Genomic DNA, 72089 nt, shown 5'->3' on the forward strand with positions numbered 1-72089 from the left:
ACCAACTGTTGAGCTGTGAATCTGAATATTGGACATTTTGTAAAGTTTGTATTTTATAGAAAACCTCTTTTAAAGATTTGTACAACTTTGGTATTAGGTTTGTCATTGTTGGAAAATGTAGCCACTAAATGACTTTAATGAATACACCCACACAAGAAAATGTGCTTGATTACTTATTACTTGATTACTGATTATTCAAATGTCAGTGAAACAGTGAAAAAGAATCTTAAATCACATATTTGTGACTGTGACTATTGAATTCCTTCTCTTCCCTCCTAGGACCACCCCCACCAGATCCTGGCCCCGCCCACCCCATCATCATTCAATTTTATTATCTGTCTCAGCCAATGGGAAGGAGACTCCAGCCTGTCGGCAGCAGAGCTGTCCTTGTCTGTGCAGGGCTGACCTGTAGCCCAGTTCCTCCAGTTCCTTTACCACAGACCCCCTCACACCAAGGGCCATCTCTCCCATTACCTATGGCCTTATCAATAAGACACAAGGGGAGATATCAGTCCCACGAGAGCAGATCTGAGATCAGTGTATACCTTGGATGCACAGTTATTAGGTTATTAGAGTGCAGGATGGTAATCTGGTTGTAGCTTAGCCTCCAGGGGAGGTCTGGGAGACAACATGTCTTCTGCGCCATTCGTTGTCCTTCCAGAAGGAAAAGACGTTTTCCTGAGATTGGGCCGGGTCACCCGAAACCCAGGCCAATTTCCTGTCTCTGTTTCAAATTAAAAACTCAGTGTGAATCTGATAGTTTCCCCTCCTTGCATGACAGCTTTTATATTAAATGGTTTACAAGGATCTCATTGTTTGTCATGGGAACAGGTTGTCATGCATATTAATGACATCCAGGTGTGAGTCCCACGTTGTTTTCAGAGGTAGGCTGCAGTCTTTACAACCAGCTAATATTCACCTACAAGTGTTTGCTATAATAATTAACACAAAAAAGCACGGTCATGTTTGCCCCTCAACAGGACTGACTATAAGCAAGTTCTGGATCTTTATACTACTAAAATGCTAATTATATATATGTTATATATAAATTTTACCATCTTAAGGATACACAAGTGTCATAATGACTGGGCACGCAAAAGTTATCATAAATCCATAGAGTGAACATCGTAAAATCAAGAAAATGTCCTGTCAGTGATATATTGATTTTTCCTACACAAGTACCTCTAACCATGTTGTTGTAGAAACATGAAGTCTTATCAGGTACCCCTGGCTTCACTTAAAAGAATCATGTGTCTTTTTATTGAATGATTGATGGAGCTTTGATTTTTTTTAAAGCCCAGAAGCAAAAGCAAACAGAAAAACTGAAAAAAAGAATAAATGTGCAGTTTTCCACAATTGGAGAGAGCAAACAGCTTTAATACTACAAATATATGCTCGTAGTGAGAGTCACAGAATACTGGAGAGTCATCTTCACCAAACTGGATAAATGATCTGGTGGCAAGATACACCAAAATGTCAGATTTAACGCTTCAGGACTGAACTTGCCAGTTTATCTGCTTTGTTGTGTAAGCCACAAAAAGGCCCAAATCTTTCTGGTGTCCTGCTGTGCCCCTCACAGGCCGGTTCTGTTATGCCGTTATTCTGTTATGCTGTTCTGCAGCGAATCTGAGAAAAACATTCTTTACTCTGCTAAAACAACTGAGCACAACTTACCTGTAAGATTGTATAGGTAAATGTCTTTAATATGTCTTATATTGGCTGATGATGTGAGTATACGTTCGTGTGCCAGAACGTGTCATTTTCAGTGTTGTTTTGCATGAATTCCATTTATGATATTGAGCAGTTAATAAATGTATTGACATTGACAGGAAGTAACCTGCAGTTCCGCATTTGATTTCGGCTGTTTTAAACGATTAAACACATTTTTTAGGCCCGTTTCTCCCATGCACTGAAAATCCAAATGAGACTTTTATTATAGTACATGGAAGGATACAAGCCTACTTTCTTGGTACGATTAAAAAAACGCCATACCAAAACAAGACCTCAGCTTTAAATAGGATCACAATATTCATAATTGAAAAAATGATTAACATGAGTGGTGGAAGTGATTATTTGCGATAATGAAATATAAATTGGGAGTTCTGCCACCGGGCTGATATGACAAGCATGACATTCAGTTTTCTTTCCTATCATAGAATTTTTTTTTATGTTGTGTTTTAATATTTTTTATGAAAATGTTTTATTTCTGAAGGAAGGCAGGAACCAGCTTTAACAAACTGCCATTGTGATTTGCTCAGTAAAGTAATGTTTAGGGTTTAGGGATGTGTTTTTCGACTTAGTGGAACACACACCACCACCATCATAAAGCAGTTACAAGTTAAAAGACCTCACAGAGTCCAGATACTAATATAGCAAACCTCAACAGTTTAATAATAATAATGATTATTAAGAAGAAGAAGAAGCAAAACATCCAAATGTCATCCAAATAAAAAGGTTATTAAAAATAAAAATTACTAAAGTTTTTAATGAGGGATGAAAAACCCGACATACATAATCACCTTGGCTAACGATTCCAAATACACTATGATGTCTTTGGGAGACAAATAGGACAACATTCATAGATAAAATGTTCAAACAATAACACAGAGCCAAAAATAACATTCCTGATCTGCATGATATTACATTACAGGATGGTAAAATAAGACAGAATAATTTTCCTGGTCCGTGGCTGCCTGGTGCAGGTTTAATGTTTGCCTCAGCCATCAGGGATGCTGTCTTGTGTAGCCACACCTCTGCAGACAGAGAGAGGACAGCTTAATTACAGGCCTGTGGCTCACTCTCCTCACAAAGTGTGGGCATGTGTATTTTTCCAGTGAGCTTTACATTGTTCATGTTCTGTCCTTCTCTCTCTCTCTCTATCTCTTCTTCTTTCTCAGCCATTTCACCTTCTTCCTGTCTCTCCCTCTTTCCACCCCCTTCCTCCCCGGCCCTCTCCCTCTCTCTCTCCCTCTCTCTCTATGGCTTTTTCTTCCTTTCGTCTTCCCCTTCACGCTCTCTTCATTTCTCCCTCCCTCCCTCTCTCTCTCTCTCTCTCTCTCTCTCCCCCCTCCATCTCTCTCTGCCTTTCTCTCAGACACCTACACATACGCCCACTACCCAAACCTTGCTGTAGGAGGCTAGGCTAAACGATGTCCCTAATTCACTCCCTTTCTCTCTCTCTCTCTCTGTCTCTCTCTCGCCCACCCACGGTGTTTGTGCTGCACTGGTGGAGGCAGAGATGTCGAGGGCGGAGGCGGCCTCTGTCACGCTGGAATGATGCGTCGCACAGCTGTCATTACTCCTGGTGCTGCGTCTCTCCATATAGTCCAAGAGCTGTTTCTCAAGGAGTGGACAGAGGTAACGCACCTAATGACACTTAATGTTGCGGCACCCAACGCGAACTGGCACTGAGTCATGTTATAACGGAAGTAATTAATGCAGCAACAGTGGGAATCTCCTTGTAGTGCCCAGGTTGCCTTCTCAGGCTAAGCATAAACTAGCTACAGGACGCTGCTGAATGTCAGAACACACTGAGGACTGATGTATGCAGGCCATCAAGTTACTTTATTCTGTAGAAAACCGTATATATTTGCATATTTCCTGTGGCCAGATATGCATGACAACCTGGCTGAGGTTTGTAAACTGTCATGACAGCTTTGAAGATACTCTGAACTGTATGCATGGTACTACACAGATGAAATGTGTGCCGAACAAATTGTGGTGGCAAGTAGTGGTTAGAATATGTAGTTTATTATCTACTGCCAGATCTACACCAGATCTCTAATTGAGTTCTCATGTAGCCCACTTGGTACATGGGTTCATTATCTAGGGAGCACAAATACCGTCATGATGTTACATATGTAAGTCTCCCTGGATTTGTCTGCCAAGTGCTGTAAATGTAACATAGCTGACATCATACAGGCTACTACTACTAGGCACACACTAATAAAAATGCAAGTTGGAACTGTAAATAATCACAAACTATTGTAGATGGAGATTATAAGCAAGCAGGCAAACATTGACTACATCTGAAAACATGGTACACAATTCTTTTGCGTTTTTTGTTTGTTTTTGTAATCCTTGATAATGGTCGACATTCCCTTCAAAACGATTGATCTGTTCAACACCTGTTTTGTCTGACTCTTTAATTAGATTGTCCCACATCTAAGACGCTTTCAGAACAGCTCTGCTCATCTGTTGAATCCTGGAAGTTATGAAGCAGCAGCTACCCATCCAGGAACACCCACACAAACTCCCGTCAATCACCCCCCCCCCCCCCCCCCCCCCCCCCCCAAGCAACAAACTCACTCCCAATCACCTACTTACTACTTAATTCCATTCACCTGTTCCCAGTCCCACCTTCTCCATCTAATCTCCACAGGAGCCTGTGGAGCCTCCTTGGCACTGTAGCTGGTTACAGGCTGCTCAGCCCAGCTTCTGTGTCCTCCTTCCTGACTGATGCGGTTATCTTTGTCCGTTCCCTTTTTTCCTATCCTGTGTGTTCTTGTTTTGTCTCAGCAAAGCCATTGGCATTTTTTCCCGATGTCTCACTTCTGTGTACACGATGTCACGCTAGACTTCGAGAATCCTGCCTGTCGCAGTCCCACTCACCAGGGGTCTGAAAAGTAATTATGACAGAAAATTGATAACTCTTTTATTTTTTCCCCGCAACAACAATGCTCGTAATTTGGCTGTGAATTACAGCTACTACACTCTAGGCAAAAAACTATTAATAACACTAATAATTATAAAATGGAGAAAGCATATCTTCACTGTCTTGCTAGTCAAACAAAGGAACAAGATAGTGTAGAGAGAGAGAAAAACTGTCCTTTCATCATGTGTATAATGTATAAAACCTGCCAGAGATTTGCATTGCGAGATGCAGTAAGTGTTGTGTGAGACCTTTTATACATGAAGGTCCGAGTGTCCTGGAATAAACACATCACATGACATGTCACATGATTGCAAAGTTCCAGTTCCCAGTTCTGGTTCTAGTAGCCACATTATCTAAACATTTTGAGCTTCTGATTCTATACATTAGCTAATTATCAAACACTTCAGGAAACTGAATAAGTTGTGATAGTGCCTTTTTTGGCATTTATAATGCACATTTACTAAAATATAGGATAACATAATCTAATATACTGTTCATGGTAAAATAAATTAGTGTAATTCAGATGACATCTGTATTTACATTTGTGTCATGATGCTTTATGTATGATTAAATACAGAATGAGTAAAGTAATGGTCTTGGACGATGGTTTGCTTTTCACACCCCTACGGTCACAGTCACGATGACAAGCCAAACATAGACCCGCACATTCAATTCAAGATCCACTGTCTTTAACTGCAGTAGTGCTTTTTCTTTCATCTGTCAGGATACTGGAATTTTGCTGCACTTTAGAACAGCAAATCAATATGCATTGTGGACTCCATCATGTGTGGAAGAGAATTCTGACTTTGATGCACTATAGTTTTCTACTGGCTTCTGGCTCCCAGCAGTCTGTGCAACAGAGCCAGTCAACAATGATCAAACCATTAGACAGGCCCCTCTGATGTTTCCACATGCCTGGCACCAGCACCATTAAGCTCCAGAGCCCCTGGCTGCAGTGAGACACACATCCCCAAGTGTAGCCATGTTAAGTCCTAATTGAATGTGATGCTAGTGGAGGTGTGGCTGTTCTTCTGTTACCTCAGCACTTCTCTATCATGTCATCTTCGAAACAAATTTCACCTCAAAATCTTGGTGTTCGGGTTATTATCATACCAACTTTTTTTTGGTTTGATAATACATTCAGGTTTTCCAATTTTAGGATTATTTTTGCAATTTGGTGCTAACGTGTGATTAGGAGATTAGCCCTTGAAAATGCTTTTGTATTGGTGGCCGTGACAGGAATATTGTTACAAATGAATACCTCTGAGACCTGTAGTCTTCCTAAGATGTGATCATGTGAATGTAAATATTTGATTGTGAAGATCTGGCTAAGGTTTGAGTCAACCTAAATGTATCCCTTTTAAAACAAACTGTCCAGACCGACATTGCTGTGTGATTAAAAATAGATGTGGACATATAAACACTTAGATGCCTTCATTGGTTCTCAGTGTGAGATTCTGTCCAGTTTTGAAGCACTCAGTATGACAGGGGTAGCAGAAGTGGTCGTCTCCAGAGTCTGTTCTTGTGAGGGGTTATATAAAAGGATGAGATGGAGCACAGCCTTTTAACTAATTGCATTACCACAGTACCACAGCAGAAACAGCACTGCCATCTTCAGAAGACCTAGTAGTGTTTTGTAATAGTGTTTTGTTTTATTTGTGAAATTCAGCTTCAGTTTCCTCCTTTGAAGGACTTCAAAAATCAGAGCCCAAGCTCCAGATAAAGTAGTCACATCCGTTTCTAGCTGGGACGGAGTGTAGGCTAGTCTGACGGACTGGGACAGCTTCAGGGTTGGTTGGTAGAGGTCATAGTTGATTGGCATATAGATGATTGATGCGAAGGAGACTGAGAGGTGAGAGGGGGAGTGGGTTAAGGGTCTAGAGGTAGGAGGGTGGGAGTATGGAGGAGTGTAGACAGCAGGAGGTGACGGCTCACAGGAACAGGGAACTAAAGAGACAGAAAAAAGCCAAGAAACTAGAACAACCAGGTTAATAAAACGCAGATGTTTAAATAATTATTGGGTCACCTTGATTGATGACTACGTTGCTCTAACTCATCAGGCCGTCATTGTTGAACAAATCTCAGAAGCTGACATTAGGACATTGTTATATATATATACAGTACAGTCTTTGTGTTTTATTTTTCAATGTAAAGGTTTGGGATATACAATTCATACAGAAAATAACACAGCTAAACCTACCTGACAGAGACATCTTTCCTCGAAAACATTCACGTCAACTGATAACCTTGTTAACTTCTTTAAAACTTTTAGTAACTTTTTAAAACTTCAACTGATAAAGTATTCTGATTACTGAGAATCTAAATCAACCAAATGTCTGATTGTACTACTAGATCGTAACATCGTGTTAAAGTTGCTATATGACTGTACTTTTTGTAGTTAACAAAATCTCCCCAAAAATGTGAAACTGAAAGAGAAAACAACTCAAAACATTCACACAATACACCCAAAAAGATAGACGTTAACACCCGTGTACAGAGTAAAGAGACAGTGACTTATTTACTTCATTAGTCACTCAGGCGGTAACATTGAAGCTGATGTTCTGTTGAAAACCTTTCAGTGAACGTTCCTAGCATAGCTAGCATGGTCAGATTCAGAATAAGTATAGATGATGCCAGTCTCAACACAAGCTGTGCTAATGAGATAAGCACCATGCTGGGGAAAAGATAAGATGCCTAATGTAATTAATGAGAAGGTCTCTTTTGGGTTATACCCAGACAGTGACATAGTGATTTTTTGCTTTTTCCCAAAGTTAATTTATTGAGGTTTAGATAAATCAAGTGTAAGTAGTAGCTACATATAATAACACTGACAATTATTTTGTCTGTCATGCTAAGTTAACATCGACTGAATTTTTTAGAGTGTCTGTGTATGGCATCAACTCTCAAGACTTAAACCATTTAAAATATATCGTAGAGGAAGGAGTTTTACTGATGTGACAGTTAATCAACAAAGGTGATTCTCCTTTTTGAGTGATGTAATATACACAAGTGTGTTACTAATTTGAGATTTCTTGACAGGATGTGTAAATATGCCTGCCTTGTTTTGATGTTATGTCACACCGTGTTAACTGTGGACGGCTGAAACATGCGGATGGCATTATTTTGCATGATTTTAAAGCACAGTTGTGTCATTTTGTTCCTGATTGAAAAGCTACCATGGTAATATTTGAGAGATTAAATGGTGGTAAATGCAATCGCACACACTACAGCATCAGCGAAGCAAACAAAGGATGACAGTGTGACAACATAACAACGGATGAGGCAACATAAAAATGTGAAATGAATACTTGGTAAATGAAATGTGTTTGTGGTTTAATGTGTTGCTCATAAATTTTTCTAGGTTTTTGATTATTTCTGTAATGTTTAAAATTCCTGGTTAATGTACTTTTTCTAAATTTATTTTTGTAATGGATGAATAACCTGAAATGTTTTTTTTTCTTTCAAAAAATGAAAAGTTCTCTATTTGTATAGTGATTTGCAAGCTGAGTACTACTTACTACTGGAATATTTTGACAGAGTTAGTTATGAAAAAGGCATTTATCAGTCACCTTGTACCATGGCATATGTATTTATACACATAATAAGATGAAAATTATCTTATTCCAGTCCAAGCTTCCCATAGAGCCCTGCCTACTCTCTTGATTCTACCACATCAGCAGCTACCACGTCACGAGCTCTTCACAGGGTCAGCAGGTAGGTGTTTTGCTGAATTAAACCCACTTCCAGAAGGCTTCAAGAAATACAAATACAAAATTATTCTTTGTTTGTGGCACAAACAACTCGTTTAACTGTGAAAACAATCCTAAAATAAATCTCTCATCCATGTTCATGTAGGACAAGAGACTGTAGCTTTGTTTGGTCACTACTTTATTAACTAGTGACTACTACCAGTCTTAAATGCTGGTAATAGAGCTATACTCACTAGGTACCCTACTGTCTTAAAACAGTATTGCACCTTTAAGGTATTAATTATTAACTGGTCAAAGGTGTGCAGCACATTTGTTTTGGCCTTCACTGTTGTATTTAGTTTTTTAGCTGTGTAACTGTGCTCCATTATAGCTGTGTTAGCTAAGCCCTGTTCCTATGTACACACTAGCATGGAAGTGTCACTGTGTCACTGTCACTGTATAAGCCCAGCGCTGGTCCTGGCGGGGCAGTTGGGATGTCTTGCTGACCAACAGCCTCGGGGAAGAACCCTGGATACACAGCCAGAACGAACAGAGCCAGAGTTGATTGGGACGGCTGGCGGTGGCACCTGTCACTTCGTTCCCTCGTGACTCTCCAGTGATCCCGTCATCCCTTGAAACAGCATGTCGGAGGCGCTTTGGGGGTCTGTCACTTGGCCATCAAGTGCACGCAGGATAGGCCTGAATTTCTCCGCCAACGTGAGAATCAGCAAAAGGGCTTTTCTCTCCCTTTGATTCCCTCTTTTATAGTTCAAGCCTGGAAACATGTTGGACAGCTACATTTTACATGACTTAACTTTCGATTTGACTGAATATGCCTTTGTGTAACACATTAGCCTGTATTTTTATATTGTATTATGTTATAGATTTGTATGTATGTTGCATTGTACGTTTATAGTTCTTTACCATACAAATATAGCATCTCAATAGTCATAGTGTAAAACAGGGAAATTCATGATTTTATGTTTTGCATCTTGCATGTGACCACTTAACACCATTTAACACATTTTAGTGAGAACTGTAACTGCTTTTCAAGAGAATGCAACAGAAGATCTGGACCTCTTCGCTCTGAAAAGTTCCTCCAGTGAGAGCCACAGTTGGAGGATGTGAGGAACATTTTCTGCCAGATCTTGAGATAAGACTGCTGGTGTCGGACGGAGGCCTAAGAGGCTCTGTGTTGTCATCCTCTCCCATTTTCTCTTTCCATTTCTCAAATTCTCCATGATTTGGCAAGTGGTTTGTCATTTACGAGGCAACAAATCTGGACATTTTCTTTGCTTCCCAAGCTAGAAAATGTTGTCCCTGAAAGTAGTTTTTGCCCTGAATCTAAGTCTTTTAAAATAATTTTTGTATCACATATGCTAAGTGACAAGCATTATCACGGTATTAAATTTTACATGAATTACCATATATATTATTTATTCATGTCACGTTGAGGACCCCGGCCCCTCCCTTTTGGGCGTGTGTTAACGTTGTCCACGTGCTTTGTCTGCGTCAGTGGATATCCGTGGTTAGGGTCTTGTCGTGTGATAATCTGTCTCACCTGTGAAACGTCTCGTAATCACTTGGGGTTAATGTGGTTTGTCTATTTAATGTGCGTTCGCGCAGTGTCCTGTGCTCGTCGTTGTCTAAGGTTTACACGTTGTTGTGTGAATGAGTATATGTTCTTCGTGCGCTATATGCGCTTATCTGTTAATAAAATTAACCGTGACGTCAGTCAGCAAGGATTCCCGTGTCTCGTTCTTCGCCCTGCCCGCACGTCACAATTCATAAATACTTACTACACTTGTGAGCTTTAAAATGTGTACAGATGTACCTATAAAGTATACAAAGTGAAGGTTTTCCCTGCAAATAATTTAATTGCTAAAGTACATCATAGCACACATGGTGAATATGTTTGAAAGCTGTTAAAAGAACTTCTGTATTTGAGACAATACTTCTTCTATCGACAGACACAAGATAAGCAATTTTGTGCATTTTGTGTATTGTCCTATTTTTGTAATAACCAATCAAGCCAAATTAAGAAAAACAATGATTCCTATCACAACATCAAACAAATCAAATGATAAACTAATTAAACCTTGGAAGAGAATATGTCAATACTGAACATGTTTTTGTGAACGTTTATCTACTGAGAGTAGGTAGCAGGTATCATGCATTACCTGCATGATAATGCTGAATTGTATGGTGAAACGCATATCATTAGTATCATTGCTACATAGATTAAAAGGAAAGAACTGTGCTTAAAGGCAATGTTGCATTATTCTAGACATTTTACAATCATTCAAATAATTCAAACCGAATTCAATAAAGTTGGTTAAATAATACATGCCCACAGTCTGAATGGATACAGAAGGAGTGTATTTTTATCAGATAGGCTTTTGTAGCCTATGGTCTGTTATAACCTCGGTTACATTACTGAAATGACAAAGTGAAGATGTTTCCATCTAGACTTCCATTTATTACCATTGACATTTATGGGCAAGGTTAGGGAGGACAGAAGGCTCTTGTTCATCCGAGTCCTGTGGTACATGAAATATAGGTTGATGAATGCCTATTGTATCCCAGAGGATCATAGATCTACACCGAGCTGCAAGTTTATTAGGTCCGTGCTCTACCTTCAAACAAATTACACATACCAACAACTGACTGTGGTGTGTGGTAGGAATCAGGCAGATCAAGGTTTCTGAAATTATATACTGATCAGACTACAATGGGTAACAGGAATGACCTCAGTGACTGAATGTGTCACGATAGTTCATGCCAGCTGTGCACGAACATCTCCCAAACGTCTGTTGTCCCGGCTTCTCATGCATAACTGTTTCTTAGGTTTTTCCCCATGAATGGTGCGAAAAGCAAAAATCCATCAGTGATCAGCAGTGTTGAGCATGAAAAACATGTGGATCAATGTATGCATGAATTTTGTGTCAGTATGAGCTGTTTTGTGCCACTACATCTATAGCCCTTGAATAAATTTTGTGAAATGTGAAATGTCTGGCACAGCTGATGGAAACACTTGTTTCCGTGCAATCATTTTAGGTCATGCTTTGAAATGCTGCTCTGGTCAGATAGCCTTAAGTTGACCTCATGAAGCAACATCATGTCTTTTATCAACTAGAGCAGTCGTAGCTTAAGTCAAATGAATTTGAAGCTGCAAAAGACTTATGTTATTTTGAAGGGCCTTTGAGGGCTTTGCATATGAGAGCTTAGAGAGATGTTTTTTTTGTGCTTTGTATGCAATAGTGATGGCGTATGACAGCATGGTAAACTATGACAGCATGGTGTATGACAGCATGGTAAACTGTCTATGTCAGGCCCAGTTTCCATCCTATTGCCTTTAGCTAAATAAGAGCTGAAATATCTCTTTAGATTTCCATCATGAAATACTGCCTCTCCTGCTCCATTATGAGTGTTAATCTGGTTGCACTTTGAATTGCCAAACTCATTGTCACTGTCTCTTTGATTACATGCATATCTGGCATTTTACGGCAGCCCTTGGTTTACGTAACTAGTCCTCCTTTCTGAAATAGCACAGTTGGAAAGCCAAGAGACATGTCTAAGGAACTAAATACAGTACATTTACTTTAAATACAATGGCTTAATTGACAAAAAATATCAAACTATAATTGTTTTTGAATTGTAATGAAAACTTAACTGACAATCAAACTATGCAATAGCCTACATATAATTTAAAAGCTTTTTAAATGTATCTAGGAAATTATTTTTAGCAAATTCTTTTTAGTTCTAGTTACTTCTGGACATATGAAAAATGTAACTCAAATACACAGTTCTTCTGATACTAATTGGATGTGTGCACCACCCACAAATTAAGAAAGCAGTAAATCCTAACGTATTTTGAATCAGTTACTGTCACGGTGAGGCGGCCCCCTACCGGCCGCCTCTGTCCACAGCGGCTGTGTTGTTGTTGTTTTGTGACGTCGTGTACGCCCCTCAGGTGGGCGGAGCCCGTGATCCGTTCCCACCTGATGGTCGTTTGTCTGTCTATATATGTCTTGTCTTTGTACCAGTTGACCGCTGGTCATTATATCCTTAATTTGGATCTATTGCACGGGTTTTAGGTTTGCACACTTTATATTAAACCACCCTTTTTCCCTGAGACTTGGCGTGATCGCTTCCTTTTTGTTGCTCACACCTGCCCGTCACAGAATGACCAGCCACCCTTCGGAAGCCGCCGAGTCTCTTTACTTTCTCCTTCGTTCGTGGTCATGTCTCGTGGTAAGTGTTTGTCTGCGTGGTGTTTTGTTTGAAGAGCTCCGCCGTGCTTTTGTGTTGTGTGTGTGTGTGTGTAGCACGGCGAGGACCAGGGCAGTCTGCCTTGGGGAAAGCGCTTCATGTCCGTTGTTTGTCTGTCTGAAGAGTTTCGCCCGTGCGTTTGTTTTGTGTGTTGCACGGCGAAGACCAGGGCGTCTTCCCTGTTATACTCTTCATGTTTTGTGTGGGTGAAGTGTACGTGTGAATGGGCGTGTGGACCAGTGTGCGTGCTCGTGGTGTTATATGTTTAGTGTTTCGTGTGTGACGCGGGTGCCGCTCGTCACTGTCGCCTCGCTCCCCTCTCGTCTTGTGTTTTGTGTGGGGGAGCGACTGCGAACCTGAGCGGCACGTCACAAAATTACCGAGCGCGCATGTAAGAGTCCCGTTCGTTCATTGTTTGTACACTGTTTTTTGTTTGTCTAGTCTTTGCATGTGTGTTGTTCTCGCGTGTTTGTGGTTTTGTTGCTTGTAATTCCACGCATGCTCCTCCCCTTAAGTGTGTGTTTGGGGGAGGACCGGCTGTGGTCCCGTGCCACGGGGAGTGGCACGGAGGGCGTCGCTCCCGAGGGAGGCCCTGACCAGGTAAATGGGGGGTTCTCCTGAGTTAGGAAGGAGACCCCTCCCCCCTGGAGGGGGGATCAGGGTAGTGCGCGTTTGTGTTCTGTGTTGGTGTGTGTGGGTGTGTGTGTGTGCATTTGTGTTTTATGTGCAGGTGCTTCTCCCTGGCGTTGAATCGTGGCATTCCTGGACCTTGTGGGGGTCTCCAGCTGGCAGGAGCCCCCTTATGTTGTGGGGTGACCGGAGCCCGGTCGGAAAGAGCCCCTCCCTAGAGGGCTGGGGCCCCCGGATGTTTGGGGACCATGGGGCTCCGGTCTGAAGAGCTCCTGCACAGGACGGAGACCCTTCCACGGGGTCCTGGAGGTGACGTAGCCACGCCCCAGGGAGGTAACCTGCACACACATACACCCCGGACGGACAAGGAGCCGAGGCCCGCCGTCCTCGCACCTGTGGGGCTATGCGGCTTAAGGCCGGTTAGGGCGTGAGGGCCCTGTGACCGACCGGGGCGTGGTTTTGTCTTGTTGACGGCCCAGTCGGTCCAGGGTCCCGCCCAGGGAGGTGAGCTGACTAATGTTATGTGTTTTGTGTTTCAGCTCGTGGACTGCAGGAGGTGTCCCTGCCTGTCCTTGCCTTCCTGCCCCTTCGTGTTGTTGTGCAGCCGCTGTGTGCCACACACCCAGTGGAGGGGAGTGCGGCTTGGTGGGGGGGTCTGTCACGGTGAGGCGGCCCCCTACCGGCCGCCTCTGTCCACAGCGGCTGTGTTGTTGTTGTTTTGTGACGTCGTGTACGCCCCTCAGGTGGGCGGAGCCCGTGATCCGTTCCCACCTGATGGTCGTTTGTCTGTCTATATATGTCTTGTCTTTGTACCAGTTGACCGCTGGTCATTATATCCTTAATTTGGATCTATTGCACGGGTTTTAGGTTTGCACACTTTATATTAAACCACCCTTTTTCCCTGAGACTTGGCGTGATCGCTTCCTTTTTGTTGCTCACACCTGCCCGTCACAGTTACCATAAAATATTTGATGAATAGTTACCCGATTAGATAAAAATCAGCACCAAACAAAGCACAGGGAAACACAACCATCAGGTTGCAGGAGCAGCAACAAGTGTCCAGCACAAGAATGATAAAAGCTACAAGATGCAAAGACTTATCACTGAAAATCAATTAAAATCAGTGAATGAATCAATAAAAAAAACAAACCCAAACAAAAATGCAGAACTTAATAAAAGTGAAAGAGATTGTGTGGGAAGCATAAATGGTGATAACTGTGACAGGAAGTGTAGAGAAAGATAAGAAACATGGACCAACTCAACAATTCAAGTTCAGCTCTTGGTGAATGTAGCTGCATGGTTCATGCATGCCTAGAAGCCCCCAGAATTGGCTCCATCTCGAGTATTGATGATGTAGCTCCAGCTGGCCATAGTACAGTGACTTTACAGAACATGTTGAGAGAGAATGCCTCCACACACATTGGGTAATGCTTCACTATTATGCTAGCATGACATAAGATATGCTGGCAAAACAACAGAGGAAAGAAGAGGAAGGTTTTACATTTATCAAAGATGTCTTCTGATACATATGTAGTACCACTAATTATTTCTCCAGTTTCTGAAAAAAGGGACACGTGGAGACGTGGAGACAAGAGTCAGCACAAAGATGAACTGTAAAGACCTGGAGAAAAGACTCAGCAAAACACATCAAAGGAAACTTGTTGGGAAACCCTAGGTGCATTTCTGCTCAGAACTTTTACAGCACTTTAAGTCACATTATGCCTATGGTAGCCTGAACACAAAATGAACCCTTATTCTAAAATAATAAGGTACACAGAAGTAGTACTCAAAAATAATAGGTAATGGCAGTACAAACTTCACTTCATAGGCTTACCCCAAGCCTTATTGCCATGGTAACACACTGACAATAATATACATAATATTTATATATATATATATATATATATATATATATATATATATATATATATATATATATATATATATATATATATATATATATATTTTGTCACATGTGGCTCCTACATCCTCTGTATTTGTAGCCTATTTCCCCTTTGGTCTGGTCCAGCCTATGTCTTCTGTCCTAGCTTTTCCTTGTTTCTTATGATTTTGTTCAGTATTTATCCTCTGTTTGTTTTAGGTTCAGTGTGGGTCAATGTTCGATGTTTAAGCTTGTCATGTTAGTTCTGTCTCACGCCTTGTTTATGCCCTGGTACGCGTGGTGTAATCGTGGTGTAAATGCTGTGTAATTCTTCTTGGTTTTTCATATATGTTTGTTTCTATGTTTGGTTCACCCCTTATATCAGTTTCGCTTATCCTTACTGTGTGCTATTCCCTGGTCTAAGACTTTAAGGGAGGTTCATAGATCAATTTCCTTTATCTGAGCGGCCATTGTATGTATGATTCCATGTTTGGTTCACTCATTGTATTAGCTTCATCAGTGAGTTATGCCCTGGTTGTTCATAGATGTATTGTTTAATTACATTACGCTGTCCTTATGTAATACACTAAGTGCGCAAGCTCAAAGATAATGCACAGCAGAGTGCATACCTGCACGAGGATCCTTGCCGGTCTAAAACTAAACCCAATCCGCTAATACACCTTCCAGTACACTGAACAGTAGGCTACGCTTCACATCGAAGTTTTCCTTTTGTGAACATACATAAGGGTTGTTTTATAGTCAAGTGTGCTAAAGCATCAGACCAGAGTGTCTAGAGGTTTTATTGCAAATTTATCATAACCAGGCCTTATTGTATGCAGTATATTAGTTAACCGCAACCATTAAAATCACTAGCCCTGGTGAGTTTTCTGCAAAGTTGACTAGAATTACTTATAGCTTCTTGGATTGAGCAGTTTGTAAGTGACAAAATGCGTGTGGCTGCCTCCATCTGCAGTGGCAGTATTTCATGTTGTCCTGTTGTTGCTTTGTGTTGGTCCCTCAGGTGGGCAGGGCTTATTAGGATACCCGACACCTGAGGGTCATTTGTCTGTCTATATATGTCTAGTTTTTGTACCAATTGACTGCTGATTATTGTTTCCTTGATTTGGATTAAGTCACAGGGTTTGTGTTTTGCACTTTATGCATTAAATCCCCCCTTTTCCCTGAGACTGGCCTGATTGCTTCCCCAATCTAAATTCACAGGGCAGTGGCCTGAGTTAATGGAATATCTAGCACATTTTAAAACATTTTAAGAAGAAATTCATACTCCTCTAAAAATATATGAGTAAATAAGTCACATTTTCTTACTTCCTCATCAACAGGAAACCTAAAGTACTAATGAACATTAGCCAAACTTGAAAATACAGTAGAACAATTCAATGAATTATTGCCACTTGTGTAAAAGTACATATCAGCAATTCTTATTTCCTATTTTTTTCTTGGTTTTCATGTTTTCTTTTCCTTCTGTCCTGTCTTCATTTGATGAATGACAGTGATCAATGTTGTTTATATGTAGATAAATATATGAACATTACAAAAAAAGTGCAGTGGAAAGGGTTTAGAAAGACAAACTGGCTTTGTACAACTTATGTTGGTGACCCAACTTCAAGGTCATTGGACTAATTTTAACCTTTATAATGTTAACCTTCCTCTCAGAGTTCCACTTATTGGATCCCTGTTCCACTTATTACTGAGACAGCCAATCTTAGAGTCACAAATGATCTGCTTGTCTCTGCTGACATTGGTCTCCTTGACATGCTCCTTCAGTCACGACATTCTCTTTTCCCATCTTCAAAATCAAATAGGGTTGTTCAACACTACATTAGCCTGGGGTAGAGCTTACCTCTCATGGTCATTTTAGATCTTGTACAGTCCTTGTCCACCAAGGTGTCCCATCTCTGTTGGTCTTGTGGTGCCTTTATTCACCATCATGTTTTCTTATTTCATCGTTTTCAAATGATACACGCATCAATTTTAGCACTCCTCGCCCTTATAAACTGACAGGAAAAATTTGATGTACACAAACTTTCAGAAACTTAATTGTGATGAGACGTAGATTATGATCATAGTTTCCACGTCAAAGATACATTCAGAAAAGTTGTGAATCTGTTATTGACTGTATTTGTCTGCCCCATATAAACTCTGTAACTACAGTTGGTTTTACCTCCCTCATAATTTTGATCGGCTTTGCCCCATATCAGTTTTCAGGATGATGTCATTCTTATTCATGCCTTCATAAACGTCAATTTTAATTACTGCAATTCACTTTTTGCTGGTCTGTCTTTCAAAAGCCTCCACCAAACCTCTGTCTCTCGAAAGCCTCCACTTGCTGCAGTACACCCAGGCCGTGGCTACGAGGTTGCTCACTCACACTAAAAAATCTGCACACATTATTCCTATTCTACAGCTACATTGGCGTCCAACTGCTTGCCACATACAGTTTAAAACTCTCATCTCCACCTACAAAGCACTCTGTAACCTTCCGCCTCCTCACTTAGAGCCCCATTTCCCAGGTGCATTGTGTTGGTAAGATCATCTTAAATGAGAGAGTGAGTATTCAGTGTGATAGTCACTCGACCATTTAACGATTGTGTTTTTGTTGCGATGCTTTTAGGAAACTGAACTCAGAACTCAGCTCATGCATCCACACTCTCTCCTGGACTCTTAGGCTCACTGATACGTGTCTGCTCACCATGTCCCATATACAATATGAGATTGTCCTCTGCGGGTGACAGATGTTGCTTTTCTCCAAACATATTTTGGGGAAGTGTTGTAGTTGGCTACACTCTAACGTCAAAACTGCAAGTTTTTATGTGGCACTGTAAACAAATACTATGTAAGTTATCTATGTCACCATGTCCCTTTCTCTTTCTGTAATGTTTATTTCTCTTATTTCTCTTGCTAATGTATTTTGTCTTCCTCTTGTAAAGCATTCTTGAACTAATCATACAAATCATATATAGTCACTTCTGCATAGCTGAAATGAAAAGTCTGTATGAAACCATGATTCTGTATGAAACTATGAAGGGACCAGAATTATTTTCCTATTAATCAAATTAGCACAGCAGTTCACAAAAGTGAAGTCCCACTAGCATGTCATTATGCTATGATTAATGGCAGAAGAAAGATGGAGACAAATTATAGCAAGAATAGGTTTGAATTGTGTATGCTGTCTCTTGTACTGAATTTGTCTATACTATAGAATCTGATTCAGACATTTATGCAGTGAATGGGAAATGGACCAGTACAAATTTAATGTCTCAAACTAATTGTGGATATAATTCATAATTTCATTATAATTATGCCATTCTATTTAAATCTTTATCAGATTTGTTAACAAAATCAGATGGGATCTTACACCTATGAATTTTGGTACTAGCTGCTATCGTGAGGATTATTTAGTTATGCAGTCTTATTAATATATTGTTTTGATGAATAATGAAAAGTAGTTCCAGTTGAACATAAGAATGCTTTCCAGAATATAAATTGTTATGAGAGATCTAATTGTGACAATGACTTGGGGGGGAAACAAATGTCTCAGTGACCCTCATGACTGTGGTCACCCCCAGACCCCTCCCTTTAGATATGCTGCTCACTGGCATGTGAGCTATGTATGTCTGTTTAAATCGATGGTTGTCTAAATTAATGTTTACATAATCAACCTGTATTTTATATCTTGGTTGCATTCTTCTACCAAAGACAATTCCATACAAGCACCTGGGAGATGGTCTGGCTTGCCAGTGGATGTGCTGATGCTGTGGTTGGATGTGCCATTGCCACAAGACACACTGATGCCAACTCCTACCTGAGGCTCACCATCTGCACTGAAGGGACTGTGACTACTTGGCCTGGAATTAGAACTATAACTATAGAACTATATTTGAACTATAAATACGGACTTGTGCTAACGGGCCGCCCAATGGAGGATGGGTTCCCTTTTGAGTCTTGGTCCTCCCGAGGTTTCTTCCTAATCCCCGCTATCTTAAGGAGTTTTTCCTTGCCACTGTCACCTCTGGTTTAGGGATCTGGACCCATACGATCGTAAAGCTGCTTTGTGACAACACGTGTTGTAAAAGGTGCTATATAAATTAATTTATATATATATATGTATATATATAATTTTATTTTATTTTGACTTTTTTTCTGATATCTCTTACAACACACATTGCTAACAGGTGTATTAAATCAAGCAAAAACGCACCTGCTTTTCAGACAAAACTGAAAAGTTTCAGTCATTAGCAGGAGAACGGGTCATACTGAAAAGCTCAGTGATGTGGCACTGTCATAGTATGTCACTGTTGCTAAGAGTTAGGTGGTGAAACTTCTGCTGTGCTGGGCCTGTCTTGGTTAACTGTAAGTGCTGAACTGGAAACATCTTCTGAAACGGAAACATCTAACAGCAGCTCAGTCTCAACCATGTAGACTCCTAGAGTAAGGCTGCCTATTTTGCTGTTGCATCACTCATAGAGCCACCAAACAGTGTCTGCTGACAGCTCCAAACTGTCTTTGGAAGCAACATCAGCACAAGGACTGTATGTTGGAAGATTCATGAAATGGGTCTCCATGGCCGAGCAGTTGCACACAAGTCTAAGATCAGTGTGTGCTAAGCCAAGCATCAGTTGGAGTAGTGTTAACCAAGTCTACGCTGGATTCAGGAGTAGTAGAAAATACTGTATGTTACCTGGAGTAATGAATCATGGTTCACTATCTGCCAGTCTGAGGTATGAATATGAGATTGGTGGATTCCAGGAGAACACTTCCTGTTGGAATGCATCACATCAACAGTAAAGTTAGTGTTACACGCCCAGGCGTAGGGTCGGTGTAGACAGATTACTGTGTAACCTGAAACAGGATAAAAACGGATGGGACACAGGAATTGTATCTGATAACTGCAGATGCCTCTCAGCTCTGGTTTATTCAAATAAACATTTTAACACAATCTCATGTTTATGTTGTATTCATACCGTTTGGTCCAAAGCAGTAACACAGGATTCAATCACTGTGACACAATCCATACCAATATAACACAGCATACATTGTATAACAAATACACACATTTCTCCTAACAAAAGGAATACACATGCACCATTTCCTCCCTAAGTATGTACATCTCTATACATCCACTCATATATATATATGCACCCATACATCTACATACACATACACTCATACACATATATACATATATATATATATATATATACACACATACATATACACATATACATATATATATATACATACATATACATACCTATCCATACACATACATACATACACACTGTATGAAAACGTCTGCCGCCATCTATAGCGCACGCTTTCCCCGGTAATGAAACCTCATTCCGCATGAACAACATGCTAACTTGCTAACATGCTAACCGCTATTAGCATTTCTCGGACCGCACGCAAGTGGAGAACACAGCGTACCCTCATCTAATTACATAAAAAAAATAACGAACACATTATACAGTTCCAGAGTACGAAATGTTGAACATTGTTTAATTCACCGAAATGCTGCCCTGTATGTCGGCCATTACATGACTCCGGTGTTGCACGTACACGAACATGAACGTGAATATGAATATAAATTCGGACTTCTGCTGACCCAATCTAGAACTACACACGACAGTAAGCATTACCTACAATTCCCAAATTACTTTAACAATAACATGTTAATATTTATAGTGTTTTTGACCACATTACCCACCTGAAACAGGATAAAAACGGATGGGACACAGGAATTGTATCTGATAACTGCAGATGCCTCTCAGCTCTGAGAGGCGGAGCTAATCGCTGCAGCTACCAGCTCACCCAAGGCCCCAGCTCCGCCCCTGTCTGTCATAACAGCAGCCAGAGGACCCAAATTTTGCTAGCAGAAGTCCATAACAATTTCTCAATAAAATAAAATATCCCAATAAACCACGTACCACAAATGTGACAACAGTTTGAGGGTGTCACACTCTCCCGGACAAAAATAAAATGACAAAATAAAATGATAACAGCAATCATGTTTCTTATCCCTCCCATGTTCTCATCTTTTAGTGAACAGGGGTAGTGTAACTGTAGGGTACATATGTATGTGGCATATAAAAGTGTTGTGTAGGCGTGGTAGCCCAGAGTGGTGGTGCAAGGAGGGGTTGTGTGTGAGTCGCCACCAAAAATGTTGGTGAGGTATGATTCAGTGCATTTCCTAGTGGGTTGTGTGGTCTAGTGCATGCCCCAATGACATTCACCCTAGGGTGGACCTGTAGGGAAGGTTGTCCTAATGTTTCATATGTCAAGATCTGCTTTGGCCTCCTCTCTCTCGCTGACCGTCTACATTCAGTATGTGTGTTGGTGGCAAAGGGTAATGGACACACTCCCTCCAGTCCTGATTCTGTTTCATCTTCACCGAGTACCTCAGGTCCAGCTGGGTCATTCAGTGACGCATTTTCGGACCACTGGGTTGGTCCACTTGTGTCCGACAGGAGTTCACCCTGTCCCTGCCTCACACCTCTGTCCAGCCCGTAGGTGGACCATTCACCTTCTGAGGTCGGGTCCCTCTGAGCTTGGGTAGGCCTTTCACAATAGGCATCTTTCCTTCTTACCTCTTCCCTAACAGGCATCCTCAACCAGTAACCTCCTGGGCTTTCTTCTTGCTCCGAATCAGTTGTATCTCTGGAGGGGACATGTTCTCTTAAGTTCCTACTGGTTAAATTTGGTCTCTGTCTTGGTTTGGCTTTAGATGATGATTTGGCATGATCTGGGGGTGCAAAGATAGGTAAGTCATTCACCAACAGCAACAGATTGCGATGCAGGGTCCTTGTCCTCCGATGGTCACCTGTCTCAGGAGCGACCACATAAACTGGATTACTGGCTACCTGTTCTTTTACCACATATATGGCTCTTTCCCAGTATGATCGCAGTTTACCCGGACCTCCCCGCTCACCAAGGTTTCTCACTAGCACTCGGTCCCCAGGCTGTAGGACTATCCCCTTTGTCTTCCGGTCATAGTAGGATTTTCCCCGAGCGCTGGACTGCTTGCTGTTCTCCTCTGCAATCTTGTATGCTTCAGTCATTTTGTGTGACCATTGCTTTGCATATCCCTCGTGTGTGTCTGAATCTTCCTCCCCAGTAAGTCTAAACAGCAAGTCGACAGGTAACCGAGGGTGGCGACCATACATTAAAAAGTAAGGGGAGTATCCGGTGGACTCGTGCCGGGTACAGTTGTATGCATGAATCACTTGAGGCAGGTGGTCTTTCCATCGTTCCTTTTCCTTCTCCTCCAGAGTGCGCAGCATCTGTAGTAGGGTTCGGTTAAACCTTTCAACAGGGTTGCTCTGGGGGTGGTATGGGGATGTTCTGGAGTGGCCTATCCCCGACAGTCGTTGCAGTGTTTTAAAAAGCTCATTCTCAAACTCTCTGCCTTGGTCATGGTGTAGCTTGGAGGGGTATCCGAAACGAGGGATGAAATCATTAAAAATCCGTTCCGCTGCCGTCCGACCAGATTTGTTTTTTGTCGCATAGGCCTGAGCAAATCTCGTAAAGTGGTCCACCACCACCAAGATATACTCGTACCCTCCCCGACTGCTCTCTAGATGCATGTAATCAATACATACAAGTTCAAGGGGTGAACTTGAGGTGATGCTACCCAGCGGGGCACGTACATGGGTAACTGGCTTTTTCTGTGCAATACATGGACACCGCCGAGTGACATAGGCCTCAACATCTTTCTTCATGTATGGCCAGTAAAATCTCTCTCTCACTAGGTGAAGAACTCGCTCAGTGCCGACATGGGCCATATCGTCATGGAGGTGTTTCATCACGACCTGTCTGTACTTGGCAGGGAGTACAAGTTGTCTTCGCTCCCTTGTCCGCCTATAGAGAATGTCATCCTCCAGATGTAGCCTCCTCCACTCATGCAGGAGTTTTCTGGTCGCCCCACTCACTCCATTCCTTAAGTCCCTTGTGAGGATGGTGTTTGTCTCCTTCAGTGTTATCACATGCCCGATTAAGTCATCTTCCCTCTGTGCTTTCACGAGCTCATCATGACTGATTGGTGGCCGAGTCATGCCCAATGACGGATGGGCTCCTGTGGAAGACATGGCCAGAGCTGCAATCCATGCCACATCCTTTTGCTCAGCTGCTTTACTTCCTTGCCAAGTCGCATGCAGCACATCTGAAGACAACTCCTCTGTACATTCCTGCATATAACTGTCAATATCAAGAGGGATGCGTGACAGTGTGTCTGCGTCACTGTTTGCCTTCCCAGGTCTGTATTTCACCTCAAACCGAAAGTCTGCCAGTTCCCCCACCCAGCGGTGGCCCACTGCATTGAGTTTGGCAGTGCTCATTACATAAGTCAAAGGATTATTATCCGTATACACCGTGAAATGGGTAGCATAGAACAAGTAATCCCGAAACTTTTCACACACAGCCCACTTCAGCGCCAAGAACTCCAGTTTTCCACTGTGCATGTTATAGTTTTTTTCTGCTGGTGTCAATGTTCTTGACCCATACCCTATGACCCTCATCTTTCCACCTTGACGCTGGTACAGGACCGCCCCTAGGCCTTCCTCTGAGGCATCTGTATGCAGGGTAAATGGCAGACTGAAGTCAGGATAAGCCAGCACTGGGGGTGATACCAGCATGCCAATGAGACATTCTAGTACGCCTGTGTGCTCTCCTGTCCACTCGATGGGGGTCCTGGAGGCCAGCTGGGGGCCCCTGGCTTTCCTTGTGGCTGAATGGACTTGTGCTGCCTCTGCCCTCCCTTTTAGCAGTTGGTAAAGGGGCCTGGCTATCCGGGAAAAGTCCTGTATATAGGACCGGTAATAGCTGAGAAACCCTAGGAGTTTCCTTACATCGCCGACTGTCTGTGGTGTCTTGTTCTTTAGACATAAGACAGCATCCAAATCCCTGGGGTCTATCTTTACCCCCTCCGCAGACACCAGGCGACCGACATACCTAACCTCTCGACGGAAAAGATCACACTTTTCTGGTCTGAGCTTTACTCCATGACGCTGGAGTGCCCTCAGGACTTTTCGGACCCCATCCAAATGCTTTTCAAAGGATTTGGCATAACAGAGGACATCATCGAGGTAAGGGATGCAACACTCATCTCTGAGAGTGTCTAACATCTCCTCCATACTTCGTTGGAATGCTGCTGGGGCATTAGATAGCCCAAAGGGGATCCGGACCCATTCATAAAGGCCCCAGGGTGTAATGAATGCGGTGTAGTGCCTTGAACCCTCCGCGATGAACCCCTGGTGGTATGCCTTTCCTTGGTCCAGAATACTGAACCATGTATAACCCCCGAGTGTGTTGAGGAGATCTCCAATACGAGGCAGTGGGTGCCTGTCTGCGACAGTCTTCTGGTTGAGGAGCCGATAGTCGACACAGAGGCGCAGTGTCCCGTCCTTTTTCCGGACACAAACGATGGGAGCGGAGTATGGTGACTTTGATTTTACTATCCACCCCTTGGCTAGAAGATCCTGAATATACTCCTTTACTTCCCTGAAGAGGGGTTTCGGTACTGCTGAATATGCTCGCTGCACTGGAATGCTATCTTTAAGATTTATGGACATTTGTAGATTTGGAATACAACCTATGTCAGATTCACCCCTTGCAAAAGCTTCCGACTCCTCACGTAACATCTTCCTGACTTCCTCTTGCTGCTCGGGTTCGAGATGGTTTAGATCAACTGGTGGATCCCACAGCTGAGTTGTTGGAGCTCCCCCAGTGGATGTGACTAACTCACCCCTGTCTCTCTCGTTGGGCACTTGCTCTTTAGTCGAATCAGTTTGAATAATTTTGTCAATTAGCTGAACTACACCGATCACTGATTTTCGTGGTAAGGTGATGTCATGCTTGGTGTGATTGCCCACTGGTACTGCTACGTATGGGTTTTTCGGGTTTTGGATCTTCAAAAGACCCTCTCCTACATCCAGCGGGTCTAGTTGCTCATTGTCCTCATCAGGTTCAAACAACACTAAGGCATCGGTGGAGTATATGCTTGATGGGATGCTGCACTTTAGCCAAGTCGTTTGCCCTGCTGGCACAACCAAGTCCTGGTGACCAACCCTCAGATATTCAGGTGGAGTGACAGGCTTTTTAGTCTGCACGAAACTTACTAGAGCCCTTGCATCACTACTTGGAATTGAAACTGCACCACTAAGTAAGCTGACCAGTGTTGGTATCAGGTACTCGGACTGGCCTTGAATTAGCTCTTCTAGTACATTAAACCCCAATAATGGCCTCTCCAGTGGTAAGTGACTCACTAAGAAGGGCACACTTATGGACAAACTTGGGTTCTCTGTGCCAGGGAGGTTGACATTAACAGCTATCCAGCCCTCAAATGGGATAAGTTCACCATTAACCGCATACACCTCCAATTCTCCATCACGCTCCAGAAGATCAGTGAGTGGCCGGGGATCATGACCAGGTAAATATTTGTTTTTCCAGTCCCGGTCAATCATGCTCACCTGGGCTCCCGTGTCCAGCAAGGCAGCTACTGCTATCCCATTCAGGTTGCACTGTATAATTGCCTTTTTCCCAATAAGCTTCACAACCGGTTCGTTTTTGATGACTGATGGCTCAGATGTAGGTGGGGAGTGGTCCTTCTGTTCATGCTTCGAGTTGGTTTCCCCTGGGCATGGCCGAACCCTAGTATTATTCTGTCTCTCCCTGATGTGATGGGACTCTTTTGAGCCGATCATTGGTGGCCCCTCTCCAATGACCGGCCCCCGTTTCCCTGACACTCTGTTTTTTTTGTACAGCCGATGGCTCTGTGCCCCTCTTCCCCGCAGATGAAGCAGTGTGTGCACCGAGCCATGCCTTGTTCAACACATTTTGGACATTTAAACGTTTTCTCCCTTTTAGTCATAGGTGGTTTTTTTTCACCATACTTATAAGTGTGCTCAGAGTTGTTCCGGGTGGACTGCCGCATTGAGTCCACAATACTGGTTAGGGCGTCTATTTTGGCAGTTAGCTCCTTCAGTGCATCTTTCTTTCCTTTAACCCCGAGAACGTCTTGGGAGTAGACGCAGTCTGTTAGACCTCCCCCTTCAAGTTGAGCACTGTTCACTGCCGGCTGTCTGAAGCGGGGAGTCGCCCCTAATCTGCGCTGCCTCTCATTCTCATCGCTAGTGATCTTTGTTATCTGCCTCAAGATGGCCTGATCAGTGACTGAATTGTGTGACAGCAGTGGCTTCAGCTCTCTGCGAATGTCGTTATATTTATGGCCCAACCCCTGATGGACAGTATGTAGAAAGACCCCTTGAACTGTTTCAGAGTCATACCTTATGTCTGCATTGGCTTGTTTTGATGCAAAAAGAACCCTTTGCTTCAGTCCTATTACTCTGTAAAGGAACTGCTGGGGTGTCTCTGATTCACTCTGTTTTGTGCACATCAGTTCTTGGAGTAGTTCAGTACTATTTTTCTCTCCTAAATGTGACTGGAGGAACATCTTCAGCTCTGCTATTGTCATATCTTCCTTGTTCATCAGCATGTCCTTGAAGTTTCCCGGTTTCACGACTCTCAACACACTTCGGAAGATTTCAGCCTCACTAAAACCCTCTCGGACACCTTCTTCAATCTGTTTGCATATGTTATTGTAAGTGATGTCTGACCCCTGATCACCAATTTGACCCCCCTGTATTTTGAATTCTCTTCTATGTAAGTAAGAGAGGTCCCTTAGGGAGACCCTATCCTCATGTGTGTTATGAGTAGCATTTCCATATTGGGTCTTAATGTGTGGAATTTGACTGGTGGATGCCATTGACTGAGCGTGCTCAGGTGGGGTGGATTTTTCATTGATACACTGATGAAGCCTTCTACCTAGCTCCTCGTAGTCTGATAACATCTTCTGTAAGCTCATGTCTACAGTGTCATGAGTGCTGGTAACAATGTGGGGTGGGCTAAACTGTGCCATGCTGTTCATGCAATTGGGGGCTGAGCTAACTGAGGGAATTACTACACTAGTGTTGTGCGATGCAACATCAACCTCGGGGTTAACCAGTTGAGATGTAGTATGGCCAGATTCAATGCTTTCCCTCACCATATCCCTCAGAACCAACAATGAACTCATACCGCTGTCCTCCAAGTCAAGTAAAGACTTACTATACATGAAGGAATTCACATACTCAAAACAACCTTCGAGGTCAGTAGCATCAAGTTCTGAAACGTCTCTCTCTGGTATAGGACTGATGGCTTTAACAATCTGGAAAAGTTCGCCTGCTGACAAGGTGAGGAGGCTTTTCCTGATTTCCCACACCAGGCTTTTCCTCTCACCATCTGCCCTGGAAAGCTTTCCCTCCATTATTGTTTCAACAACACTCAGTCCTCTCTTCCCTCAGTTCAGTACCTCTTCACAGCCCACTCTCTGCCTCTGCACGGCCTCACTGTAGCCCTCTGACAGCCCTGGCGTCCTTCTGGTCCCGAACATCCAAAATCACTAGATCAGCTATCCACCACCAGGAGGCGCTGATCCCAGACGAGCCCCCAAGAATCTGTTACACGCCCAGGCGTAGGGTCGGTGTAGACAGATTACTGTGTAACCTGAAACAGGATAAAAACGGATGGGACACAGGAATTGTATCTGATAACTGCAGATGCCTCTCAGCTCTGGTTTATTCAAATAAACATTTTAACACAATCTCATGTTTATGTTGTATTCATACCGTTTGGTCCAAAGCAGTAACACAGGATTCAATCACTGTGACACAATCCATACCAATATAACACAGCATACATTGTATAACAAATACACACATTTCTCCTAACAAAAGGAATACACATGCACCATTTCCTCCCTAAGTATGTACATCTCTATACATCCACTCATATATATATATGCACCCATACATCTACATACACATACACTCATACACATATATACATATATATATATATATATACACACATACATATACACATATACATATATATATATATATATATATATATATATATATATATATATATATATATATATATATATACATACATATACATACCTATCCATACACATACATACATACACACTGTATGAAAACGTCTGCCGCCATCTATAGCGCACGCTTTCCCCGGTAATGAAACCTCATTCCGCATGAACAACATGCTAACTTGCTAACATGCTAACCGCTATTAGCATTGCTCGGACCGCACGCAAGTGGAGAACACAGCGTACCCTCATCTAATTACATAAAAAAAATAACGAACACATTATACAGTTCCAGAGTACGAAATGTTGAACATTGTTTAATTCACCGAAATGCTGCCCTGTATGTCGGCCATTACATGACTCCGGTGTTGCACGTACACGAACATGAACGTGAATATGAATATAAATTCGGACTTCTGCTGACCCAATCTAGAACTACACACGACAGTAAGCATTACCTACAATTCCCAAATTACTTTAACAATAACATGTTAATATTTATAGTGTTTTTGACCACATTACCCACCTGAAACAGGATAAAAACGGATGGGACACAGGAATTGTATCTGATAACTGCAGATGCCTCTCAGCTCTGAGAGGCGGAGCTAATCGCTGCAGCTACCAGCTCACCCAAGGCCCCAGCTCCGCCCCTGTCTGTCATAACAGCAGCCAGAGGACCCAAATTTTGCTAGCAGAAGTCCATAACAATTTCTCAATAAAATAAAATATCCCAATAAACCACGTACCACAAATGTGACAACAGTTTGAGGGTGTCACATTAGGGTGAGTCTGTTTGGGCTAGACCCAAGGGTGCCGATTATGTTGCATCATATACTGAAATGTTGAACAATTGTATAGTTCTAGATTTATAATAACAGCTTAGGGAAGGCCCTTTCAGTATCCAGCAAGACTTTAAAGAAAAGTGAGGTACATTTTTATGTTCATTTGAATGTTATATATATATATATATATATATATATATATATATATATATATATATATATATATATATATATATATATATATATATATATACAGCAGTGGGGAACCGTCAGGGCCCTCTACGCCCTCTCAGAGGGCCTAAAATATTCTTAAAGCATTATATATATAATTATCCAATTTTATTTTATTTACTTACAGTTTGACATTCGACATCTAAACAATTACAAAAATATAAGCAAATAAAATATTCACCCGTGTCTATTCAATCTGTGTTGGAAGGTGAGGGGTTGAGTGGAAGCCTGTGAGCCTGTGTCTCCCCCTATCAGGACTGTGATGCCCGCTGTTCGTTTACAGAGGGCCTGGCAGTTATAATTCAGCGCAATACCAGTTTCAAATGACAGCAAAATTGACCAATCATATCTTCTCTCTTAGTGGGCGGGCTTAACTGTATGATAATTTCCGGCCGCTGTGGCGACGCTAGCTGTCGTTAGCACCATCGCTAGCTAGTTTCGATTCATCCCTTTGACGTCCTCGTGCGCGTTGTTTACATATTCCGCTTCCGAGAACCACGGAGCTGTGAACCTTATTTTGTTTGGAAACTTATTTTGCTTAAGATGTTATCTAGTACAGATATTATTGTTTATTGCGTTTTTAAAGCTGTACTGTCGTCTCAGTTTTTCTTTATTTAGTTTATTAAGAAAGGAAAAAAATAATTTCGGGGGGGAGGGGGGGGGGGGGGTAGCGGGCCCAGGTTTAAAGGTCACGGTTCGCTACTGATATACAGTATATAAAGACATGGTTCCATCAGATGTATAATTCAGCTATTTTCAGTCTGGGGAAATGCACTCATGGTTGAGTTCAGGTCAGGTTACTGACTAATCAAGAAAAGTTTACTTTTTTGCAATGAAAAGCTCCATAGTTGCTTCAGTTGTATGTGTGGACTCTTTTTCAGTTGCAGGTTAAAGTGTCACTCTTTGATTTTTGAGGCATTTGAGATCTGAGCAGTTAAAATGAATTTGTTTACTTCAGAATTCATCCTGCTGTTCCTGTCAACAGTCAGTAAAGACAAAGTGAGCCAGTTCCACTAGCTGGCATATGTATTAAAGCTGACATTCTGCAGCTTAACCCACTATTCCATTTCAAATTATATATCATCACCTGTCACTGTCCAGTAGGTTATAGGCTGTATTGTTCTTTTTGAGATGGTAAAAAATAGCATATAATATAAAAGGAAAATTTAGGAAACAATCTTACTGCATTATTGTCTTCTTCTTACTTTATTACCAATATCGTTTCAGGTGCAGACTCCACATAAACACTGTGTAGTGACAAATCTTTCACTGTTTGAGGGACTAAAATGGTTTTTAAAAACATATTTATACATTTTTATCTTAAATTGTGATGTAAAGTGAATAGAACGGTTTCTTTTTACAGGTGGAGGTAGTTTTTAATGTCTTTTTCAATACTTGGCCCTCGCCAGCAGCAGAACACTGTTCTGTGGGTTTTATCTTTGTCTACAGGTAGTGAGAAATGTAGCCACTACCTAAAACAAAAAGAGAAATTTGAATTTGCCCAGTATAATTAACACGTCTCTATCCGTTCCCCACACTTCCTGCAGCGAGAGTGCTTTTTATGTACGTAATGGGAGAACCCATTGAGATGTGGACTATTTGCTGTAATTTTTTGCTGAGAATATACCGCTTCGGTTTGTTCCGCACAAAGGAGGTGTGGATATGGAATGGACTCACACTGCTGCAACTTTTCAAACTTTTGCCAGTCTATAGTCTACACCTCAGCAGACATCACAAGAAGGCATGAAATTGAAAGAGAGTGCAAATCAAGGTTAACGCCACACCAAAACGATATGAAATGGGTGCATTAGCACATCCGGGCCTTACTGGGATTACTTGGAGTGGGAGCAATGGGTGGAATATGGAGTGGACAAAACAAATTTGGGTTATGGAAGGCAGACAGCCTTCTCATTCAGGGGAGCTTTGCTTTGCCTGCACACTAGACATTGATTTAACTACACGGCATGTATGTTAGTTTAATAAATACTGTAATTGTACAGTATTTAACAGTATAAATACTGATTTATCTGGTTATCTGACTGATTATCACTTGATAATTGAATGTAACTTACGCTTTAATTCAGTTTGATAATGAGTTTTAATACATAGTCATGGAACATTGTTAGTAAATTACTGTAGAACCACTACAATGATTTTTAAAATTCAGTGGCAGCTAGAGTGTTATACAGATTGAAAATAATATATTTTTGTGACGCTTGATATATGAGCATGAAACGTTTAATGTGAAAACAAAAACATGTGAAGCTCCGTACGAAGTGTAAGCAGAAACAAACAACTCTCACACAGGCACGAAACTTTAGACAAAGACGAGCACAAGACATTGCACGAACGCACATTATATAGATGATTAACACATACCCTCGTGATCTCGAGACAAGGCACAGGTGCGACTACGAACACGCTCACAAACGACCCACACCCACGGAACTACGAATATGGACATAACTGCACGCAGACGACACAACGTGGATTTCTATATTAATTATGATGTGTAATTAACAATCTACCATCCGTGTTACACGCATGAATATAAGAATATAATAATAATAATCATTTCTGGTATAACTGCTTCTAATTTGTTAGTCTCAGAGAGCAGTTTACAGAAAAGTGGATATACATTACAACAGTTGGTATCATAATTGAATAAGGTCTAAGCAAACAGTGTAGAACTGACCTGTTTTAAATTGTCCAGCCAAATAATTTTGATTTCTGCATCTTACAGTAGATTCTCTTATTATTATTTATGAAGCCCAGATTCATGTATCGACTTCTTCAGCATCATGAAGGAATTCACAAAAGCTTGAATATGTAGCCTTGGAAGATAATTATCCCATTCATATCCTTAAATTCATAGTGTCATCATGTCTTTGTCTGTTATACATATCAAAGGAGAAATAACATGTGTGAGTGTTGCCTGAAACGAAGGCTTATTGCCAAGTGACGTCATACTCAGCCCGTTCAAATAATGTTCCTAGTGTATATTTTGTCTCAAAGAATTTCTTTTGGCTGTTTACCCACTAACATGTTGTATTGGGCTTATGATCATGCAGCTAAATATTAATCCCTTTCTGATTTGACAAATTATGCATGAGGTGCACTGAACCTCTAATAAAATATCGGAAGATGGTTGAGAATATCAGGGCACTGTCATTCATAGCTTCTCAAATCTTTGTTCATTTGACCAGTTTTCCTTGGCATGTGTTTCAGGTTATGATATATACTGGCATACATATATATATATATATATATATATATATATATATATATATATATATATATATATATATATATATATATATATATATATATAATATCAGTTATACATATATACAGTATATTAGTGCTGTCAATTCCAGGTGCCGCGATTAAAAGTCCTCACCAGGATTTTTCTCAAGCTTGCTAGATTTTCTAATTAGCAATCAGGAAACCTGAGCAAAATCCTGGTGAGGACTTTTAATCGCGGCACCTGGAATTGACAGCACTAATATATATATATATATATATATATATATATATATATATATATATATATATATATATATATATATATATATATATATATATATATGGATATAGTCACAGTAAATAATAATGCTAAATTTCCTTCAATAAAGTATCTATCTATCTATCTATCTATCTATCTATCTATCTATCTATCTATCTATCTATCTATCTATCTAATAAGTCACATATTAGTAATATATTTATCTATATAATTGCTATATGCATACCCTAATGGATTTCCTACCTTCTATTAATAGTTTCCCTATATTCTAAATAGACATCCCTGTGTCATCACAAAACACCAAAGCCCCTAGAATAAAGCAAATCGGCATCTCTTCATCTCAAGAAGTTTTTGCCATAAATGCAATGACTGGTATCATGCCCTCTATGTTGGAAGCCCGGGGTCAAAGATGGTATCTGTACAATAGCCTTTTTCATAAACCACTCATGTTGTGGATCTGAACGTCCTGGCATCAGTTCATCCATAAAATAGATTATGGGCTTAATAGTAGAGTGTATATTCTCTATTAGATTGCCCAAGATCAGAATCTTAGAGCAGATGTTTTGTGAGAGAGGTTCTTGTGCATTTCCCCAGTGCCACAGTTCTCTAATGCAATCATCCCAGCACAGTCCATGGGCATTTATTAGTTCTAATAGTCAGGAGTTGGGTTGGGCTGAGATGGAGCCAACTGACTGATGCTCGGGTGGCTGATTCCTGTGCCGAGATACAGTCATGAAACTGTATGTCAGCGCATAGCTGGTCTGGATGTGGAGCTAATTAAGTCATGTTGCATGCATGTTGCCCTTGCTTTAGATCTTTTTGGAGACCATTTCCAGACTGACTACTAATTTTGCTGTCTGGAATGCAGGCAGACCGTCTTACCACTCTTGCCACACAACAAAAATGTGTTTTCATTTTGGTCATGATCCAGGCAAATGTAATTTCCATACTGCCATCAAATGCTGGTCATCACCCAGGAGGTAATAATAGAAACATTTTACTAATATACTTCTAAATATTGATGTTCCATTTATAAGTTACACCCTTGGGGTGAAAACTATTAATGGAGTCTTGTGTGCAGTAGGCAAAATATTTGATGAATAATGATAATTATAAATACAGCTGCTCAAGACATGGGACTTGGTAGATAAGACTTTTTCATCTCTGCTCACTTTTTTGATGTGGGTGTCTCTTAGTGAAGAGTATCAGTAAAATGATAAGGTAATAGGAATTTCAATTTCCAACGAATATATCTGAATGAATTGATTTAATATCTAAATAGATACTGGAGAACTTATCATCACATGCCATGTCATTATGTCAATATGTGTGACTATGTGTTTAATTGGCTTTCATTCATGGGACAGTTTTCTCAGAAATATTCTGGGCTGGGTTTTTCGAAACCATTGTAAATCAAAGATCATCCAGTGGAATGAGTTGTGCACAGGACACACACACAAACACACACACACACACACACACACACACACACACACACACACACACACACACACACACACACACACACACACACACACACACACACACACACACACACACACACACACTCTCTCTCTCTCTCTCTCTCTCTCTCTCTCTCTCTCTCTCTCTCTCGTGATCTTAACGGCAGGATGATTTTGGAAAATGGGGCCCTGGCATTTTAATTAGTGCTTTTCTGTTCTCCAGTAAAATTGCATTTTTAATGCTCATTAGTAATACATCATTATTAAGTATAATTGCATGTGTGTTGCTTTCTAAACTGAGCATGTCTTGCAAGTAAAGAAAGTTGACAGGAAGAGACAAAGCACACACAAGAACAAACGGGACCGACGTGTAGATATATGAGGATCATATAGCTTAGCTAATCAGTTGGGCCAATCAATCACTGAATCACAGTGCACCTGCACAGATGCACCTTTATATGAACAATGCAAGATGTAACAGAAGCTCCTAAGAACTCTGAGACGCAGTCTTTGTATTGGTGTTCACATACATTTATTTTCTGGCACTTCAAGTCACTGCTTTTACATTATTAAGTTTAAATAAGATGAGGAAAATATAAAAGAATATGTCCCGAGGGAAAGATGCAAAACATGTACTGAATATTTCCATATTTTTCCTCTGTTCAGTGCTTCTTCCCCTTCCATGAATCAGTATTTGAATATAATTTACATCTCAGTAACACTAAAATCTAGGCAGAGTTAACCATCTCATATGGTTAGTATGATTTTTTTTTAATATTAGTAATGTAACTGCCATGTTTAATGAAATAGAAAAATAGTATAGAATTTTAAGAGGGCTTTTCTGACACAGTATCCCTAGCCCTTTCTTACAGTGGTGGTAACCTCTATCAACCTCCAAACATGGGCTCTGTCCTGTTTTCTGCATCTCAAGCACTCATTACAGAAAACTTCAACTCAGTTCTGAGATGAGCTTTCTCCACTGTCCTCTTCGATTCCACATGGTCTCATTCTGAAATGTTGATATCCCCCTTCATTAATATGAATAACAATCATACCTGTGATAGCTTTAAATTATCACATGACAGATTTGCAAAGGTTTGTGGGTGGGATATCAACATTTCAGCATTTCTAACATATACTGGTATGTAGGTCTAAGCAGTTCCAGCTCAAGCATCCCTGAATGTGAGCTAGAGTAAAAGTCTCCTTTAATATGCCTTGGGAGATATAATGAAACTAAAATGTTAATTTATCATCCAGACATTATGTAAATTTCATGTATAATAAATGCATTGATATAAATTATGAACATAGAGTTCAGACAATGTAATGTTTGCAATATGGCACCAAATGCCACCTTATATTATTCACGATTGTCCAAGTGAGCTATATATGACCAAATGTTATTTGCCTTAAGGCATATGAAAAGTTAAAATTCACAGCATTTCTGAGAGACAGATGACGCCTTAAAATTTGGATTCATTTCCTTATTTAAACATGCTAAAACATGCTAACAGCAAGGCATGCGCCCCCCGTTTTTTTCACACATGGTACAGCCTGTTACGTGTGTTTTTATGTTCTCCTGTGTTGCCACACCCGCATAATTGTTTTTCACTTATCACTGCTTTGTAACCACACCCCTCTTCTTAGTATTGTTAACCTGTTGCTCTGGCCTGTTGTGAGTCTATCTCTAGTCACACCTACACCTTGTTAAATTACCTCATTTATGTATGTATTTAAACCCCCGTGTTTGCAGTGTGGTTTGTCACTCATTCATGTTAGTGTTCTGTGGTAGTGTGCCATTTGTATCATGTTGCTCATGTCTGTGCTCATTGTTGCGTTTTTAAATGTCTGTGTGCAAAACGCTCACCCAGGATGCACTCTGAGCATCATAGCTATTAAGATTACTGTGATGTAGCTCACTGTGTTGTATACAAATTATAAACTAATATAAACTAAACGTATTTAGTATTATAAACTAAACATTTTTATTAAAATGAAAACACACAGATATCTCTGTCAAGCCAGTGCCTCCTGAACCAAACTTCCAGCTTTCTCCTAACACAGACCACACTCATCCCTATGTTTTTGCATAGTCACCAGATTACAAATCACCATCGTTGGATCCAGTTCCTTCTCTGTGTACAAGTCTCTGTTTATTCCCATGTTTCTGGTCTTCCTTGTAATTTAACTGTGTTAAATTCTACACCTTCAAATGGCTTCTTATTTATACAAACCCTGAATGTTTCCATGAATACCTCTGCACAACACTACCCTCACTGTCTTCACTTCTGTTACAGAGTCTTTATGGTGTGTTTGTTCCACAGATACTTTTCCATTAAGCATAGATGAAGAAGTCAAATGTATACACAGAATGTATTTTAGTGTGGCATGTGTCTTATGAAAAATGATTCTTCATAATGCACAAACACAATATAATTCATTGGTGTTTACCAGGCTAACCAGTGTGTGCTACCAGGGACACTTGTATTTGACATTTAACTAATATAAAGCATATATTATTTTTAGTGTAGAGGTTGTAACAGGATGTAACCTCATACTCCTGGTCTTGTATTCTGAGCCCTCGGAGACATGCTTAAAGGAAGCTTGGTTACTGGCTGATGATACAGGGCAGAAGGCCTGAACACAAGGCCTGAACATTGTTTTACTTTATTTATAGCAATCTGCAAATGGAAACTAATCCGTTCCACTCCACAACAGCACAGGGCAAGAAGTGCATTTTTCTGACAACAGCATTATTATGGCACCTGAAAAGCATGGTTGTAATAGCGATGCTAAAGACACCGAAGCCTATTTGTGTACTGACTGGTTGGATTATGACAGAAGATAATGGTATAAGTGTCGCTACTAATGACAGTATAGCACATTGCATAATAATGAATGTGTCCATGTGATATTTGTGTGTTATCCTGTGAGTGCATGTGTAGTGCAGACTTCATCTGAAATGCATCCCTTAATTGTCCTTTGATATGAGGAGCATACGATTGCATACGATCAGTAATTAGGTGTAAAAATTCAAGACATCCACATCAGCGTATACTAGTCACAAATAAAGTGACATCTTGCTTGTTCCAGAAAAACTTGCTACCAAGATGGTCCCATTGAAAGGAGTGGTGATGATGTCTTACTCCTGAGAAATCAATGTGCTTCCGCTTGTTTCCTGGTCTTTTAGATAAGTTATCAACTTCATTTTGCTGTTTTAATTAAACCCTTAGTTACAAAACTACATATTTACTTAAATTGGGTTAGAAACAAATCAAACAACATAAAATTATTTGCTGTCTTGTGGCATTTTTTGAGTTGCACAAGTTATGAATGTTGACAGACGTAACATGTGTGTGTACGTGTGTGTGTGTGCGTGTGTGTGTGTGTGTGTGTGTGTGTGTGTGTGTGTGTGTGTGTGTGTGATTGTGTTTGCCTGAAGATTTTTCTTTAAGGGAGTGATGTCTGGTCATTGCTGAACTGTGTTGTATTTGTATGCAGATGTGATTGCCTTTCCTCAGTGTTTATCCCCTTTTAAAGTCTCATCCTACATTTCTAAGACTCTGTAGCTGGCTGTTATAACGTTTCCATTCCTCAACTATTATTCACCTTTTAAACCTCTTCCTCTGTGCTTGCTCTCTTCGAACCTTTCCCGTCAGTACTATGATCCTGTCCTTGAACCATGGATCAAAAAGCTGCACCTCTCCGTCTTCACACCAGACATCATTTCAGTCATCACTGCACAAGTGTCCTGTCACACTTTTCATAATTCAGAGATGAAAAGACATCTCTGTATCAAAGACCAGGAAGAGATGGTTTTATTTTTAAGTGCATTCACAAAGGCCTCAGATGTGCAAGAACATTAAAGCTGAAGGCTTACTGTTGTACAATGTAGTAGTAGTTCTACAGACTACTGTTTCAACATAATAAAAAAAAACACAATAAACGTATAAGAAAGAAAAACTGATAGTATGTGGTATGGAGACATTTCCTAGAGTTGAACTTCTCAACATGGTGCCATACTGTCATAATTGAACATACTTCTTTTGGCCAGGTCTGCATGTGTATGTCATTTTCCTGTCAGGAGGACACGTTCTAACTATCAGCTGAACACTGCCATATCAGGAGGTTCTATTAGTGCAGTGGAACTTCATCTTGTTGTTGTGGTTGTTGTCATCACCATTACTGTGTGTTTCAGTCCTGTGATGAATGTCTCCTAATCCCCCCAGAGAGACACAGACCATGTTGAACAGTTCTTGCGGTTATTTCCCTTGCTTTAGATGACCTCTGACATGGTTTGTTGTGTTGAGTGTTTGTTCACCCCCTCCTTATTGACAGTATCAGTAAAAACATATTAATTTCTTCTGTCATGCAATGTTTTTTTTTTTTTTATAAAATGTGACCTCTGAAAAGTTGAATACATAGTTCCCATGTGAGCTCACCATGAAGTTGTTTGATTGAAACACCTTCACTGTCCTGTCGCAGAACTTGAAAAGACATTTCAATTTATGGATGTTAGTTTAAACGATAAGCAGATACGAGTATCCACAGAATTCATGGCTTTAGTCAAACAATAGTGGATAACTGCACAAATAGAGCTTTAGAGGAACTTCAAATATAGAACAGGGAGACACAAACCCTTAGGACTCGCAAAGACAAGCATGGGAGACAGGTACGACACACATTAAATACTGAACACATAACAAGCACCGCATGTAACACATTAGGTTGACAAGATGGGTGAACACATACACAACAAACACAAAAAAATATTCTCATCTACTAAGGGGGGGCACGGCAGAAAAAGTTTGGGAACCACTGACCTAGACTGTTATTGTTTCTGCCTTTGGGTCGGACAACATTAAAAGAAACCTTTTTGTACCTGGCTGCACCCGTCTGTGTTTAACCATGCAGCAACCATCACAGTCTGCTGTTTTGTGTCTCTGGTCATCATATTTCTGTCAGGTCCTGCACCCCCCTCCTGCTCCACCAGAGGTCCACCTCCCAGAATTCTAGATTGCATCAGCTGGCAATACTTAATTGGCATGCATACTTAAACCCTCCTAGTTCACATGCACACTGTGAAGTATTGCCCTTCCTTCTGTGTTTGCATACCGAGCTTTTACACATCTGAGCTATATTGGATTCTCTGGATTTTGACCTCTGCCTGTTTGTTGTTATGCCACATCTTGATCTGCCCACTACTATTAAACCTGCATATGGATCCAACCTGCCTTGAGATTCTGCTTTGTTCTTGTGCCGTCTCTGTTGTTTGCAGTCTACCCATTTGCAGGAAATCAAGGAAAAATAACATTGAAGGTTGTTTTTTTAACCCAGATTGTATTACTATTTATTATTAGTGGTTTCCATAGTTTTAGCAGAATTTCTGGACTCATCAATCTGTTCATTAAGACCCTAATGAAAAACATCTCGCAGGTGACACTTCCGCCACAACGCTGGAACTGTTACACTCATACCGGTACAACACCCTGTCCTGTGCTACTGTGACAAAGTGTTAGCGCTTTGCTCACAAATGAAATATTATAGCTAGCAGTGATCCTGTGATCAAAAAACAGGAATGGGGTAGAGGATGGCAAATGGTGAATGGGAACAGATCCGTAATTGTACACCTATATGTATACTTAATATAGAGGCCAATGAGACCAAAACCCACATGCCATTTTTACACCTATAATATGGGTGTAGGTGAAAGACAGAGTGCAAGGTGGGTGTTTTAATGTGGATGTGGAGCGTCAGCTGCTTTATTACTGAGAAATGTCCTCCTACTGCAGCTTTTCAGTGGGCCTGAACACAACCCAGTGGAAAAAACTGGTTTGGCCTTTAGAAATCTGGATGAATCTCCTTGTCAAACACAGGAAACTCACAGTACAGTTAAGTGTATCTTCATCTAATTCGTGTTTATTCAGAACAGGTTTTAAATAATGGCAATATTGCCCTTGACTCTAACTTACTGCTTCTAATTCATGTTGCCAAGAGAACAGACAGGCAGAAATGTGAAATACAGTCAATAAAACCTGAATAAAACATTTAGATAGAAAGGCATGAGCATACTGTGGATTCTCAATTCTCAATAACTGCATCATTCTCATTTATTAATGGTACTCAGACACAGTAATAAACATAGAATCCATGAAGGTTTAAAACATAAAGAATGTCCAAAGTGTGTTCTAGAGTGAAGGTTCTGCCTCAAATCTTTTTCCCTTCAATAAATTATCGCATTTTTCCCTGCTGCCCCGAAGACTGATGTAAAACAAAAAAATGTAAAGTGTGTTCTGGAATCAAAAGTTCTCTCACTTTTTTCTCCCTCAGTTTTTTTTTCTGCTTCCCTGAAAGGCAACGTAAAAAACTGACATTTAACTTGAAGCGTTACAACTTCAACCAGCCAAATTGTTTTTCCCTTGCTTTTTTGAACCAGATGATTTTTTTTTTTCACAGAGGAGCTAATGACTTAGCATGCTATTCCAGCAGGATTAAATGGGTCCTGGCTATTGTCAGGTTATAGGTGAGTCAAATTGTTCTCGAAAAGGAAGAACTTTATTGATTCTGAGGACATTGACAGTAGAAGATCATATATAACTGCTAACTACAGCAATCTGTTTGGTTAGCTAGGCTCAGCAATTCAAGTGTGCCCATGAGTCATGAGCAAGTTTCTGTATAATTTGCCAATAATGGCTTGTAAAGTAACAACACATACGAGTTACTCTGTTATTTTCCAGTTAATTTGGATTTGATTGTAACTTGGAAGAAGGCTCATGGACACCCAGTCTTTGTAAAAGAGGGTACTTTTTTGTAAAAAAAAAAGTTCTGTTTAAAGATGAGATATTTTATTACAATTCTACATACTGTACTTTTCTTTTAGGTACTTTTAAGGTCTAAGAGAATCCCATGGATAAACATGAGAGAGAAGAACGGCAGACACAAACGCTGAGAGGAGCAAGATTTATTAATCGCAAACCCAAAATTTGAGACGTATAACTGGTCCATGGTCATATCCAAAGAACAGTCTGTACAGAGACAATACACAGAATACACTCCACTACAAAGCTGAAACATGACACTGGGAACAAGGTTTGACTTACACAAAATAACCCGTAACACGAAAAGACATGAGGCATATATACTAACGCTAAACAAGAAACACATGAATCCAATAATGAGGGGAAAGGTTACAAAACACAAGGAGACCCCAAGACTAACAGCTCGCATGTGGCTACATAAAAAAACATACATTATTGACAGGTGGAGGGTGGGACTTGATGTGACACCTGAAGAGAATGGATTTTTGAATGTACTGAATCCAGAACCACTTCTGGACTTCTGGAACAGATCAAGTCTAAATGCTGTTATTGTTCTCATTTAAAATGTATATAACCTTGTTCAGGGAATGTCATACGTTGAGTGATATAGTGGACTGTTTATAGACTTTGCCATGTGTACGTTTGAGAACTGTACATGGTGAAACTACATGTGACCACTCATATAACATTTTTAAAAGAATAGCATTGAACATTCTTCTAACAAGCTACAATATTCACCAGCCATATCAGGGGTGCTAATATCTTATGGAGCCCCTCAGGTCGGTCTACGGGCTCTCTCCTTTTTTAGTTACTCTGTATTTAAATTGTTAAGTTAGTGCGTAACCAATAACTCCTGAATGCAGGAAACCAGTGTGGCAGTGGAAATGATTTCATGGGATTGATGTTAAGAGAACTGAATGCCGACAAAGCAGGGAAATATGAAGCTGATGGATAATGTTTCCAAGGGGCAGGATGTAAATAAAGGGAGAAGAACGGAGTCTTGGTGGATACCCTGAGTAGAGGTAGCAGTGATAGATCTGTGTCTTCCAAAAGATATAAATGAACACCTATGTGTTACTGTGATCTAAACTAGGATGGCACAGTACCAGTAACGTGAGCTGTGGAAAGACAGGAAAGGAAGATGTTATGACTGTGTCAAAGGCTGTGATAAGGTCAAGAAGCAGAAGAACAGGTGCAGAACCAGATCCAGAAGTGAAAAATAGATCATTTAGAACAGAGACAAGACTTCTGTTGGTGGAAGTGAATTTTTTCTGGATTATTAGAGTTCATAAAATGATGGCGTGATGGCAAAAAACCTCTGAGGAACTTTAGAAATTGATCTAGAATTTTCCATAACAACTGCCAAGGCTTGGTTTGATAATACAGATGACAGCAGCTATTTTCAGTGCACAAGGAACATGCCCAGATGTAAGCAAGAGGTTAATAGGATGAGAGATAGGAGTCAAAATAACATGGAGACAAAGGCTTAGTAGTGAGGTAAGGGAACGGTCAAGTTGACACGATGGAGGTTTAGATTCAGAAATGATCTCAGAGATGTAGGCATGCTCAACAAGAAACAAGTCAGAGATACTATTGCTACAGGAACTTAAAGATACAGAAAATTCTGAGGGGAGTGCCCTAGGGAAATCATGATAGAGAAAATTGAGAAAAGAAGTGCATTTTTCATGAGACCTTGAGGCTGCTTGAGTGAAAGGTTGAAGTGTGCAGACATTAGAGAAAAGTTGCTTGGGATTGTGACCTGGGCCACTAATTAGTTAAGAAATGAGCTAACAAATTTAAAGCAGCTTGATATTTAAGCATGTGGCCCGAGAAGGCGAAGGAATGCCCATGTCATTCTGTTTTTTTCATAAAGATGCTGAAGATATCTGCCAGTGAGCTCAGCAGTAAAGCAAGGAGTAGAGGGAATGGAGGTCAATGTTCTGGTCTTCAGAGGAGCTAGAGAGTACAGCAGAGATCTTTATTATCGAGGGAGATAGCATAATCAGAAGTGGAAAACTATGACCTTAGAGAAAGAAGTGAAATTAAGATGGGCAAAGAAGGATCACTTGGTACAGAAAGTGAGTGAAGTTATAGAATAGGACTCAGACCTGGGAAGAAAAGGACACCCGAGATAAGCTTATGATTTACCAATGAAAATACCAAAAACAGCATTTAATTTACAGAGAGTATAGCAAAGAAAATGCCTAGAATATGGTCAATGTGTGTGAGTTGTGATAAACTGAAACAACTAACCAAATTTTAAAAACATGGAGTACAAACAGAGATGGGTCAGATATTTGTGGAAAACAAAGTCAGAGGAGGAATATTTTGATGGCTGATATTTTACACATTTGGGAGACGCTCTTGCCCAGAGCAACTTATAATTGTCAGTGTCAGAGGTAGGCAAGTTAAGAGTTTTGCAGAAGAACTCTTATTGGTATACCACAGAGCACTAGCCCATACATGGAATTGACCCCTAAATACCCCATAGGGTGGCAGTAAGAACCAGACACTTTTAAATGCATGTGCTCAAATGAGAAAAGCTCATGAAGTATTTCTTGCACCTTCATGGAAAAATAATAGCTAGCCTCCAACCCTTACCAATTATTCTATGTGGTAACAATTTAACTAAAACTAGAAGGAGTTGCCTCATTTATATGAATAAAGTCCTGGCACTAGCCATTCAGAAAGAGCATGGCCAAATGGTTTTGTCCTATGAGCTCGCTGAGCAGTGTAGCTTTATACGCAGGTGAACAACAGTAGCACTAAATGAAGTAGGCAGGATGATGTTGAAGGATGTAATACAGCAGACAGTGGCAGAGTGATGGATCATTGGACTATGTGCAAAATGCCAACACTGGTTTGGATTTGGAGTTGAGCTTCCTGCACCCTTGACCATTAGACCACATGGTGGGGATGAAGGTGTATGTCAAGTGAAACAAAACTAGTCGAGGTTTTGATGAATGGTGGATGTAGACAGGGGTTGTGAGACCATGTGAGCAACAATGGGTGTAAGCGGAGGGGTCAAGGTGTCAGGAACAACGGTGTTCAGCAGGAGTATCAGCACCCTGAGTTCCTGAGTGCAGATGTGTAAGACATATCTAAGCAGCCAGGCGACAATGATTATAGGACCTGTAGGACACATTGTTTACAACCAATCTCCTAGCACTCAGTGGTAATGCTAAGTCTACACGACCCAGCACCAATCAGCCAGTTAGTTCACGCAGTAAACCGAAAGGTCCAAGGACTGATAGCACGCACTTGAATATATGAGAGAAACCATATTTGCAGGTTGAGGTATGGGAAATGGGGAAGGGGCTCGAAGCAGCAAGTTACTTACAGTAGGGAGAGGTCCAGTAAATAGTTGGTAAACAGGCAGTAACCGTCACTCAGGTGGCAACAGTTATGGTCTACCAATCGAGTGAAAAAAGCAAATATCCCAAAAGAGACAACTAATGCAAAACAAATACATCTAGAAGGCTACTGAGAGGCAGCAGCTCGGGTGCCCAAAGCATTCTCTCACTGGAATACAGAAACAACATGTAGTTGTTCACTTCCAGATAAGGCTCAGGCAATTGTGACTGAACTGCACTGAATTTGGAACATTAAGCCATCGGTTGCTTTCTACAAATATCTTCTCTTCACATTGTGATATGTCAAGGTCATCAAAAGAATTCTCATAGACCTTCAAAGCTATCTACAAAGAAAATTACAGCATAAAGTTAATTGCAGTATAGTTCATTTTAATGCTGTTTTCATTACCTTATAAATCTCCTAATAATATAATCCCAACATCAGTATAATTATTATATATAATTATATATGTAATTTATGAAAAATATATTACTGATTATAATTCGGAAGCAAAACAGTGACCTTTTACATAGACTGATTGTCCATGAGCCATCTTTTAAGTCATCCTGGAGAAAATGTGGAGAATAATTATAAACTTTACTGAATGGCGTACATTGCAAGCCATTAAAATTAGAATTATACAGGAACATCACAGGTGCTCGTTACTAGGGGATGCATTTGAACCGCTGAACCTAGTTAACTAAATGCAATGCTCTTGCACTTTTGCAAGATTTCACAAAGCCCTTGTGAGATGTTGCAAAAACTTTAGGCTTGTTCAAATTTAGCTGCACCTTGCCGTGTTGGTCAGTGAGAATACCCGGGGAGTTTTACAGCAGCACTGTGGGAATCAGACAAATACATAACACTGCTTTGAAGAATTTGGCATGTGTGCACAATATCCACACAAATGTTAATAGCCTGTGTGTTGTACTGTCTAACGTTTGTCAACAGGTAACCAATGCAGGTGTCCAATTAAGCTCCCTCATTATCACACCATCTCTCAACTCACACATGTAATACAGAGCACCCGCAGTGCCTGGTTCTGAAACCTGAATCTGCCTCTCTCACAAGATTGTCTGTGTTTGAAATAGCCTACTACATACTACTCGCTTACTGATTGGGCCCCAAATGAGTATGCAGTATGCAGTATGTGACCAAAATAAACTTCCAGTATGCGATAGATACCAGGATGACATTCTACTTCTGCCAAATATCCCACTAAGGATTGGGTGCATAAAGCTAGCTGTTACTTAGCAACGCATCAGTGGGGTGATACAGTTTTGGTGGTAAAAACCTGTGTAGTTACCAAGAGATATCAGCATGGTTGATTTGATTTTCAACCAATCAGAATGTGAGGTCAGAACTAATGGTTGTTTAATTGGTGATACCAGAATGCCGCTCATGTTGCTTAACCAGGACAGCTGTGGTATAAAGACAGCACAGCACAGATGTGGCATACACGTTATACATAACACCTGTAGTGTAAATTATGATTTTTCCCCTCCGTGTCCCATCTGGAGCTCAGAAGAACATTAGCACTTTAACTTTATTTTAATGTTGCACCCATTGTCTACATACTCTGACTAAGATTGATTCAGTCAGAGGATCTTCTGCAAATTTGACTGAACTTATATTGTTTGTGTAAATGTATGGCTCCACTTGACTTCACTATGACTGTGGTGTACAGTATGAGTGTGAGTGTGAGTGTGAGTGTGAGTGTGTGTGTGTGTGTGTGTGTGTGTGCGTGTGTGTGTGTGTGTGTGCGTGTGTGTGCGTGTGTGTGTGTGTGTGTGTGTGTGTGTGTGTGTGTGTGTGTGTGTGCATGTGTGTGTCTCTGCAACTGTCTTCCTTGAGCTCATAATCCCCTCCAGCCCAAGACCGTTTGTAATGAGAGTGAACTATGTTTGAGGATCTGTTTCTTCCACTGAAAGGTGCAGGGTTAAGCCATTATTACATTCTGTACTTTACTAATGTCTCATTTCTCATTTGTTCCCCCTTTACAAGTGTAATATGAAACTGACTCAGTTTGCCTTTTAAATTATTTTGCAGTTCAGCTCCTAATTTGTGCGTGTGTTTGCGTGTGTGTGTGTGTGTGTGTGTGTGTGTGTGTGTGTTTGTGTGTGTGTATATGCATGTGTGTTTATTAGGTTAAAGATCAGTATTTTTATAAAAAACTTTGGATTAGGTAGCTATTGCTCAAAACATCAGGATTCAAAGATCAGTGGACCTGCAACTCGTTTCTGTACACACTCCATTCTGTGAAAATACCGCAAACATGCACTGCATAGTACAAATTATGAAACGGAGTTGATCTCTGAAAGCAAAAGAACTTTGACTTTCATCCTCAAAGAATCTTGAGATATCAAGCAGAAACCCTCCTCTGCAGACAGCCAGTAGTCTCCCACAGACGCCCACGCATGGCCCTGGCTACCAGCGGCATCATCCCGCTCTGACTCACCCCTTCCCCAGACTGTATCACCACCCACATGCTCGCAATACTGGCTTCAGGCAAACCAAGACTCACTGGCAGCCTCCTTCACTGCAGTGCTACAACCCTTCTGCATCCGATTTATTAATTGCTCATGCTTTCTGGATGTTTGGTGACAGGGGATAAAGGAAGTGCACTTTGAATCAGTTTATCTTTTGAAAATGAAGCTACGAAGCTGGCTGTATCCTTGCGAGCGTGCACGTTTGTTGATGTGTCAAAGTCAGCCCACACGGGTTATTCTCTGGCTGTCAAATGAGGATCAAGGGTGGTAGCTGAACACACTTGTTACTCGGTTTCATGATTTTCTTTGATAAAATGATTGTGTTTGTGGATAACTGTTGTTAAGTGGTGGAATCAGATGAGCATCATTTCTACAGAAGAATATGTATGGGTTGAATAACCTGAAAGTCACTATCTAAAGCCTTGACAATCCTAGCCCACATCTCACATCCTATCCCTCTGTCAGAGCTTTTAGGCTCTATTGTTGATGAATGCTTTCATTGAAATTTTACACTTTTACAATAACTGCATCTTCAATATAAATGACAGCTCATTATTGATTGTTTGTGTGCGATCCACTTAGTTTATGTCCTCATATGGATGGCATGAAGAAGGTGTTCTTGTCTTCTCATGGCCGCCTCATTTATTTGTGTACATGCAAACAGGGCCCATCAATCACTGGAATACAGATTCACATGCTTCATAATCTGACACCTTAACACGCACAAACGCACACACACAAACTTGATAAGGGCTTAGTATAATTTAAAAGTCAATGCTCTAGTGTTCTATGTTGTTGAGAATCCATCTTGGAAATTATATAGATTTTTGTGGTTTTAATCATTAACTGGATGTGTAAGAAAAGCATACTTTACACAATTAGTGTTAAAAATGGTGTGAAAATAAAAAAGAGGTTAAGTGCACTCCAACCTGGATAATTTCTATGTTCAAGGTTAAAACCTACATAGATCACTCTCAGTTGTCCTTCAGTGAAAACAGTTGTACATAAAGCTACACATGCATCTTTAATCTCGCTCTGTATTCTTCTTGTATGTAAATGCTATGGCAGAAAATACTAGTTTCAGCACCCTGAAGCCCTGAAGAGCCCTCTAAGGTTATTGGTTTGGTGGCAGTGGTCTTTTTCGCTTGGGGAGATTAGAGAGGGAGACAAATACTGCCTTCAACTAGACAAATAGCTCAGGCCACGGCTGAGTGCTGGGAGTATATGAGAAGAGACAGGAGAGGTGGGGGGGTGAGCATGCCAAGGAACCTGAGTGCAAAATGGCCACTGTGACATCTTAAGGCGCAACAGATGAAGCATGCATGGCATAACACAGAGGACAGAAACCAAGCTCAGTTCATCACCAACTTGGTCCAATTACTGTCAACTAAAACTCTTAACATATGAACTTATACCTAAGGACAGGCAAACTCAAACAATTTACTAAAATGTACTGCAGAGGAGATGTGAAAAATTTCCAGGCTTTTACATTCAGAGTTTACGTTTCTTCTACACCAGATCTTAAGGCTATGGTGTTCCTAGGATGGAGTTTTTGTCCAAAGCAAATGTAGATCTGGCCCAATGTAAAATCTGAGAAATTCTTTTCAGATCATTTAGGACTGGATCATTCAATGTGACAGATTTCTTTTATTTAAACGCATGCATAGCAGCAAGATAATATTTTTTGTAGTGTGCTCATCGCAGACAAAAATAACACTTGTGGTTGGGCAGATATTTTGCCTCTAATAGATGATAAAACACAAATTGTTGCTGAAAATAAAGAGGAAGCTGCAACTGTATGAATCTGATGAAAAAAAAGTACCCTGCGTCTTTAAAGATTTAACACTTGAGGTGTGATCTGTGACAGCATGCACCTCAACAAACAACACAAAACGATCTTTAACATTTTTTACAGGTAATTTTACCCAATTTCTCCAATGTTTCATGTTATCATATTTACAGTCATTTAAATAATTGTCCCTTTGCATAACATACAGAGTCCTCTGCTTCTATTTTGCTCACTCATAAATCACAAAAAGCACACGTCTGCACCTGGATTCACCAGGAAAATATCAAGCACAGATTCTGCTGGTCGATTTAGCACGCTACCACAAAGTACGACTTAAGGCTTTCAAAACAAACATCTATAGAAATGACATTTCCTACTTGTTAGGCATATGCTGCAGAGTACTCTAAAAATTTACATGCTGATTACATTCCTCTGTCAAACAAGACCTCTGAGCACTGGTAGACACATTGCCTGGGTGAATTCAAACACGTTGTGCTGTAAGGGTGGATATGAATCTAAATGTTATATGACTTTATTTATCTCACTCTCCTTTTCTTAACTGATGTTTATTGTTCTTTGCCTGCCATTACACCGTGCTCATGGCTGCATTTACACTAGTAAGGACTATATAGAAATATTGGTGTATTACTCCAAACTGTGTTTCATTAATGAGCATTTGAACTTCAGTTATGTTGCCTATCTATCTATCTATCTATCTATCTATCTATCTATCTATCTATCTATCTATCTATCTATCTATCTATCTATCTATCTATCTATCTATCTATCTATCTATCTATCTATCTATCTATCTACTTTTTTTACTGTCAGACCAAGCACTTGTTTCAGTTTAGGTGAAACCTTTATAGGGCGCTAATGAAGCTGCCATCCAGTGAGTTCACATCACACACTTGTGCGGTGTGCTGGTAGTGTGATGCTAGTTGCTACAGTGAGAAGTTTAAAGGACATGTGAGGAAACCCCTCCTCCCTGACACCCCCACACACGTGCTGACATGCATTACTCTACACATGCAGTGTGTACCTGAGGGGGTGGTTAGCCATCAGTGGAGCGCGCCATTATGAGCTCTAGTGAGACAGCTTTTGCTTTCTGTGTCAGCCTCTCTTGGCATCCGCGACAGGCCCTTCACACTAACGAACTAGAGCTTGACCACAGCCAAGCAAACAAGCATGGCCACCGCCCTGTGGCTCACAGCACTGTGAGGATAGATAATATAGGAGAATATATGGCTGATTGCTATAAGGTTAACTTTATGTAATCTTTGAGTCTCTGATGTGGCATTCTCTCCCCTCTGTCCCTCTCACACACATCACACACACAACACAAAGTATTTTAGCAATATGTGGAACACACAATCTAAAAAGAATATTGTACATTAGAGTAAAATAATTCCTGTAGATGCACACACGTGTGTGTGTGTGTGTGTGTGTGTTTGTATGCACTGCCCAGTTCTGAAAGATGAGGTCACGGACAGAGAGTCATGCTGGCACAGACGTTGAGAGAGTCACACACGTGTTGGCCAGATTAACGTGGTCTGTGTCGAATGTTGAGGAACCAACAACACGGATCTAATGAAATGCTATATTTCTGAAAATGAAATATCAAGAACACGAGGGAACAATGGATGAGGAAAACACACTCACAGACAAGCAATTAGGTACCCTGTGCTCAAATATTATAACATGATGCCTCTTATAACAACTCAAGGTGTATGAAAAAGGATAAATATCACCGCCATGGCAGAACAAATACTGCATCTTAGAAATAATCAGAATGCAAGTGGAATGCACCAGAACCAGAATGTAATGTGGTCCAGCTGTGGACATGCAGAAAATCATTATGACTAAGCTAACTATTCTTAGCCATCACTGTGGGCTTCCCTGACTTAGTGGCAAGCATCAGACAGTATGTTAGCACATAAGAATGCAGCAAAAAGCACAATACCAGCAACCAGTATAACTGAAAACAACAAGCTGGTATATACCACTGCGGTAGCTGAGACCCTGGCATATAAAATACAAGCCACAACCCCCTTGGAAACAGGGGTTGGAAACTAAGCTAAAAGCAACTAGAATGGAAGTCAACAATTTGAAAGAGCTCCAGAATAAATAAACATAAAAAATTGGACCTCACTAAAGAAAACTAATGGGGAGCCCATAAGTGAGGCTCTAAAGACTAAACACAGGTTAGCATTGGCATCTAGCACCAGGATTCAGCAGCCAGAAGAGTAAATGGCCACTTCAGCAATGAACCATCCAGAGTAGACTCTCAGTTTCAGTGCAACACAACTCTGATCCAATCAGAGCTGAGACAGAACAGTACTGGAATAGCACATGATACAATGAATCATCCCATAACACTAGTGTTCTGTGGTTAAAGGATCTCAAAGCAGACCACCTCAGTCTCCAATAACAGGAACCAGTTGGCATTACAACAGCGGCTATCTATGGGCAGGTCGGAAACTTGAAGAACCCAGCAGCTCCTGGCCCTCATGTGGTCAGTTGCTAAATATTGGATCCCAACCAATCTGACCACCAGACGTCAGGACAGTGATGGTCATGAAGGACCTAAACAAAGGACAAACACCAGCTAATTACAGACCGATTACAGACCTGCCTGTCCACAACACGGAAGCTTCTGTCAGGAATACTAGCCACCAGGCTTGGGTTAAAAGCCTAACCCTAACCCTAACCCAGGCTGCTCAGAAGGATTAACCCTAACCCTAACGCCACTGGCTCCAAACATCACCTACGTACAGGCAGAGTCACCCAAAAGGATTCCTAGACCAGAAAGACCATCCTAGCATTGCCTGGATAGACTGCAAGAAAGTATATGAATCAGTGCCACAAACCTGGATACATGAATGCTTAGTCTTGCAGAATCAAGAAAAGCTAAGGCCCTTCATCTACATCACAGACATTGAAATGTCATTTGGACTGGAGACCTGTGATCAGTGGATGGTAAAAACAGGAAAAGCGATCAGGACAGAAGGAACTGAACATCCACAAGGTCATATAACATACCTGTGGAAATGAGAAGGACAGCAACATCCAAGCACCTCCACAGGATAAGGCAGGTCCTCAGTAGTTAGTGAATGGGAAGAATAAGATCACAGCCATAGGCCCTTACGCCCTGCTAGTTATCAGACACCCAGCAGGCACAATGAGTTGAATAAGAAAAGAACTGAAAGCTACCAACATCAAGAGTCCCCAGAAAACCCCCCACAATGCACAGGGCACTCCACCCAAGATCCAACATCTGCAAGCAGTACCTTGAAGGAGGAGGGGGAAGATCTATGATACGTAACTTTCAAGTTCCAGTGTGAGATAAGAAATATTCACAAATACATACAAGCAATCGCCCCTGAGGATGAGGCAATGAGTGTCTCAGTCAGATGGGCAAGGTGGTCCACTGAGAAGAGGTCCACTGAGAGATTACAGAGTTGGTATGTAGGCCTACAGTTTCTAAATGTTAGCCTATTAGCAGTAGTGATCACACATCACCCCTCAATATAAACAGCATCTCACCTTGCGGCTAATATTTTTTGATGTAATACAGTTTTTCCCAGTCGGTTTGGTTCATTTCTCACATCATGCTTTACATTGGCATCACAACTAGTGCATTTCTCAAAACAGTTAGTGCAAACAGCAAAACTCAATGAAATACCGGCAAAATCATATACTTCACTCAAAATTCTTTGTTTTTGCCCCAAAATCAAATATTTAGGTCAGTCGATTTGTCAGTGCCATCAGAATATCTAGTCTGTGTGCCATTGCCTATGAACAAGGCAGTCAAAATACTTAGTCATGTTGTCAGTGCAACTATAAGTCACAGTCATTGTAGACTGTATATTCTGATGGAAACTAGCTAAGCTTTTGATTTCAAGAATGCTGCACATTCTGTGGTATATCAAATACAGTGGGGAAAATAAGAATTTAGTCAGTCACCAATTGTGCAAGTTCTCCCACTTACGTAAAAAGATGAGAGAGGCCGGTAATTGACATCATAGGTAGACCTCAACTATGAGAGACAAAATGTAAAAAAAAATTGAGAAAATCATTTTGTCTGACTTTTAAAGCATTTATTTGCAAATAATGGTGGAAAATAAGTATTTGGTCAATAACAAAAGTTCATCTCAATACTTTGTTGTATATCCTCTGTTGGCAATGACAGAGGTCAAACGTTTTCTGTAAGTCTTCACAAGGTTGGCACACACTGTTGCTGGTATGTTGGCTCATTCCTCCATGCAGATCTCCTCACATTTCATCTTCATTGCCCTTGCTGATGGAAGGAGGTTTGCACCCAAAATCTCACAATACATAGCCCCATTTATTCTTTCATGTACACGGACCAGTCGTCCTGGCCCCTTTGCAGAGAAACAGCCCCAAAGCATGATGTTGCCACCCCCATGCTTGACAGTTGGTATGGTGTTCTTTGGATACAACTCAGCATTCACTGTCCGACAAACACGACGAGTTGTGTTTTTACCAAATAGTTCTACTTTGGTTTCATCTGACCATATGACATTCTCCCAATACTCTTCTGGAACATCCAAATGCTCTCTAGCAAACTTCAGACGTGCCTGGCTTAAGCAGGGGGACACGTCTGGCACTGCAAGATCTGAGTCCCTGGCGTCGTAGTGTGTTGCTGATGGTAGCCTTTGTAACGTTGGTCCCAGCTTTCTGCAGGTCATTCACTAGATCCCCCTTGTGGTTCTGGGATTTTTCCTCACCGTTCTTGTGATAATTTTGAACCCACGGGCTGAGATCTTGCGTGGAGCCCCAGATCGAGGGAGATTAGTAGTGGTCTTGTAGGTCTTCCATTTTCTGATTATTGCTCCCACAATAGATTTCTTCACACCAAGCTGCTTGCCTATTGCAGATTCAGTCTTCCCAGCCTACAATTCGGTTTCTGGTGTCCTCCGACAGCTCTTTTGTCTTCACCATAGTGGAGTTTGGAGTGTGACTGTTTGAGGTTGTGGGCAGGTGTCTTTTATACTGTCAAGAACTTCAAATAGGTGCCATTACAGTTTTTCCCAGTCGGTTTGGTTCATTTCTCACATCATGCTTTACATTGGCATCACAACTAGTGCATTTCTCAAAACAGTTAGTGCAAACAACAAAACTCAATGAAATACCGGCAAAATCACATACTTCACTCAAAATTCTTTGTTTTTGCCCCAAAATCAAATATTTAGGTCAGTCGATTTGTCAGTGCCATCAGAATATCTAGTCTGTGTGCCATTGCCTATGAACAAGGCAGTCAAAATACTTAGTCATGTTGTCAGTGCAACTATAAGTCACAGTCATTGTAGACTGTATATTCTGATGGAAACTAGCTAAGCTTTTGATTTCAAGAACTCTGCACATTCTGTGGTATATCAAATACATGGTACACACATACACACAAAACTACAGATGGAACACAGTTACACATGACTGTATGTGGGAGACTGATAGCAAGAAATTGGACTGGAATCAAATTTGTACAGCAATATTGTTTGACGGTATTGTTCGCACTGCAATTTGTTGACAAAAACACTGACTGAAATTCAGAAAAGACAGACAACTGACTGGAAAAACTGCAAAATTAGAAACTTATTCTACACATTCAAAACAACCTGAGCACATACAGCCTCCTCTTGCTGTGTGAAAATTGAACCTCTGCTACCACTATGAGCTAGTCTTGATATCCTATATGGTATAAGAATGCAAAAATGCAAAAAAAAAAAAGAATAACATGTCAGAAAGTATATCAATGTGCAGCATTACAGCAGAGAGCACATTTCTGAATTACAGTACATACATGTTTTCTCTATGAAATGTTTGAACGATTGAAGACACAGTTGATCTTCCAATATTCGGCTGCACCCAGCAACCAGCTTCAACCATTGTGAGACCATGACTTACATGTAAAACATGGTCCACAATTGTTGCCCTTACTGTATTTCACTGTTTTGTCCCCTCAGCCTTACACCACACAGTCTTACCCATCTACACCATATAGTCTTACCCCTCTATACCACAGTCTTACTTCTCCTATTGACTGTTCACCCTATACATAGCCTTGTCTTTCCATTATGAGACTTGTGATACTGCCATGTTTAGCGTCTATAAATGTTTGCCAATTACAGTAAAGGTTCATGAGACGCACCTCTGACCTGTGGTTGAGACCATTGGTTGATCTAAGCCTTCACCAATTCCCTTTCTTACTGTAACTGAATGTTCACTTGCAAACAATTTACAGTAACTTATTAATTTAATACTACATATATTATATTTAAAGAAAACATTGAATTGTAATTGTAATACAAGAAAGGGGTCCACTTGGGGAAAATTTTTTTTTTTTCAAAATTAGTTATTCTAGCTTCCTTTATTAGTAGTAGCTGAGTTACTATTGAAGTATATTGACATGTGATGAGTCTCCCCAGCAGCCAAGATGCTATATTTCATTCTTGGAAACAATTACTGTAAGATGTGGTAATGCTACATTCCCCCCTCTACCACAGTGGTACATCTGTGACTCGGAGCTATACCAGTAAATATATTTGATTGAGCTACATAAATGAATTGGTTATATAAACACATCTGTGAAGGTTAGGTAAATGTTGTATGTTTGTGTGGTTGTTTGTGTGTGTGTGTGTGTGTGTGTGTGTGTGTGAGAGAGAGAGAGAGAGATAGAGAGATGTGTGTGTATGTGTGTGTGTATGTGTGTGTGAGGGAGAGAGAGAGAGAGAGAGAGAGAGAGAGAGAGAGAGAGAGAGAGAGAGAGAGAGAGAGAAAGAGATAGATAGATAGATAGATAGATAGATAGATAGATAGATAGATAGATAGATAGATAGACAGACAGACAGACAGACAGACAGACAGACTGGGTGAGAGACTGAGTTGACTGTTTCTTCTGTCAGCACTGTAGAGTTTCTGTGATGCACTGAAAATCTGTACCAGAAACCTTGTGTGTGCTGCAGTGAAGACTATTGTGGGGATGTTGTTGGGCCATAAGGCATATTACTACTGTTTATTTGCTGTGACACAAGGCAGCCTGGATTTAGTCTAAATCTTGAATTCACACAACTTGCAGAAATTGTTGATGCTTTTGTTCAAACTTGGATGAAGTCATAAGTTAAAGTAACGTTTATCCACCAGTCTGAAGGGAAAAGGGCATCTGCTTTGAATGCAGAAAATACGATACAGAAAATGCAGAAAATAATCTTTATAGTTACAATGTTGAGGGATGCAATACTATTTTGATTTTTTAATTGAGAGCTCCAACTTGGAACAGAGGAAAATGAATCCAGTCATTATCCATGTCGATTAATTAGAATGATGTAAATAATATATTCTACTGCGATTCAGGAGGTGAATATTTCTAGAACAAAAATAGAGGAATAAGAAGATATCATAGTACTCTTTAGAAGACTATCATAGTACCAGTGAAACTTTTGTGGTTTTTTTTTCTTTTCGCATGACCACATGGAGGCAGTAGGTAGTCTATTACGTTCTCTAAAGAAATGCGTGTCAAAGTGTTTCAGCAAAGCGCGTGGAACTATCGCAACAGGGAGACTAAAGGGTTCAGTTCAAAACAGGTTATTATCAATAACACGGTTCACTGAATCCCGTCCGAAATCAATGTATGCACTACAGGGGTCTGCTTACTGTGGATCTACTGCTGAAGCGCAGTCCGCTAGGTTCCTCGCAGAAGCTGCATGTTTGATGAGGTTTTGGCACTGAACTTGAGGAGCTCCATCGATCGCAGGACTGCACCACCACGGACGCGCGTGCGGTGCGCCTCCAATGGAACGAGAGTGATCCCACTCACAAGCGGTGATCTACTCACGAGCGGTGATCCACTCACGAGGGGTGATCCACTCACGAGGGGTGAACCAGCCGGGCTGAGGTGGAAACCCAGGGACACGGTGGCAGCTATTTCCCCCAGGTGCTGGCACGCCGAGGAGTCCGGAAAATGGAAGTTATTTTTGGAGGTCCAGAGTAACTGGGCAGTCTTCATGATTCGGTGTGGAGAAGAGAGAAGAGAACACCGGGCGCACAAGTTATTCGTGCCACTTTTAACCAAGTGTGCTCTTATTCGTTTAGGGAGCAAGTCTGTCTAGTCGGAATATTTAACTACTCAATTCTTGTTAGAGTAGCCTACGTTCTTTTGACCATATCCAACTATTTACATCAACTATTTTCGAAAGAAACAAAATTCACTCTTATGTCAAGTCTAATTACCACAGAAAATGGTATTATGAAGTCCAACTGAACCAGGACACACGACCACTCGCGTAGAAGAGGACGAACAGTTTGTCAGAATCAAGTGAGTTTCTCGTCTTGCAGTAACCATGTTGTGGTTTATCTAATCTAATAGTTCATGTTGTGGTTTATTTAATCTAATGGTTCATGTTGTGGTTTATTTCATCTAATAGTTCATGTTGTGGTTTATTATTTCATGAATACCTTCACCGTTTCCATCCCGTGGTGTGTCCAAGGATGTGTTAATGAACATAACTTTAACGTTAGTTTAATGCGATGTTCAGTGTCACACTAAACATTTTACACCTGTATTAGTAGCAGCCCCACTCAACACACGAGGTTAGAACCGAACCGTCGCTTTAGTTTTGTGTGTTTGGTTATTATGGAAACAATTTAGATGTTTCGTTTGCTTTCATGATGTCCAATTTCCATCGGTCCACGAGAGAAAATAGAATTGCAATTTCTAATATCTAATGTGGTTAAAATTGTTGTAGGGATGATGAGGCGTGTTTTAATCCTCCGGAGAGTCGCAGTGTCGGTGGTGCTCGGAGCCGTGGTCGGAACCCTATCTGGCCGTATTGATTTGTACAGTGAAGTAAGTCTGTAGATCAGCGTTGAGACTGCAGATCGACTCTGTGGTACTTTAAGTGTAACTTTAAACGTTTCTACCTGCCTCTTGTGCCACAGAGTCAAGTGAGAGGCGACGGGACACGAATGCGTTATAAACAAGCCAGTCCTCACAGTCTCCAACTTCAGCATTTCACTGTAGTTTTTACAGTAGCCTATTGGTAGTGTTAGAATATATCACATTTTGAGTCTCTTGTTGCTCTAGATCAGATGTATTTTAATCAGAGGTTAGTCACGGGCCTCAAACTGTCTTCAATGCATAAACGTAAGAAAAACACAAAGGATAAGATCTGCCAAAAAAATCCACACAAATTTGGGAAAATATTTTACTTTTGCACACAAATGTTGGATGCACAAAACAAGAACTCTGTTCTGAAACGGGCTGGCTATATACCCTGATAAGGTATACTTCAGAGATACTGCTATTTTAGTTTGCAGTGAGTGAGTGAACTCTTATAATTGGTAAAAGGTCGGCTTTTTCTATGTCCTAGACCGAATTCTGTTTCTCTGCAGTACTTGTTAATATCTACTGGGAGTGAGAGTAAAGTTTGAGATGCAGCAGCTCTTTGTCATGGCCCAGTTCTCTGCTGCTGGCCAGAGATATGACACTAGGTTGTTGCATTCATCATGCTATTTTCCCCTTGCATTAATGTCTTAGTAGTCTATTTTACTATTTATATACTTCAGAGGGACTTAGAAATGGTTGTATTCAAAGGTGCATTGGGTGCAATGGATGTTGTTTGCAACAGATCTATTGGAGTGCAAAAAGAAAATGTATTAATTTATTCTTATTTATTGCCTTGTTTCCAGACTGATTTAAGGAGGTTGTTTTTTTTTTTTTGGACTTGCTTTGAGCAAATATTTGCATGATGTCTCTAAAACACCTAGAAATCCAGAAAAAAATGAAAGTGTGCTTACAAAAAATCTTTTATATTTACCTTAAGGACATTTATTGTTAAATGAATCCATTGTCCCTTGAGGAATTTTTTTATTCTTCAAAAAATGTAAACCGTGTAGCCCAATTTGCATAATAAAGAGCGGCTTGATCTACTTTACATTACCTCTGGCTACAGCACTAGCTGCATCGTCAACCTTAGTGGAGTTAGCGTGGTTGTAGAAACTGCATGTGTGCAGCTTTTGTCAACGGTTCTCTTAACAGCCGTCCAACAAAATGCAAAATCTGTAATTGCCAAATACTTTTACAATTTGTTTTCATTTTACTTCACCTCTCGGGCAAGAATTTGTTGACTTTAACTTTATAAAGGCTTAAAAGGGACTATTTCAGTTTACATTTTAGTTCTTTATGGATGTTATGACACCACTGTCAGCAAACATGCCGTAGGTTGAACACCTGCCAGGTATGGACCACTGTGAAGAGCCGTTGGGAGAAGGGAGAGTGAAGGGAGATGGAGTAAAACTGCAGTAGTTAACCTTTGGTGTCTTTGAGAGTGCATCCCTGGTCCATTCCCATGTGGTGCTGCTCCAGTGCTCTCTGGGGTGAGGCGCTGGGGGTGGTTGGTGGCTGAATGAAAACAGATGGCGGCGCCAGTCCCACTCAGTTGCTGCTTTGCTTCCTTCGTGACCATTTATCACCGTCAGGGCCCCTTCATCATAAAGACTTTACCCGTTAAAGTGCTCGCGTCTGCCCCGCTTGAAGTCCTAATCTGTGGGCTCCGAATGGAGCTGTTTTTGGAGCTTATTGTCAGCACCTAAGACTGGGATGAAATGAGTTTTTCGCCACCTGCCCTTATTGTTGTGGTAATGGGTTGCGGGGCCCGGTGTGGCCGGGTGGAAACAGCCCCGCGTTCCTGTGCATGATAATTGAAATGTAGTTGTCATTAGGAGGGCGCCTTTCAGCTGGGGACGCTCGGAGGTGGGGAGCACCCGTGCTGGGAGGAGCTGTTTGTGTAAACATAATTCAGCACCAAAGTCTTCTTGTGCAACACCAGGCACTCCACTGAACATGGTAATAGCTTTAACCAGGGGCTGAATGAGTTTATTTGCATAAATATTGTAAGCGGGTATTTATAATTAAGTTTTACAAGTGCAAATCCAGTTTTGAAGCATACTGCTCAGATCGCTGTACAAGCGTAATCAAAAGGAAGAGATTACTTAGCATTTAAATGGCCTGGGTGGGTTTGGAGGAGGATGGCGAGGGCCGGCGTAAATATTTGGTGGATTGTGCTATCCCAGGTGTGCGCCTCTGTCAACACATGAAGCAGCTTCACAGGCTGTGTAGTGTATTTGCTGAGGTGAACTGATGCGGTTCAATTGTCAAGAAAACTCTAGAGGGGATGCAGTGCTATGCATTACATTTTGCAAGGCCGCACAAGGGTAACATAGCCTGAAAGTGTCCACCATTGAAGTCTATAGGGTAGAAAGTCTAGAGCATGAAGTAATATGGACCATTATCAACCACCTTATTAGCAGTGCCCGCCCAGCCTCTGCCATCCTTACGCTCACTCTCCCTATTAGATACAGCTGTCTCGTAGGGGCACTTTGTCGGTGTACTGTACTGCACTGCAGTGTGTTGTGGTTAAAGATGTAGACGTGATAAAAATGGGAAGTTAGTACATAAGGTTTCCAAAAAAACAGGATGTTTCATGCAGAGGTCGTCCATCAGCTGAGCTTCTGAAGCTCTTAGCTTGTACAGGTGACGAAGGATCTCTGAGCTGATGTCCTGTTGCTCAGTACAAGATAACTTGTATTACACTGCTGCATTACCTTTATGCGCACATACATACATACAGTACTTTATGATGATAATATGTTCCACTATATGACAAGTTCATGTTCAAATTATACTACAGGTTAAAACTGGTGAAAGCCTGCACAAGATAATTACAGAACATTACATGTTCTCAAACTTGCCATCAAAATGATTTTTTAAAACATAATACAGAATCACATCTATCATGTTGAATTGAACAGTCTCAGAAAGGATGGGCAGGAATGAATACAGCCAGCATAGCAAATGGACATTGGTCTACCTGTACCTTATCATCTAAAACAAAGTCTGCAAATCCTCCATGACCTCTACAACATGCACTTGAGTTGGTACTCCAGACCAGGGTTTCCAGGGATGAGAATACCTTAGGATGTTTTATTCAGCTCTCAAACACATGCTTCCTATCAAACATAGGGCCTATAATTACTCCTGGTTAAAAGTTACAAAGTGTGAATATTCTCACTCCCACTCGTTGTTGCTGTTGTTAGATGCACTGTCCTTAGTTTGAATATGCAAAAATAAGTTGTTTTAATAAATAAAGATCTGAGGAAGGAAATAATCAAATAAACTGGTAATTTGGCAGCAGTCAGACAGAAATGCTCTCCGTCTTGTGAAACTAGGATAATTGAAGCATTTCCCATTCAGCTGATGTCAATTCGACTGACATTCAATGCAGTTGTGGCGTTTGATATCATGCGTGCTCTTGTTCTGAAAACAAGATAACTGTTTTCTTGCCAGCATTCACATTTGCAGAGACCTCTGTGTGATGAACAAGTGGACTTAGAAGTAGTTGGGGATTTACTATTCTTTTGATACAGGTTATAAGTAGGGGAAACCATTAGAGAATGGATAAGTATGTAGAGGATTAAAAAGTCTAAAACATACCTGCTGAACTCCTATAGCTTGCAAGAAACAAGCATTGTGTCATTGCAGCAGATGTGGCTATTGGAGCCTGTACATACTAGAACACTGACTCAGTCCTTGTTTTCAGGCTTTGTACAGTAGCATAGCTGATTTTCAAGTGAACCACAGCAACGAGGTTAAAGTATTGACTGAATGATTGACAGGGCATTTATGCCTGTTAGATGAACTATATAGTAATTGCAGCTCTTTTTAATCTGTTAAATAAGTCATGTACTCCATGTAATAGTTTTGTCATGCTTATGTTATATAACTGATTAAAATGGTTTGCAGTTGATGTTTGCTTGAAGTGTGTGATGTGTAGATGTAACCAGACGCTCGAATTCTTCCTGGTGTTGCTCTGCCAAGCCTGTAATGCAGCTATTTTCAGTTCCTGCTTACTGTTTGTTTCAGGGGCTCTTTGCTTCCTGTCTTGTCTTCAGTAAGTGAAACACATGCTCAGAGGGTTGCTTGGGCAATCATGGCCATTTAATTTTTTTGGCACTAAAGTAGTTTGAGTTAATTTGGCACTAGGGTTCAGGTCATTATCCTGCTGCAGGATGCTGTCCTGCTGTAAGATGCTGCCATATGCAATTACATCAGTAAAGCAAAGTGAGTCACTTCCAGCAGACATTCATCGGCGTGCCACCGTGTTACACAGATGAGATGGGCTGTTTTGGATCACGAGCAATTCCTTTTCCTTTTTTTAGTTTTTACCAGAGATTTTTTGCTTCTTAACAACCTGCCAAGTTGTAACTTGTGACATGCTTAATGTTTTGGGTATGTACGTGATTCACTTATTCAGCCTCATAATAGCCTGCTTTACTGACAATAGAATTTGTTCCTCAGGTTGAGAGATGACAGCATTAGACTCCAGATGCAAATTTTTACATCTAGTTCTGGCATTTTTTTCTAGCCCTCGTGTGCATGAACTAACAATATAAAAATATACAGCAAACAATGAAACAAGTAGTGAATTGTCCAGTGAGTTGTTATCTCCTAAAATGTGAGGGCTATGTATGAAAACACCATCATTCCTGCGTGGTTTACCTGATATAGACGTCCATCCCTTGAGTTAATCCAGCCATTCTGCACTTTACCCTCAGTCGTTTTTTTTCAAGTGAAATACAATGTCTTAGAGTACAAAGCCAAAATAACAAAACTCGTGTCCCTGTCCAATTGCTTATGGTAGGCGAAAAATCCTTTTATTAGCTTGAGTTTGTCATTTTTATGGAAGATTGACTGAATCCAGCAGCTGATGAGACGCGGGCTCTCCTTCAACCTGGCTCGCACAATTTGATGAGAGAGATATATGACACCGTGTGACACTCAAAACTTGTAGGCCAGCAAGTTAATAGCTGTAACCTTGCAACGATGAGGTGGAGCAAATTGGAAGTCAGTCATTAAAAGCTATAAATAGCCATCAAGGTGTCATGGGAGGCCTGTAAAGGGGGTAGCAATTAAGGGTGTGCATCACCAGACAAAACCTTCTGCTGCCTTTTCAGTGGAGTAAGCCAAGACCACGTTGACCCTTTGACCACAGGTCTGTCTGAAAAGCTTTCAAAAGACCCCCCTCATCCATCATTTTCCATATTCTATGACTAGAAATCCATTGCCACATTTGATGTCGTTTATTTCAGTTGTCCAGTGTGTTAATTACTGTTAATTACTGTTTTGATGTTTCACACAATTAATTTGTTAATTTTAATTATTATGGACCGTTTTAATATTTTTTAATTAAATTATTAAAACCTTTAAACTGTAAAGTTGTGTCAGTAATATTCTCATTGCCTCAGGGTATCAATCAATGCATAATAAACTGCAGTTGATCCATATATGTTTATGAATTCTAGGGAAAAAACAATCTGTTAATGAAGCATATGGTGATTCCATATGGGAAAGTCATGGCAACAGTTTTTATATGAGAAGTAAAATTAAGGTCTCCATATGTACAGATCCAACATTAACCACATGTTTGTTCGTCTAATTACGGAGCGTCCTTTCTCTAATGAGCAGAGAATCATGGTGATTAACCAACAAATAATTGAAAGTCTGACAATGTTCCAATGCAGATCAACTAACTAGAAACTAATATAGTTAAAACATATGTAAGGAGTGTTTTTTCTTTTTGCTTAAATACTTTGATGTTGGTTTGTAGTACTGTATGTATATTAATATTTATAGGAAGTTTGTAGAAGTATGTGTTTCTAATGAACAGTACAACAGCAGGACACCACTAACATGGTTATTGTATATAAACAGCTGCAGTGTTTTATTACTCTTAGTTATGTATCTCTTTGGTAATTGGCGATGTTGCTGTTCAGTCTGCTTGTTTGCTGTTGTCTCTTATGCCTTGTTTACATCTTCTCATGGTCATACATGTTTTGCCCATTTTTTTGTCATTTCAATTTAAAATGCAATGATTCTTAATAAACAACAACCTCTTTGATCCTTTCCAAATCTGCTTTTAGTACAATGCATAGAGACAGGCCTTTTGAAAGTTCTCCGCGAGCTTCTCTCTACTGAATCTGGTGCTCTGTATTTTTCACCTTTTAGATTTAAGTGCTGCGTTTGACACAATTAATCATGACATACTTCTCTCCTGCCTTTCAGCTATTGGCATCACTGGCACAGCCCTTACTTGGTTCACATCCTACATTGCTAATAGATTTTATTTTACACCTCTTGATGGACACACATCTTCTATTGATGATGTTAGACAAGTTGTCCTCCAGGGATCAGTCCTTGGCCCTGTCCTTTTCATCATCTAAACGTCGAGGTAAACCGGTTCGCGTTTGGTTCACATCCTGCATTATTAATACCTTTCATTTTAGTGTTCTTGGTAAACACACATGTGGTATTGATGCTGTTAGACAGGGTGTCCCCCAGAGATCAATTCTTCTTTCACCATCAACACATTAACTCTGGTCATTTGCCATCGTTTGATACTCTTATCTATGTAAGAATCAATGCTACCTCTAACCTACCACCCTCATATCTGCCCTCATATCCTGCAATCGAGACCTCAGTGTCACGGTGAGGAGAAGCAGAGAGGGGTGTAAACACGGAGCGTTTAATGTGAGGTGATAAACACAATGATAATAAAAACGACATTTACTAAAGCGACAGGACATCTGGCATTACAAAAACCGACATCGGAGGGCAAAACATGAAGCCCCCCCCCCCAGAAAGGCAGGGCCCCCACTCACCTTTTCATGGCACAGTTTTCCCACAGGATGTCGGAGTGGCAGAGTACGGGTGGCCCAAGGGGCCGCTTACCCTTGGTACACAAAACAGTCAACAAGGTGAAAAGTGAAAGTCCAGAAATGACATGGTGAAGGTGCGGCAGCAAATCCGTAGGCGCAACCCCAGGGTTGAATGAGGCAGCAACCAGTGGCGGCACGTCCGGACAACTGGTGTGGTGTCAGCGGCCTCCTAACCCCAGCCCAAGAAGACCCTAAAAGATACCAGGGGGAATCCCTGTGTCCGGTGTCCTCACAGCTGGGAATCCCTGGGTTCCTCGCTCATGACCAGGGTTGGAGGAGTCCAAGACAGCGGTGATGATCTTGGGTTCCTCTTGTAGGTGTCGGTTTTTGTGTCACGGTGAGCGAGGAATTGGAAGCCTAGAAAGAGGTGCACAACACAGGGCACGAACATGGAGGCGAATACAAGGATAATAAGAAATACATCTACAGAGACCAACAGGACATGTAACAATACAAAAATCGACAATGGAGAGAGTTTAAATACACATATTAATAAGGGAAATCAAGATACGTGAAACACAAAGCAAGCTAACGAGGGGCGTGGCACAATGACTCCCATGCCAACACAACAACAAACACACATACAGTGGACCGTACTAATGGTGCCCGGACGGGGTGTGTGATGTACCGTTACACTCAGATACTGGATGAATTTAATTTTTTGGCTAAACCTTGATAAAACTTGTTGACTTTGAGTTTGGAATACCTAATAACCCAGATGGTGTGATTGTGAAGTCCTCAACAGTGTCTACGACCTTGGTGCACTTAGTAGTGTTCTTTTCTTTTGAACTGCCCATTAGCTCTCGTACTTTTTTAACCTTCATAACATTGGTTGCCTTTGTTGGGTTTTCCTTGAGAATGTCCTGGACCATGTGTTCATAGTGTTCTGTTTAGATTACTGCTACACCCTTTTATGGGCATAGACCAAACCAATCTTTCAACATTTCTGAATTTTGTTTGTTACACTGGTTATCTGTTTCATTAAATATCCTCCCACTAACTTTCAAACAGTTACATGAACTGGTATGTCCATATTTACCTGGGGTGGGTTTCCCGAAACGTTCGTAGCGCTAAGTACTTCTTAACCTCGTACGTTTCATACGAGGTTACGAAGTACTTAGCGCTACGAACGTTTCGGGAAACCCACCCCTGAGCAGTTGCATTGACAAACATCTAGTTGGACTTGCATCCAGAATTCAGATTGGTCTCTGCTGTAGGAAGATCCTTCCGCATCATGGTCCCCAAACTATGGAAGGCGCAAGTAAAATCATATTTCTATTCTCAATACTTTAATTCAATTTGTTATTTTACGAAGCTTTTTTATTTGTTCTGATGTTATTTGTGTACCAGTGATGAACAGTTCAATTCAATTCAATTCAATGATTTGTGTACCAGTGAAGAACAAGTTCAATTGGCTGACATATTTTATTGAATGAGCAGCTCTGATGTTATCATTTTAACTACTTAAATGTTCACCTTGTATCATTGACATATTTGAAATGAAAAAATGAAATGTGCCATATTTTGTCAATTGTGATTTTTACACCCCAATCGAAATTTGTCCTCCACTTTTAACCCATCTGTGCAGTCAGAACACACACACACACACACTAGTGGTTACTAGGGGGCTGTGGATCACACGTGCCCAGAGCGGTGGGGAGCCCTAGCCCTGGCGCCCGGGGAGCAGTTGTGGTTAGGTGCCTTGCTCAAGGGCACCTCAGTCATGGCCTGTCTGAGAATCGAACCCACAACCCTCCGGTCACAAGACCAGTTCCCTAACCGCCAGGCCATGACATCTTGATATAAGATGTTACTGTTCTTCCCATTAGGAGGTCCATTTCAGCTTCTTTGGCATGCATGTCTGTCATTTTCCTCAGGTGCTCTATTGGCATTATTATCAATAAAGAAGGAAATGTAGGTAGATGGACACAATGAAACCTTTAGTAAGCAAAACCGGACATGTTGCATCATCTCTGGAGCAAACATATATAAATAAATAAATAAAGCAGGATGCCATTAAATGTGTGTGAGGCAGTAGCTGTTGTAGTAGTGGGAAAGTCCAGCCTTCTGGCACTGGGTACCAGCTGCCAACAGCCTCCCCCCGCTGCTCCTGCCTGGACACTCCAGAGCTTTTAAATTAATAGTCCGTCTCTAGTCATTCACAGACTCCTAGTTCCCATGATCTCTGACCAGTAAAGTTGGCTTCCTTCTTGGTTTTTTGTGTCTGTGTTGTACTCAGATTTAACTTCTATTTGTTCAACAAATTGGCTTTTTCCACATGCCAGACAGGCAGATTTGATCTTCGACTTTAACTCTGTGCCCTGCTGGCCAAACGATACTGTGGTGTGGTGTACCGGTATTTGTTTCCCATAAATTCGGTTATGTTATAGTAATGCAATTAATCTTGATAGTAATACTGAATTCAATACCATATATTGTGATAAAGCAATATGGGTGGAATGAATGTGGTCGGTATTGATGACTACTACCAGAATTAAACTGGTGGCTTTGCTCAAGTCATGTCACATTGATAGTTTGTACGTGCCACTCTCACCCTTGACGTGCTCACTACTCCACACAGGTTTTCTGTAAAGCTGCACTGTAACAATGTCTATTGTAAAAAAAATTAATTGCTTAGATTGTTTAATCTCTTAAGAGATACATAACAGACAGCATTGCTTCAGAAAACATAGCCATGACAGTGAAATATGCCCCACCATCTGGGGACGTGTTTCGGACACAAGCCAGTCATTGTCTCCAGGGTGTGTTTTAGTGATTTAGTTGTGTCCCAATTAGTTGGGCAGATCCAAATGTCATTACAGACCTCATAATGTGACAGTTTTTAAAAAACACTTTTAAACTATAGTTGAGGCATAATTCTTTGTCAGACCTTTAAGACCAGAAATCTACATGAGTCAGAAATCTGTCTTAAAATGCAGAGGGCAAAAAAATGCCCTCTTTGTTGTTAGTGACGCAGCACCCCTCGGTAGCCTCGCGTACGAGAACCATATTAAAACCAATGCACAAAATCACCTATTGTGTCACATATGGCGCACATTAATTTACATGTCCAGATTAGCGATATTTTAGGATGAGCGGAGAAGGCCTCTCACCAATCCTGTGGCGCTCTGTTTACACTTGTTTCGCCCACCACACGTTTTCCTTTAGCGTCTGAATGTGGAGCGGGCTTCTGCGCAACCTTCTCTGGGTGTTCCATCTGCTGCCTTGTTGGCTGTTACTTCTTCCACTTGGCTAAGCAAAGGGGTGCTGAGGAGCGGGGGGAAGCAATCTGTGTAGCCCCCCCCCCCTCCCATCCCCCCGAGGATGCAGCTTACTTCTGGAGCTCTTGCCATGGATGCTTTTCAAGCACCTTGTTTCTGCTCGTTTGATTCCTTCACTAGGGCCCAGTATTCCGACTTAGGGCCAGAGGACTTCCTTTGACTAGAAAGGAAGCTTTGAAATTAGTGGGGGGTGCCCTGTTGTTGCCTGTGTGAGTGTATGACCGTAAGACGTTGGGAGGTTGTGTGTTTTTCAAGACTTTGATTATGTGCTCTTTGAAGCTGAGCATTTGCATGCTGCCTAACCCTTATATGTTGTTCTCGCAGTGATGCGCTCAAATGAAAAGAAATGATTGCGTTTCCAATCACTTGATTACTGCTGGTTAGGTGTTGCCTGCCAACACATGAGGACTTTCAACACAGAAGTACTGTCTAATTAGCAGTTTTGCAATCTCAGCATAGTGTTGAAAAACCATCAAAAGGACAAATTCAACTTAAAACATCACATTTGTATCTCAGGCATTCAGTCCCATTTTGCAGCAGCTGCAGTGAAGATTTTGTGTGAATGTGCATTTATCCCTTGGTCATTTCATATCCCTCGGTGACTCATCCGTTTGGTCCTGTGCTAATGATTCAGTAATTATCATTTGTGGCACTTGCTCATGCCTGGGATATATCAGTAGATTTGAATCTTGGCATTTCTGTTACCAACAAACACTGTACTGTGAAGTATTGAACGCAGCTGACGTAATATAAAAGAGTGTCACAAGGCACTGTATCACCCACAGATCCAGTCAACCTCACAAGCACACATACACGCACATACCCATTGTAGCTCGGTGGCCAGTGGCTCAGGACTGCTAGCCGTGATTTGATTATATCTGGCAGTAGTGCCATAGTGGCTCCTTGGTTTACGTATGTCGCCTTGATGTGGAGGCTGAGTGTGGCTCTCAGAATGGCAGTGTTGTGCTCGGGGCGTACTGCATAAGCTAGTTGTGTGCGTTCAGCGAAATCGCGGTCCACCCACACTACTGTATTGCTCCAGGGTGACTAGTGACCGCTGATGAAAGTACTTGAAGAAATCAGGGATTGTCAAGAACATCTATAAACTTTGCAGTTGACAAGTAGTAGCCCACTTCTTGTGTTTATATAACAGCAATGCTTTTCAATTATAGTTCTTTAGAAAACGTAATCTATGAATGTCTTCTAAAGGGTGTTTGTGGAAATAAATAAATATATATCACTTTGATATTTTGAATTTCCTTAGTTTACACCTAGACTTCCTTCAGAGGTAAGTGAAGGACTTCTCTAACAGACCTATAATCAAAAACATGTAAAATCAGCAACATTTTTTTGGCAGAAAATAAAGGAAAATCTGTTTACTGCTTGATGGGCAGGGTAGGTGTGGCGACAGCACTGTCAAGGGTGAAATAATTACTGCTGTAGCCATATAATCATTCCTGGCTACTAATCAAGTGATTGATGTGCGGCAGAATTTGTAATAGTAGGCATTGATTTTTCTTTATGTGTGTGCTTGTGTGGGTTGGAAGGGGCTGTGGATGGTCATATTTGCAACTAGCACAGTAGAGAAAAGTCTGTGTTAAGCTTTTCTGGTCTCTGAACATTTCTGTGAAGTGTTGAATAGAGGTTTATATAATTGCTCAGTGTATGAAGATTTGTTATTCATTTAGTTTAATTTAGATATACTGGTAACCTACAGAAAGTTTGATTCCATAACGTATATGTACTGTTATGAACATAAACTAGTTTTAGACCCTGGAACTTCAGAAGCACTTTGTATACATAACTGACCTCTGTTTGAAATGCCCCGTTTCTGTACTACATTAAAATTATTACCACCTCTATACATAAATATGCACATGCTCTATTTCTCTCTCTCTCTCTCTCTCTCTCTCTCTCTCTCTCTCTTATGCAAATTCTCCCTCTAGATTGGACAAACATTGCAATAATAGTTGCATATCATGTGATAAGTTTATTGGCTACAAATTCGCCACCTGAAATCACATTGAAAATGAATGTTGTTTGTCATTTTGTAATTATCATAGTTTTCCTATGAGAGGGTTTCTTCTCTCCTAGGGAAAAAAGTGAATTTACAGAGGTCACCAGTACTGAAATAGACATGATTCTGCTCAACACCAGCGTTTCTTTGGGACGACCGATTAAGCCAGTTGTGTTTATGTACATGAAATGCAACTGTGAAAGAGATAATGGGAGATGGAGAGAGAGAAGGAGAGAGAGAAGGAGAGAGAGACGGAGAGAGAGAAGGAGAGAGAGACAGAGAGAGCATGGCATTTAACTCTTGTTGGCTTCTCTGAATGCTAATGAGGGACTCATGAGAGCCTGCTAAGCAGCTGTTAATTGGTGTGGCAAAGCTCTGCGCTACTTCTACAGTATTTATTTCTGCTTTTCCTCTCTGGTGGGCTCAGTGTGGTGTGCTAGGAGCCCCCTGTGTCCCTTCAAACTTTCTCCCGCTCTCTCTCTCTCTCTCTCTCTCTCTCTCTCTCTCTCTCTCTCTCTCTCTCTCTCTCTCTCTCTCTCTCTCTCTCTCTCCCTTACATCCTCCAACCCAGGGCTAACATGGCTGGCAGACAAAGCCCCTCCTGGGTTACAAACCTAGGAGACACGGAAACACAGCTGTATTCCCTTGTTCTTGTCAGTCCAGAGCTTAGCATCATGGCTAATGTAGGAAAGGTTATTGTAGCGGCTGTTACCAGGAGAGCTGGAGCCATTTTGGCAAGCAGGACAGACATTCCAGCATATGGGCCTCAGTTACCAGGCCCATCTGGAAAGGGATCTGACAGAAATGATTTGTCACCTTATAAAAGCAAGGTTTTTGTGATAGATGAGACAGAGTTGTGCTCGTATAAACACATGAACTTAAACTTTGTCACATATTCTAGCAAAGTCACACCGATTCAGTTAATCTTAAAAAAAATATGAAGTGATAAGATAATCACTGGAGGCTTTCTTTCAACTTTGCTCTTGCAGTTCTGTTTCTATGAATGAGATCAGGCCATATGCCTGGTGTTGGCTTGTTAAATGGTGGGCATCTAAGTTATGACACCAAAGGAAATACACAGCTAGATTATGAATGGAATTACCAATGGGATTACCAGTGTTTTAGACCCATCTCTCAATTATCTCTCAGTTTCTTTGATTTTGCTCTATTTATGCATATGTTTAAAGTGACATTGTTTCACTTAGTTTTGGATAGATTGGTAAAATAGAAGATTATAAAATTAGGCATCTTGCTACTGATTCATACAGGGCCCTGGAACCCCGGGGGAAAGGGATGTGCCTTCTCACTTCTTTATTCTTCAGGAATCTCTCTAGCAACATCAGTGTATCCTTTTTTGTGTAAAGCCTTGTCTCTGCTTATATGTCAGCCTGCACCTGGAGCGAACTCCAGAGAGTGACATAGCTGTGTGTGTGTGTGTGTGTGTGTGTGTGTGTGTGTGTGTGTGTGTGTGTGTGTGTGTGTGTGTGTGTGTGTGTGTGTGTTTGTGAGTGTGTGTGTGTGTGTTTGTGAGTGTGTGTGTGTGTGTGTGTGTGTGTGTGTGTGTGTGTGTGTGTGTGTGTGTGTATTGTGGATATGATAGGAAAACATGAAATAGCTTACTTTTGGGGACATGTGCTGGCCCTTTATGGGATTATACTTTTCAGGAAAAAAGGGAGCTTTTACTTGAGCAGCTGAAAGATTTGCCCTTAAACTACTAGAGTTAAGGTAACCAACCCCTGTAAGATAAATTTAAGGAGTAGGCATAACAGCATTTGCTTACATTAATATATTGGTCAATAGTAAGGCCCCATAAAGATTGTAATACAAGTCTCTCGTGTGTGTGTGTGTGTGTGTGTGTGTGTGTGTGTGTGTGTGTGTGTGTGTGTGTGTGTGTGTGTGTGTGTGTGAGAGAGAGAGAGAGAGAGAGAGAGAGAGAGAGAGAGAGAGAGTCTGTGTGTGTGACTATGTCAAGCCATGATTACAGCTCCCACTTTTCTACAGGCTGGATTCAGTTATCATCTCTGTACCGAATGTGCTTTAGCTTTGCAGCATATCAGCAGAATAGGCCTCTGTTATGCTTTCTGATTTATACTGCATGTTGTTACATGCATAGTGACTCGAGTGTGATTCCAGTGGCCCCCGCCGATGGGACGTGCTATTGCTGCTCAACTATGCATTGGTTTCCTCTTGAGGAATCCAAGCTTTCTGTGGTTTTTGGATGCCGGTGATCCTGCTTGCACTTTTGCTTACTTTCAGCACCACAGTGACTGGACAGCTCCACTGCTCTCTCGTCGCTGCATGTGGGCTTATTATGAGATAATGAGGGGATAGATTGGCACTAACTTTCAATTCAATTCATATTCAATTAACACAGTTGGTCCAGGTTCACATTTTATTCCAAAAACAGTTCTGATGATACTCATTTTCATTTGGACTCTCCAGACATATGCTGGATTTGTGTTTGTTTGTTAAAGTCTGTT

General features: G+C 41.0%; 1 protein-coding gene and 1 long non-coding RNA gene across 2 annotated transcripts in view; one reads left to right on the plus strand and one right to left on the minus strand.

Annotated features, from left to right (window-relative positions):
• Positions 1 to 4349: 4349 nt before the first annotated feature.
• On the minus strand, positions 4350 to 27626 carry LOC143527379 (uncharacterized). The gene is made up of 3 exons (XR_013134101.1): positions 27489 to 27626; positions 19827 to 19905; positions 4350 to 4618 (listed from the first exon to the last, which is right to left on the minus strand). It is a non-coding gene; the product is annotated as an uncharacterized LOC143527379 (long non-coding RNA).
• Positions 27627 to 56100: 28474 nt separating this feature from the next.
• The window catches only part of il1rapl2 (interleukin 1 receptor accessory protein-like 2), a 230393-nt gene continuing 214404 nt past the window's right edge, over positions 56101 to 72089 (plus strand). Inside the window, exon 1 of the mRNA XM_077022550.1 lies at positions 56101 to 56854. The gene's annotated coding sequence lies outside the window, so the exon portion shown is untranslated. The remainder of the gene's footprint in view (positions 56855 to 72089) is intronic.

Source organism: Brachyhypopomus gauderio, chromosome 11 (genome assembly GCF_052324685.1).
Source record: "Brachyhypopomus gauderio isolate BG-103 chromosome 11, BGAUD_0.2, whole genome shotgun sequence".
Lineage (NCBI taxonomy): Eukaryota > Metazoa > Chordata > Actinopteri > Gymnotiformes > Hypopomidae > Brachyhypopomus > Brachyhypopomus gauderio.